Source organism: Megalobrama amblycephala, linkage group LG7 (assembly GCF_018812025.1).
Source record: "Megalobrama amblycephala isolate DHTTF-2021 linkage group LG7, ASM1881202v1, whole genome shotgun sequence".
Classification (NCBI taxonomy): Eukaryota; Metazoa; Chordata; class Actinopteri; order Cypriniformes; family Xenocyprididae; genus Megalobrama; species Megalobrama amblycephala.
Window position 1 is genome coordinate 35,353,677 of NC_063050.1, and position 62,081 is coordinate 35,415,757.

Sequence of the window (62,081 nt, forward strand, 5' to 3'; positions counted from 1 at the left end):
TGAGCTCCCTCTGTTGCTCTGGCTGAAATCAGGATAGATAGACGGAGAGATCGCACAAACGTCCTTGCAATCATCGCATAATTTAGAAGAAAATCAATAGAAATGCCCAGAAAAGTGATGTAACCATAGGGTATGTTATCAATATATTTCTAAATGTTTAAGCCTTTGAATTTAAAAGCCTTGTTGGAGTTGTTTTGTGCATTCTTGTGATCGTAAATAAATGGAAGCAGGCGCAACTGAATAGGTATGCGTTTTCTTTTTATGTCAATATAAATATCAGTTAGATTTAGCATGATTGATGTGCACTCCTGACATAAATTAATAAATTACTATTACTGTAACATTTTTATTGTAAAACATTGTTCAAATATTGATGCTGGAATCTTAAATCTTTAAGTAAAAAACAAACGTTCGCAAGTTTGGATCGTTAAATCTTGAATGACTGTCAACTGTTTACTTCGAACCGGAAGACACTCCCACTTTTGGCGCAAGGCCTCATGGGGCGTAGGAAACTTGTGGATAGGTGCGTTCTAGCTTGTAAAAAGCATTCACGTCCTCGTAGAGCTCGTAATTACAGCTTGTAAGCTGGGAGTTTTCTGAAAGCTCCCACATGTACCACGTGGCCGCTGTACCACCTGACTGCTGTAGATTCATTTAGGCGTTGATAGTGGTGCCATGGAAACGCATAATTCCCAGTCCAAAGACCAAAAGGACATGAACAGCTCCGAATATAACGTTACGTGTTGTCATTTCAAGAATCCGGTAAATACGAGGTAATGTGAACGCAGCATAAATCATCACGGAGCAGATAGCTGCGTTCCATTCGACAGGGTCCCTACGCAGTGTTCACTGCTCCCTACTCCCTGAGCATGGTATATCAGTCGAAGTGGACTTCGCTGACAATAATCGTTCATTTGGAACGCACTGCAAACATCATCAAAGAAAGTGAACAACAGTGTCACGCAGATTGATAACATAAAGAAATAAATAGATATTTTAATTTACTTTCGAATTTAAAATGGACTCTTAACAGATCTGAAGCTGTAACTGTCATTCCATATGAAAATAAATTCATTTGGTAACTGTATAAATGTATTCTTAATCCATGGTCTCGTGCGCTTTCTTTTCCAGGCGCAGCCGCATAGTAACAGGTAATGTTAAAGGTCCTGTTCTTCGTGATCCCATGTTTCAAACTTTAGTTAGTGTGTAATGTTGTTGTTAGAGTATAAATAAAATCTGTAAAATTTTACAGTTTTTCTCAATTGTTTACACACAAATATTGGTACTTGAGACACAATGACCACAGCATGTAACTCATGCACCAACCCCCTGAACCAATTCTGCTAAACTACAAGCACAATTCCTGCTTTACACTCACATTGCAGTTCTAAAACACACTTTTTTCAAAACACTACACACAATTCTCTGCATTTGGCACAATTTTCGGGCAGAAAAATCTCTTGTTTTCACAAGGAACACACTGCCATTCAAATATGCACACTGACTCATCACATGGGCAAACACCTGTCACACATTTTTACAATTAGCAAACAGAACTTTAGCATAAAAGGGCAACAGGTGAGCTCTTCTGTTTTGGAGCAATGGATACCAACAATGGAAACAGAGGCAGAGCAGCATAGTTTTTTTTTACTGTAACTGTATACAGTAAATTCTTCTGTTGTTTTGTACGATATGTGCAACTTTGCATTGGTTGGGATGTGCACTGTACATTGTTTTTGTTGGAAAAATAAAATATATTTGTTACCGTGTATTTGTGTGTTCTGACTATATATATATATATATATATATATATATATATATATATATATATATATATATATATATATATATATATATATATATATGTATATGTATGTATATGTATGTATATATGTATATGTATGTATATATATATGTATATGTATGTATATATGTATATATATATATATATATATATATATATATATATATGTATGTGTATGTATATATGATGGTTTGTGTGTGTCATTTGAAAACAAAATACCATTTTGAGAAGAAAGAACATTGTTTTGAATGTAAAGTTTCATTTTGCAGGAGAATTGAGGGGTTTTGCCCATTGTGTGTGTGTTTTTTGATTTGTGTGTAGAGTTCTGAGAGTATGAGGCATGCTTTCAGAAAATGTGTGTAAACAATCAAGAAAAACTGTAAAGCTCAAAGTTCAATGCCAAGCGATATATTTTATTTAACAGAAGTCGCCTACATCGAACGGCCGGTTTGGACTACATCCCTCTACTTCCTTCTTTAATGACGTCACTAAAACAGTTTTTTGACTAACCTCCGCCCACAGGAATACACAAGAGTTGCGTTTGTAGAGTGTGTTTGTCGCCATGTCGTCGAAACGCTGTTATTTTCATCCCGCAGTCCAATCACCGGGTCTGATTCCGGCTCAAATTGATAGGGTAAAATTAAAGACATGTTTACAATAACACTGAGCGCGTGCATCTCCACGTTATGGTAAGAGGCGTGACCTTTCCGGGCAAGGAGCGCTAAGCTGCTGTCGAATCACAACACATGAACCGCTGGCACAATCAGAACTCGTTACGTATTTCTGAAGGAGGGACTTCATAGAACAAGGAAGTCATCAGCCCGTTTTCATCAACACGCGAAACATGAACACATGTTATATTGCACACTATAAACACAATCAAAGCTTCAAAAAACCACGAAAAACGGGACCTTTAAATAAAATAAAATACAATAAATGATAGAGCCTTAGCTGCTTTTCAACACTTTTACTTTGTCATGCCTATTCATACAATAAAATATACAAATGTAACACTCATGGCCATAACCATTCATACTTTCGTTCGTATAAGAATAACAAAATGTATGAATACTCAAAACCAGAGAGCCGTTAAAAAACTCTTTCAGTGGCTCTGCTTCATCGTAGTTCTGACTGGAGACGCGGTGTGCAATGACAGTTAGGTAATTTTACCTCTCTACTTCCTGTGAAGTGATGTATCGATGTTCCCTTATTCCCTATGCCGTTCGCAGTAATCCTGCTTTTTTGTCATTAAGGGAAGTCATCTTGTCTCAATTACAAATTTGACTGGTAAATTATAAAGAATGATAGTAATTTAGTAAATACTATAGTGTTTTTGAACCATATTATAGTAAAGTACTTGAATTAATTTAAGTTTATATATTTATAAATTTAAGTTAATATTAACAAATTACTTTACCCAATACTGTACTAAGTTTTCTACAACTATAGGGTATATTATACTACAATACACTACAGTTTACTGTAGTAAAAACTAAAGTATTTATTACAGTTTATCAGTTATACATGGTGTAGCATTCATTAACAAAGTGTTGTAAATATACAGTATACTACAATTTACTATAGTATGGTTCAAAAACACTGTAGTATTTACTATATAAATTACTACAGTATTTTTTTATGTACTGGACGTAACTTTTGATTTGTGGTAAAGTGGCTCTCCTATTGACTTTGTCCTATCAGTGTGGCTCTCTTGAAAAATAAAGTGAAGACCACTGGTCTATGGTATTCATAAGGTGCACAAAACCTGGTTTCCCGACTGTGGTGATAGGAACCATATCCTTTGCCAGACATTGTGTTATGCCCTCTGTTATCTCTCTATGACAGCGGGAGCTTGCAGAATATGGTGTTAGGTTTTCAAAGCTTGATGCTGCATGTTGCTTAGGTTTGGGAAATAAGAGTTGTTGTTTCACTTGTGCTTTAAGATTTTTCTGCTGAGCATTGCTGATAGAAATGGTTGAGATTAGCTTGCTTTGAGAGCATTGCGGCTTATTGATTGTCCTGTGTCAGAGCACGCACACGCTATCATGCACACGCACGCATATCACAAAATAACATCCGCTTGCCAGATGCTATACTATCTGCATCAACCTAAAACTTTGACAATACACATAACTTATAAGTATTAAATAATTAATTTATCGCAAACCATTGCGATATGTATATCATGATATGCACATTGCGATATTTCGATAATTCCGATATATCGTGCAGCCCTAGTGTGTGTGTTTTGAAACAAGGCATAAAATAAATAATTAACAATAATAGAATATATAACGCATAATTAGAATAAGCACACAATATTAATAAACTAAATTAATTCACATGGGGAATATAGTATGAACAATTCCATTAACAATAATCAACATTCACAAAACAATCAAATCACTACCATGAGCCCTTAAAGGGATCCCCTAGTGTTAAGACTTGTATGCCTTAAGGTGCCCTCGAATGAAAAATTGAATTTATCTTGGCATAGTTGAATAACAAGAGTTCAGTACATGGAAAATACATACATTGAGTTTCAAACCCCATTGCTTCCTCTTTCTTATGTAAATCTCATTTGTTTAAAAGACTTAATAATAAACAGTGAAACGTGCTGAGAAGATGCAACTTTTTTCTGCAATCACAGATATCTCGTGCATCATAGCACACACGAGCTTTGAGGCAGTCTGTCAATCGAGATGTGTTATGAGCTGCCCTCGCCAGTCTCCACGACAGGGAGACAGTTGCACTTGCCGAGTGCAACCATTTGACGTCATCGACCCTCACTTCTCCTTTGCCGAGATAATCCATCCACCTCACAGGTGTGGCATATCAAGATGCTGATTAGAAAGCATGATTATTGCACAGGTGTGCCTTAAGGCTGTAAAAGGCCACTCTAAAACGTGCAGTTTTATCACACAGCACAATGCCACAGATGTCGCAAATTTTGAGGGAGCATGCAATTGGCATGCTGACTGCAGGAATGTCCACCAGAGCTGTTGCCTGTGAATTGAATGTTTATTTCTCTACCAAAAGCCGTCTCCAAAGGCGTTTCAGAGAATTTGGCAGTGCAACCAACCGGCCTCACAACCGCAGACCACGTGTAACCACACCAGCACAGGACCTCCACATCCAGCATCTTCACCTCCAAGATCATCTGAGACCAGCCACCCGGACAGCTGCTGCGACAATCGGTTTGCATAACCAAAGAATTGCTGCACAAACTGTCAGAAACCATCTCAGGGAAGCTCATCTGCATGCTCGTCGTCCTCATCGAGGTCTTGACCTGACTGCAGTTCATCGTCGTAACCAACTTGAGTGGTCAAATGCTCACATTTGATGGCATCTGGCACTTTGGAGAGGTGTTCTCTTCACGAATGAATCCTGGTTTTCACTGTACAGGGCAGATGGCAGACAGCGTGTATGGTGTCGTGTTGGTGAGTAGTTTGCTGATGTCAATGTTGTGGATCGAATGGCCCATGGTGGCGGTAGGGTTATGGTATGGGCAGGCGTATGTTATGGACAACGAACACAGGTGCATTTTATTGATGGCATTTTGAATGCACAGAGATACCGTGATGAGATCCTGAGGCCAATTGTTGTGACATTCATCCACGACCATCACCTCATGTTGCAGCATGATAATGCACGGCCCCATGTTGCAAGGATCTTACACAATTCCTGGAAGCTGAAAACATTCCAGTTCTTGCATGGCCTGCATACTCACCGGACATGTCACCCATTGAGCATGTTTGGGATGCTCTGGATCATCGTATACGACAGCGTGTTCCAGTTCCTGCCAATATCCAGCAACTTTGCACAGCCATTGAAGAGGAGTGGACCAACATTCCACAGGCCACAGTCAACAACCTGATCAACTCTATGCGAAGGTCACACCAGATACTGACTACTGAAAACGCTAATCAACACCATCTGCTGGAAATAGGCAGAGCATAGTGTTTTTACGCTGCAGCATTGACAGTGCGCTCTATCATTGGCTGATCGCCAGTACATGTCTTAAGGCTGGTGCACGCTGTGTGATTTTGGCCACGATTTGGTCTTCTGACACACATTTTGCAAATCCTAAAAGATTCCTATAATCCTAGCCTAAAATCTGTAGTGTTTGATCGCTAGTTTAACATGTTCACTGACAGCCGATTAATGACCGCTGCGATCAAATTTTACCTCCGACAAAATTCTGCCAGTGTCACCTCCTCTTCACATGCTTGAGTGTGTCTGTTTTTAACGCGTCTTGACTGTCGTACAGTCTGACATATAGGACAGCTGAGATCCCACAGTGTGACATGATCATGTTCGTACAGTCTGACAAGCAACAATTGTAAAGGACTATTATAAATCACACAGTGTGCACCCGGCTTTAAAAACACAAGTACATTTTTAATTGGCCTTTTTGACAGCCACCCTGTCACCATATTGGTATTCCCTAGAATACCCTCACATTCTATTGAATTAATTGGAAATCATCTACGGTCACTGACGTAACCTCGATTCTCTGAGAAGGGAATGAAATGTTGCATTCAACTTGCTGATGCTATGGGGAACCACCTTTCTTCTAGAAATACTAAAGCCTGATTTGCTTAGCGCCATTGTCCTGCAATGGCAAATGATGCTCAAGCATGTGAAGAGGAGGTGGGAATGCAGCCTATATAGGGCTATATACAGGCTCTCAGGAACCAGAGATGTTCCCTTTGGAGATGGTCTCTCAACGTTGCATACAGCTTGAAGACGCTATGGGAAATGTATACATCCATGCCTTGTTATTGCGAAGTACACTCGGCATAAGCTGTTCAATGATCCTTAACACTGCAGCAGTTAGTAAAATGAAATCAATGCAGTGAACATTATTGTAAAGGGGGCAGCGGCCGCTGAAACTACAATGCAAAGTTCTGTGTTTTTAGAGGCGATCATAGACAGAATACCTTGCGCAGCGCTGAAATAATTCTTTCTGGATTGTCTTTATCAATGCTTGGTCGATATTTAATTTAGTCTCGAGCCTCTCCTTCGAGATGATCAAACAAAAAGAAAGCTTCAGCAACCGTCATAGTCCACATGCGCATACACACCTGAGCTTCTTCGTCCCACTCTTCAATGCCTACTCCGGACCTACAGTATCATTGAATTTTGGACAACGCCGTTCTCGAGGAATGAACACAAAACATTCAATGGCACTGGCATTTAATTCAGCGGAACAAGGCATTACCGGCCGTGACACACTACTAGAGGCTGCGCCAGGGTGAAGCAGCTCTGCTCTGTTGCAGTCTCTCATTATCAGCCTTCAACTGGGCCACAAGATCTCTCATTTCCTGTAATTCAGCCTCCATATCTAAATACCATAAGGGGTACTTATCAGACAAATCTCCACTGTATTGTCACAACTAAAAAAAAAAAAAAAAAAAAAAAGAGGGAGGTAAAACAACAACAACATCACCGTGAATCTGTGCAACAGCCACAATATCCTGCCGACTATATGCCAAATATGGCAGTATGCTATCAAAAGCTTAACACAATGTCAGTTATGGCACTAAATAGACTACGCCAACCATATAACTCGACCAGCACTGAAATAATTCTTTCTGGATCGTCTTTATCAATGCTTGGTCGATATTTAATATAGTCTCGAGCCTCTCCTTCGCTTGTTCAGCAACCGTCATAGTCTGCATGCACATACATTCATCCTCCATCACCAGGGGTGAGAACAGCTCAGACCCACCCCCAAGGGACTCTGTCGGGGCCGGATTACCTTCAATATTGGGTTTTAAGGACATACGGTGAACATGACGGACCTTACCGAGGTCATGTACTAGTGCCACCATGTACACTGACCCCCCATCTTGTGGAAACCAAACTACCTGATATACTGTCGAGCTCCATAGGTCCTGGAACTTATGCCATCCCAGGAATCCATGGTCTCACAGATAAACCAATTGGCCCTCAGTCTGAGAGTTGAGAGGCCCTGATCGGAGTTGAGGCCCTGATCGGAATGGATCTGCCCTGGAACCCCAAGCTTAAAGAACCACTCTTCCACCTAAACACCGGCCACAGTCTCTGCCTGTTGATCAAGAGTAGGGATTGCCACTGTAAATTTACTAAAAACGTCTGTCATTACCAGCACGTAGGTGTGCCATATAACTCAGAGCAACTGGTGCAGCCTTATTGCCTGCTAACATCGCTCACATTGCTGTACCCAATGGGCTACATCAGCCGACATCCCTAGCCAGTAGCACCGTTGTCGCACCAACTCCAGGGTGCGTTCGGTGCCTTGGTGCCCATGGCACTGGTGTAATTGGGTCAGTACCTCAGGCTGTAACACAGCTGCAGCATCTCTTCGCCACCATCAGAACGACAGACCCTTCGATATAGCAGGCCTTCCCATTCCTCCAAACGGTCCCACTGGTGAAGTATACAATATAATAGTATAGTATATACTATAGTACTATTATACTATAGTATAAAAGTATATAATAGTCATCACTTGTGGGGCCCTGGGCAAACATTAAAATTAATGCATCAACCATAAATCATGTTAAACACCCACGCAGACACACAATTTTACCACTTTAGAACTGAGGGATTCGTCTTGCCTATCCAATAAACACAGCAACCACTAGTGCTCTCTCACAACACAGCACCAAACCACCTGTTGTGAACACTGCAGACCGACAGCCGAACCACCACCACACACAGAGGACTCTGGCACCCCAATTATGAAGGGAAAAGAAAACAATTACACACAAGCAAACACACATACACATATACATTTCCCACATAATAGTCTGTCAATTAAACACTTATGTGCTGCCAGGAGGAATCAGTTTATCACACGATACTGGCAACCACTCCTAGCTGGTGCTTATTAACTGTTGTCAGCACAGTGTCATCCTGTAAAGTGTCATTCAAGATTACATTACAAAAAGAACATCCAAAGCACAAAAACAATTTCTAAACGAAAGAAATTCAAAGAAACATTCACAATGAAACATAATAGTAGTGACAAACACGTAGCTTCTCGCCACTGTACTCCACCTCAAGTCCTAAGGTCAATAAATACATTAAACTACTAAATTTAAATGCTTCACCACAGGCTGTAAATGCGTTATAGTTCCGGTCGTCTAGGAGATACTCGTTCGCTGAAATTGGATCATTGTCAAACAGTTGGATTAAGGTTACATACAGATCTGCAGCAAATGCGTCGTTCCGGTATGAGGCAGAAGAGTGGTCGAAGAGGACAGCTTGCAGAGGAAAACATAATCCAATCTGTCCAGACGCATTCCAATCACTACCGCATGCAGGTAATAGTAATTTATATCTCAAAAGGGTATTGTCACAGACACGCCAGGCTCTGCACCCAGCCAATCACAGCGCACTCCTTCACCAGAGTATTAATCACATGCACCTGACACTCATCACCAGCCCTATCAGCGACACTACTAAAGACGCTCACATTCACTCAGTCATTGTCTGGTCTTGTTAACGCATACTAACCTGAATGCTTACCTTTCAGATTACTTACCTGTCTCCAGTGTGTCTCCTAGACCCTCCGTGTTCTCCAGTCCTCTGTGAGCGTCTCTGTGTAATGTCTGCTCCAAGTCTCCTCGTCTACTTCGAATCTGGTGTGAAGATCAAGTCAAGTAAATCTGTCTTGATATAAACTCTGTCTGGGAAGTTCCACTGCTACACGTATTCCTGCATTCATCGTATCTGGTGTGAAGATCAAGTCAAGTATAACTGTCTTGATATTATCTGTCCTGTCTGGCAATGTCATCTGCTTACTGCTCTGGTTGTCTCAATAAACACCATTAACAGTATCTGTGTCTCCGACCCCTCTGTACTGTAACAGAAGACCGGACCAATACCGCTGAGCAACCACGATGAGCACTACAGATCCATTTCAGGATTTGGTCACAGCGCTTCAGCGCACTCTTACCAGTTCACCCATGCCAGCACCACCAGCGAACACTTCCGCCTTCCACCCTGCAACTCCTTCTCCGTCTGTTCTTGCCAATCCCATGGCCAGACCAGTGCCCTTCTCTGGCTCGGCGGAGGATTGCAACGGATTCATCCTGCAATGTTCGCTGGTCTTGGAGATGCAACCTCACCTGTACCCTGACGATAAATCAGAAGTCGCTTTTATGATTCAACAGTTGAACGATAAAGCACTCCGCTGGGCAGAACCTCTGTGGACTCAAAATAGTCCTGTCATGCAAATTTCAAATTTCGCCCATGCTTAGAGCAGCACGACCGAACATCTCCTGGAGGACAGGAAATGTCCTGAAGTGAGGTAACCAATGTTTTCCTGGATGTTTCCCTAAAATTCCAGTTCCGAGTCAAGTTCCGAGTCAAGTTCCAAGTCGAATTCCAAGTCGAGTTCCAAGTCAAGTTCCAAGCCGAGTTCCAAGTCAAGTTCCAAGTCAAGTTCCTAGTCGAGGTCCTGGTAAGGTCCCACGTTCGGCTTCAAGAAATCTTGGTCCAAGGAAAATCCAAGTCTGTGTTACATCCATAGAAAGTCCAGTAGAGAAACGATATATCGACATACCCGACTGTTACTCCCACTTCAGTGACGTCTTCTGTCCGAAGAAGGCCTCCAAGCTGCCTCCCCATTGGCCATGGGACTGTGCGATCAACCTCATACCCGGTGAGCCAGTGCCCAGAGGAAAGATATATTCCTTGTCCATCCCGGAGGAGAAGGCTATGGAAGAATACATCACTGAGGCTCTATCACGAGGTTACATCCGCCCGTCTACTTCCCCTGCTGCGTCCAGTTTCTTCTTTGTTGCCAAGAAGGACGGAGGCTTGCGGCCTTACATTGATTACAGAGCATTAAACAAGATCAACGTCAAGTTTTGCTACCCGCTTCCCCTCGTCCCATCCGCGCTGGAACATCTCCGTGGCGCCACTGTGTTGGACCTCCGCAGCGCATATATCCTCATCCGAATACGTGAGGGGGACGAATGGAAGACGGCTTTTGTGACCCCTACTGGACACTATGAATATTGAGTCATGCCGTATGGACTCGTCAACGCCCCCTCCGTATTTCAGGATTTTATGCATGAGGTGCTCCGGGAGTTTCTCCACAAGTTCGTGATTGTCTACATTGATGATATACTCATCTACTCCCGGAGCCAGGCCGAACATTGCCGACACATTGTGGAGGTCCTCCAACGCCTGAGGAGCCACAGTCTGTTCCTAAAGGCAGAAAAATGTACTTTCCACCAGCCCTCTGTGCAGTTCTTGGGATACACCATCGACTGCAGTGGCGTCCGTATGGACGAGGGGAAGGTATCTGCCATCACGGACTGGCCACTTCCGAAACCGTAAAAGAACTGCAAAGATTCCTAGGATTCGCCAATTTCTACCGCAGATTCATCAAAAACTACAGCACCATTACTTCTCCACTTACCAACCTGCTCCGCGGCAAGCCCAAGTCTCTGTCCTGGCACCCGGCAGCAAAGCAATCTTTCGAGGACCTTGTTCACCCTGATCCAGAACTCCCTTTCGTCGTTGAGGTTGAGGCTTCGGCCACAGGAGTGGGAGCGGTCTTGTCCCAGCAGCAGGGGAAACCAAGTAGACTCCATCCATGTGCCCGGCGGAGATGAACTATGACATCGGCAACAGGGAGCTACTTGCCATCAAGCTCGCCTTGGAGGAGTGGAGGTATTGGCTCGAGGGAGCTCGTCATCCTTTTCTGGTTCTGACTGATCATAAAAATTTGGAGTATCTGCGAGAAGCGAAGAGATTGAACCCGCGTCAAGCAAGATGGGCCTTGTTCTTCACTCGATTCAACTTCAAAATTTCCTACCGTCCTGGTCCTAAAAATGTCAAAGCTGATGCTTTATCACATATCCACAGCCCAGAGGAAAGTGTTGAAGCTCCTGAACCCATTCTCCCAGAGAACATTATCGTCAGTCCCATAGTCTGGTCAGAGGAAACTTTGCCCGAGTCCAATGTCTCCACCAACACTCCACCGGGTTGCCCACCAGGTTTGGTCTACATCCCACGGACAACTGTAACAGGTATAGGGCATAAAGCCTAACAGTGCCCACAAAGCCTGCTGTGCCCCGTGTCACTATTAAAATATAACACAACATTTTAGATTGAAAAAGAAAAGAGAAATTACCGTCTCGTTAACCCAGGCATGAAATAAGTATAACATACCTGCGGATGGTGACTCACACCCAGGGCCAGGGTAAGACAATCCGGCACTCTGAGCAAAATAAGAATATGCTGCCCCTACATTCAAATTTTTAAGAGAAAAAAAATGCCAATTTATCATATTGACCCCTACTGTTGACTTAAAGGGATAGTTCACCCAAAAATGAAAATTTGATGTTTATCTGCTTACCCCCAGCGCATCCAAGATGTAGGTGACTTTGTTTCTTCAGTAGAACACAAATGATGATTTTTAACTCCAACCACTGCCGTCTGTCAGTCAAATAATGGGAGTGAATGGGAACTTGGATCAATAAGAGTCGAAAAACCTTGCATAGACAAATCCAAATTAAACCCTGTGGCTCGTGACGACACATTGATGTCCTAAGACATCAAATGATCGGTTTGTGCGAGAAACCGAACAGTATTTATATAATTTTTTACCTCTAAAACACCACTATGTCCAACTGTGTTCAGCACTCGCTTAGTGAGGTCTGATCGCCCTCTGACAACGACAGTGATGTCTCGCTCTCATTGAAGTATATGCGCAAACCGATCGTTTCGTGTCTTAGGACATCAATGTGTCTTCACGAGTCGCAGGGTTTAATTTGGATTTGTCTATGCAAGGTTTTTCGACTCTTATTGATTCAAGTTCCCATTCACTCCCATTATTCGGCCGACAGACGGCAACGGTTGGAGTTAAAAATCATCATTTGTGTTCTACTGAAGAATAAAAGTAACCTACATCTTGGATGCGCTGGGGGGTAAGCAGATAAACATAACATTTTCATTTTTGGGTGAACTATCCCTTTAAGACAAGTATAATGAATTAATACAGTTGACTCACCATTTAAAAGAGGACATTTCTTGCTTTGGCTGCTGAGAACTCTTCAATTATCTTGGAGTAATCCAATTTGCAACAGATTTGGTGCTTAATTTGACTGTTCGCAAAGACCCGCGCCCTTTAGTTACTGTTGCTATGTCAGACAAGACATGCTGCTCTAATGCCACACATGTTCTCACAGAGTAAAAAATATGTTGCGGAGCAAAGAGTACACTGACAACGTGTCGAAAGACAAGACGGTGCAGGTTACTTTTGATATGAAACAAAGTCTCAAATTTTGTAATTTTTAAAGAAATTTAAACAACAAATACTGTTTTGTGGCTCTTTAATTTGTCGTGACAGCTCGCTGTAGCGCCTCAGTTCAAACATCTCTTTAACCGATCATCTCTTCCTACTAGTTAATTTATAGCATCAAATAAACATGAATGAACATCAGAAGGAATGTTATTTAAACCGCAGAAAGATGTCAAGTGCACACCATTTTTTCGAATTCAAGTCCACCGATGTTAATCTACTAACTCCCCTGATATCAGACATAACGGTGGATTCTGCATTATGATTGGTTAGATCGCCTGTCATTGTCGAGACATTGTCGATCGTGCTCGTCATGGTGCGGTGCTCTCTAGTGGTCTGGCGCCCTGGGCAATTTCCCAGTTTGCCCAGTGCTTCCGGCAGCCCTACTCACACCGCCCAGCGCATTCGATGGCATGCGAGTTAAAGGCTCACAAAGATAAACATTTGCTCAATGTGTCTGTAGTACTCCTCAGCCACACTGTACATAAAACAAGTCTCAAATGACCCTTCCTGACACAAAGCGTTCATAATGCGACTGCCACCAGTAGCTCTTACCTCCGGGAAATAAACACTGTGCACCAGAAATTATGTCACTTCAAGGACCCCCGAATTACACGCTTAGTTAAATGTCAGTCTCATCTCCTTTTATGTCCGTGGAACATACCATATCTGCCCCTAACCCCTGCCCCTAACATACCATATCTGCCCCTAACCCTGCAGCTCGTGAAGACACATTGATGTCCTAAGACACGAAATGATCAGTTTGCGCATATACTTCAATGAGAGCGAGACATCACTGTCGTTGTCAGAGGGCAATCAGACCTCACTAAGCGAGTGCTGAACACAGTTGGATATAGTGGTGTTTTACAGGTAAAAAATTATATAAATACTGTTCGGTTTCTCGCACAAACCGATCATTTCGTGTCTTAGGACATCAATGTGTCGTCACGAGCCACAGGGTTTAATTTGGATTTGTCTATGCAAGGTTTTTCGACTCTTATTGATCCAAGTTCCCATTCACTCCCATTATTCGGCCGACAGACGGCAACGGTTGGAGTTAAAAATCATCATTTGTGTTCTACTGAAGAATAAAAGTAACCTACATCTTGGATGCACTGGGGGTAAGCAGATAAACATAAAATTTTCATTTTTGGGTGAACTATCCCTTTAAGACAAGTATAATGAATTAATACAGTTGACTCACCATTTAAAAGAGGACATTTCTTGCTTTGGCTGCTGAAAACTCTTCAATTATCTTGGAGTAATCCAATTTGCAACAGATTTGGTGCTTAATTTGACTGTTCGCAAAGACCCGCGCCCTTTAGTTACTGTTGCTATGTCAGACAAGACATGCTGCTCTAATGCCACAAATGTTCTCACAGAGTAAAAAATATGTTGCGGAGCAAAGAGTACACTGACAACGCGTCGAAAGACAAGACGGTGCAGGTTACTTTTGATATGAAACAAAGTCTCAAATTTTGTAATTTTTAAAGAAATTTAAACAACAAATACTGTTTTGTGGCTCTTTAATTTGTCGCGACAGCTCGCTGTAGTGCTTCAGTTCAAGCGTCTCTTTAACCGATCATCTCTTCCTACTAGTTAATTTATAGCATCAAATAAACATGAATGAACATCAGAAGGAATGTTATTTAAACCGCAGAAAGATGTCAAGTGCACACCATTTTTTCGAATTCAAGTCCACCGATGTTAATCTACTAACTCCCCTGATATCAGACATAACGGTGGATTCTGCATTATGATTGGTTAGATCGCCTGTCATTGTCGAGACATTGTCGATCGTGCTCGTCATGGTGCGGTGCTCTCTAGTGGTCTGGCGCCCTGGGCAATTTCCCAGTTTGCCCAGTGCTTCCGGCAGCCCTACTCACACCGCCCAGCGCATTCGATGGCATGCGAGTTAAAGGCTCACAAAGATAAACATTTGCTCAATGTGTCTGTAGTACTCCTCAGCCACACTGTACATAAAACAAGTCTCAAATGACCCTTCCTGACACAAAGCGTTCATAATGCGACTGCCACCAGTAGCTCTTACCTCCGGGAAATAAACACTGTGCACCAGAAATTATGTCACTTCAAGGACCCCCGAATTACACGCTTAGTTAAATGTCAGTCTCATCTCCTTTTATGTCCGTGGAACATACCATATCTGCCCCTAATAACTAGAATGGTTGATTGCATCACCACATTTGGAAGCAATAGATATTAAGGCAATTCTAAGATGGCATTCTATGCATTTGTTGTGTACTAAAGTCTGTCAATCATCATTAGAGAGCCACCCTCAGGCAGAATAATGCAAGGACTTTAGAAGTCTGCCAAAAGTGTGTGTGTTCAGCGATTAAAATATAAAGTTTACAAAATATTTATCATAAACTAGCGCTAAGACCTAGAATCTGCCCTACCTAATTTTATTACCAGGAGCTCGTACCGGTTTGGTGAAGTGTAATAATAATGAATGAATGAATGAATAAATAAATAAATAAATAAATAAAAGGTATGTGTGTACCTTCTCACCGCTGCTTGCTGATGGTTTAGAGAACAATTACTCCGAGTCACCCCCTGTCATTTCAAAGAATAGTACAATGGCGAGCGCGTCAAGTATAAATGCCTAGACCGTTTGGGGAGGAGAGCATGCAGTCAGCGGAGGCTCTCGCTGCCGAGCTAGTGATCATTTGTTGCGCCTGCTCTAAAGTGACTCTCTAGCTCTTTGAAACAACTTTCAAACTTTTTTAATCCTGCAGCGATGTACCCGGTGTAATAAAGCTGGAACAATTTTGTGAAGAAATAGAAAATAATTATCAGTAGCCTACCACAGAAGACAAACACGTGCAATATAGCACCCAGGGGTAATTAATTTCGTATTTTTATTTATTTCGAGTTTTATAGGCTTCATTATTGTTAAATTTAACTCTTAATTTTATAACACTTTGTTAAAACTGTAATACCTAAATTGGTATGTTCAAAGCATTATTTTCCATGATTTTAATTCCTTTGTAAATATATGCCGCTTCAGAGAAGCATTAATCAGCTATGTGTAAATGCACATTTTCGTGGTTTTATGCCACTTCAGATTTTGTTTCTGTGCCATTTTTTCAGTGTTTTGTGCTTCCGTAAATTTACAGTCAGGAGCCGCTACTGGTAGTAACAAAATGTACTACCAAAATGTCCTGAAATGAGACTGAACTGTGTAGTTATTAATTCATTATCTGAGGTGTTATTATATGCAAAGAAAGAAAACTATGTTGTCTAATATTAAGTGTTTTTTAAGTATTAAGTGGTTATTAAGTGGTTATTAAGTGGTTTTTAAAACATCAAAGAAAGGGAATGATGTGTCGTTTAGTCCTGCAGAGGACAGTATTGAGTTGAGTTAAGGGAAGTGCATGAGCAGTGAGTGAATGAAGCAGTAAATTCCAGCATTGGAAGTGAGCATGCCCTAATCCAGGGGTTCTCAAGTCTGGCCCTCGAGATCCACTTTCATGCAGAGTTCAATCTAACCTAATCAAACACACCTGAACAAGCTAATCAGGTTCTTCAGAATTACTAGAAAGTATGAAACTAGTTTGATCAAAGTAAGAGCTAAACTCTGCAGGAAAGTGGATCTTGAGGATCCCTGCCTAAGGGCACAGCTTTTCAAATGCGAACTCTGAAGGAAGCATTCAGTGTTGCAAATGAATATGCTTTTTAAAAATATAAAAATATTTCCTTTTTTCTTATTTAAAATAGCTTATTCTGTTTATATATTATATTTGAGTGGTGTCCTATTACAGCAGTCCCTTAAGGGTGCAAAAATGTTGTTTGAAATTCATTTAGATTAAGAGACATGGCAATCAAGATAATTTGAGATTCAACATAAATTAAAATGCTTTTTTTATGGACAAACAAACATAAAATTGAGTTTCCTGGGTAGATCAGGCAATAAAGCAATAGCATCTCAACTCCAGCTGAGCGCAACAGTTTAAATTCCCTTGAATTAAGTCAATAAAATAAATTCTTTCAGAAAACTTTGTTTCATCCAACTCATGAGGTCAAACTTTGTGCTTTTATTAATAAATAAATTCAGTGATGCTTTTAATGTGTTTAAAGGGAATGTTAACTGTTAACTGTGCATCTCCCTGAGTTAGCAGCACCATGTTTGTGTGACATTAAACACTCGCATCGCAGAGTTCTGAATTTTACAACTTTACTAGTGTTTACCAATAAGTCTGACTTCAGTCCAGTTAGCACAACAATGTTGTGTTTATCCTACATGCTTAAAACAACAGATGAAAGGTTATAGTTTTTTTTTTTTTTTTTTTTTTTTTTTTTATAACATATACAGATGCATATTGCATTTTAAATAGGTGTTATAGTAAGTGCCTTTGTTTATTCTTGTGGATTATTTAAGTGTTTATGGAAGAGGTGTGGCAGATTTGCATCAGTTTTTTTTTCTTTTAATAATACGTTTAATGACATGTAAAATTGTATAAATATAAAATGACGTTTAAAATAAATTGCTAAATTATTGTAAAAACTCAGTATAATGGGGAAGAAACCAACATATGCAATGACTAAAAAGCTTCATCAACACACACATGTTGGGTTTCCATGTTTTATGGGGACATTCCTAGACACAGAAAACTTTCTGCATTTTTACATTTTCAAAAAAACATAATTTGGTGTGATTTATAAGCTGTTTTCCTCATGAGAACCAAAAATGTCCCCACAAGGACAAGGATTTTGGATATTGCCATCTGGGGACATTTTGCCCCCATTTCTTAAGTTTGGTTGATCATATAATCATAGGGCAAAAATGTATAGGAAAACAGGTTTGGCGTGCAGTCCATGGGTAAAGTTTGTTTTTAAATTGAGAACGAGCTTTTAGACCCCCTCTTTGAGAATACATAGAGCAATGAATGTAGGCCTAATGTGGAGAAGGGGAGGAGCTTGAGTGACACCATCGGAAGAAGGTAAGCTAAGATGCTGCTTATATACCCCTGAGAATGTGATTAGTTGAGAGGGTTTACCAAGACCACACACACACCTGTAGGAAGAGATGGGCATGTGGCTGCCATGTTTGGCCCATTCCATTCCCAAGCTACAAACACTCTCAAGTTCTTGCCTCTGTCTGCTGACAGTTAGGACCATCTCAGCAGATTTCCCAGGAGGATTAAGGGTACGCTCATAAGATAAAATGTGTCTGCGGTAAGGGAGGTTTGGACTGACACAGATGTGTCCATGCATAATGGTCTGAAACTGCAAAGTGGCAGTGAAAGCATTTATCTAAAAGAGCTCACCTCACCAGCACTATAAAAAGAGATAGCTCTTATAATAACAATTGCACACTATTTCTACCTACATCTATTTCTATCCATCTGATCTGACTCTCAGAAATATTTTTGTTGTTGTAACCTAATGTATTTAGGTTGATTCAGTAATAATAAATGAAATTTTGCCTTGAAAAAAAGAGCGTACAACAATTTATGATACTACATGAAATATGTGGGCACCTATTTTGATAGCTGACTTCATGCTGAGGTAGTAAAGCCTAAAGATCTAAAATAATTTAAATTCCAAACCAATACATTCTAATGATGAAAAAAATATAAATAATATGATTTAAGGCATTTTATAATAAACACCATACTGTTTATTGTAACAGTGGGGAGTCATGACGACAAGGGGGAGATCCACATGCAGGCTTTATTAGAATAAGCGTAGTCATACAGGCAAGGGTCAAACACCAGCAAACAGAAACATAAGGGCAAGGCAGAAGAGTAATCCAAGTCACAGGCAATGGTCAAGGCAGGCAGCAAACGATCATCAAACAAGGAATAAACAGTCCAGGGTCAAAAACAAGGCAAGGCTAGGAACTAGGAACAAGGAACATGGAACAAAGACAAGGCTAGGAACTAGGAACAAGGATTAACGCAGAAAACATACGACTAAACAATACTCAGCCCTGTGTGTGTGTCTGGGTGCAGCTTATAAAGGGTCCACTGATGGGAAACAGGTGCGAGTGTGTGATTGGTTCCTAGATGGGGAATTATGGGAAATGTAGTCCAGAGTGATGTATGACTGTGTGTGCAATGAAATAGTGAACCGGCAACCTCTGTTGGGGAACTAGGAACAAGGATTAACGCAGAAAACATATGACTAAACAATACTCAGCCCTGTGTGTGTGTCTGGGTGCAGCTTATAAAGGGTCCACTGATGGGAAACAGGTGCGAGTGTGTGATTGGTTCCTAGATGGGGAATTATGGGAAATGTAGTTCAGAGTGATGTATGACTGTGTGTGCAATGAAATAGTGAACCGGCGACCTCTGTTGGGGAGTAGCAGGAACCAGCAGACGCCGGATACGTAACATATATACTTTAACACTTTAAAGTATTCTTTTAGTATAAAAAAAAAAAAAGTAAAAAAACAATTAATGACCCCAAACATTTGAATGGTAGTAGCTGTGCATGTATTGCAGGGAGGCTGCAAGTTCCTTTGAAAAGGGCATTATAACATAGAAGATTTTTTTTGTGTGTGCGTGTGTGTACTTGTACGGCTATCTTTGTGAGGACCAGTTTGCGTTTTAGACCATCAGAGTGAGGACCAAGAGAGTAAAGTGAGAACATTTTGGCCAGTCCTCACTTTGTGAGACCCCTTTAAAGGACTGTTTGAAGGTCAAGACTTGGTTTTAGGGATATGGTTATAATTAGGTTAAGGGTTCAGGTTAGGCACTTAGTTGTGATTGGTAAGGTTAGGGTAAGTAGCTAGATATTGCATTGTGTCAATGAATGTCCTCACAAAGATAGATGTACAAGAATGTTTGTGTGTGTGTGTGTGTGTGTGTGTGTGTGTGTGTGTGTTTTTGTGACATATCAGGACACAAATTTGTATAATGACATGGGTATGACATAGATATAGACATAGAGGGTGACTTATGAGGAAATTACCCCATGACCTCATTTTTCAAAAGACTTATAAATCATACAGAATGAGTTTTTTTTTTTTTTTTTTTGAGAAAATAAAAATGTGCACAGTTTCCTGTGATGGGTAGGTGTGTAAGGCAATAGAAAATACAGTTTGTACAATATAAAAACCATTACGCCTATGGAATGTCCCCACAATTCACAAAAACAAATGTGTGTGTGTTCTTCTGTTTTATATGTATTTGAATTGTTAATTTCCTATATTTTAAATGCAATGCTTCTTTTGATAAAAAAAAAATGTGGTGTTTAATATAAAATGTGGTCACAAATGTATTCATCAGTTTTTTAATGAATATCTATAAATGGAGAAAATGAATGGGAAGAGAATCGGACACTGATGTCACTGGAGGTGCACAATTCCTGCAATTCAAATATCTATGGTAATAAGAATTCTCTGATTGGTGGATTGTGCTTCAGGATTTTAAGAAGTGTAGTTTGTCACCAGGAATTCACCAAGAGCTTTTAAATGGTTTTCCAATGGTATTAATGTATGCACAAAATACATATCAAACTAGTACAAATATTAAATTAAATTACCATTTGTTTTGGTTAACATTGCAAAATAAATATGTACAAATCCACAGTTTCTTACAAACTTAAGAGGTAAACAGGTCTGTCAACACAATGATTATTGTTGGTTGGGACATTATGAGAACACTACGTACAAAATAGATCCCCACTCCAGTCATTTTGTTTTAAATACACTTTAATCAATGACAATAAAAATAATATTTGACAAATTCCACATTTTTTTTCTCAGTGCACAGTTCAAACATTTTTCCTATTTCAATTAAGCCCTCAATTCTATTTCAATTGTCATTCCTAGATGTCTTCAGATAGAAGTCACTTTAAACACCTCATAAAGTGACTGAATAGAAAAGACATTGCACTGTCTAGTGTAATTACTCAAGCAAGTACTTAGTACAAAAGAACCTAGTCTATAAAGTACAGAAATAGTGATATACTGTGCATTTGTTACCTTAAAGGGATAGTTTGCCCATGTTGTTTCCAAACCTGCATTATTTATTCTGTGGAACATAAAATATATTCGTAAAAATGTCTAATTTTTGGGACCCCACTGTTCTTCAAAATATCTTCTTTTGTAGGCTATTCCACAAGTTTCAAAAGACATGAGTGTGATGGAATTTTCCTTTTCATTGAGTGAAAGTTCCCTTGTACACTGTCAGAAAAAGTGTGCAAAATTTGTACCTTTAGGGGTACAACAGCTTGTCAGTTTGTTCAGGTTTTTGCCATATGATACACACTGGGTTACCAGACAAACATTTTGTTTTAGCCAGTGTACTTAAGCTAATTGGCAACACTTTATTTTAGGGTCTTTTAACTAGTTGCTTATTAGCATGCATATTATTAGAATATTGGCTATTTATTAGTACTTATTAAGCACATTAATGCCTTATTCTGCATGACCTTATTCTACATTCTTAATCCTACCCAATACCTAAACTTAACAACTACCTTACTAACTATTAATAAGCAGTAAATTAAGAGTTTATTAAGGGAATGGTCGTAGTTAATTGTTTATATGTGTTCCCTATACTAAAGTGTTACCAGCTAATTGTTGTGTCTCAACCTAGGGAGCAGACTGCTTTTTTGACAGTGTGCTATGAACCAGGGTGTTTAAAGCCAATATGAAAATATTCTGTGTAACTGCTTTTAAATACGCTTAATATTGTAATTCATTATAGCCTACTTACATGTAATCTCTGAGACTGTAATGTAAAGAGTTTCCAAACAGATAGATAGAGAGAGAAAGCACGCTGTTTCCCGGTGGAGATTGATGAGCACCCCCTCCCCAGAGCTCCTGGTGTTTCTATAGTAATTTCCAGCCAATGATCAGTTGGTGTCCACATCCCCATCCTCCTCACCTCAGCACCAATCAGCCACACACAGCGACAGGAGACACCTCACCTCCAGTCATCGCTCCACGGACAACAGCCTCAACCCGGACGCCATCACAAACATATACCTTTCCATCTACTTTTCTTCGCATGAACAATGGCGTTTTGTGCGTAAAGATGGTGTTTGTGTAGTGATCACTCGGCGCGCGTATTTTGTGTATTCATCGCAGTAATGTGCTGCTCTAGTGTCTGGATTGTCTGGTAGGTGATGCTCTTTCATTTTTTTCTCGCTTAGCGATGTGGCGCATGCTTTCTGAATGTCCACTGTTTTATTATTTATTTCGGGTGGTTTTGTAGTCACCAGAGTGATTAAATCCCATTATGCAATTTGATCTGTACGTCTCGGGCTGTAATCGAAGGCACAGTTGTCTACTCTCAACCTCTTTCTGTCTTCTTTCTGATTCTTTCAGTATCGGATATTTCTTATTCTCTGAACTTTGTTTAGCTACAGCTTGAAAATTGACGTTTTAAAAGCACCTTTTACTGAAAAACATCAGCGATGATAATAACAGTAAATGAATAATTAGCATCATCAATACATTGTACATTGCTTCTCAGAACAGATAAAACTTCGTACGCTTGCAAGTGTAATGTGATATGTGTTAGTCAGTTTTGTTCTGTTTGCCTTTAATTAGGAAGTTATAAAACAGCATGAGCCTCTTTAATAAACTTAATAAAGAAACATTACTGGCTTCATGTGAGGTCTCAGATGATTAATGGCGGGGTCTTAGATATGAATGGGTTTCCAGTGTTGTCTCTCAGGTGGAAATGTTCTATTAAATTTAGAACCAGATGTTCACAGTGCTTTGAATTGCTGTAGTCTTCTTGCAGTGTACCATAGGCAGTCAGTGAGAGAGTCTAGTGAAAGGTAATGCAAGAAGAGGAAGATGTGTCTAATGGGCTTTTATCTGTGGCAACAAAACCCAGCCAGACTGTGAGATCGGAAATGGATCCCCCCCCCCCACACACACACACACACACACACACACTACAGTTGTCAAGGTCTGAGACGTGGTTGGAGAGAGCCTAACAAAGCATGTAGAATTGTATAATTGGGTGAATCTTGACAATGTGATTCATTCTACATATTTTCATAAGAACTTTGTGCTTGATCCATGATCACTTATACGATTTTCTGAAAATAAGAGATTTCTATAGTTTGAGGCTGCTTGTAGCTATTTGAGATATTATTGAAAAACGTATTTATTTATTTTTACATAAAATGTTTCTATTATGATGCCACTTATTTGTAGTGGTCTTATACTAAAATTACTATAGTAAATAATTAGTGTACTTTTTTCAGTCTTGGTGGTCCATTCATATGATTTTCACACATGCAAATGTCTGTTTCCCATTGTTATGCAACATTAAAGTTTCATATCTACAATGGTAAGTCACAAGATTAGAATCCCAATTTTATGACTAAAGCAATCAGTAATTTTGACTTTCACTGGATTTGAGTAACTTGGAAGTGTCAGATGATGAACAAGAAATGTTTGTCACTTGTATCCGTAATTGTTGTTCTCTTGTTTTAGTGGAGAGGACAATCCAGGATGGTAACGTCTTGTGTCTAACAAGCTTCACCTTGACAAAAACCAACTGCCACCCTCCCCCCAAATATTTCTTGTGAGCGCTTGAAACTTAGCAGTCATGTCTAATCTTAACAATGCACTTTGCATTGAAAGCGGCCAAAGCACTGACGTGTCACTCTTGCAAAAGGATAATCTTCAGGACGGTGGATTAAGCCAGCTGTTGGATTACAATGCAGAAATGGAAAGGTACAGGTCGTTTGCAAACTTTTACAAAACCAATGGGGCATTTCCACAGACTGCTAAGATTGCCCGCATAACGACACCAATTTTTCCCAGCGCCAGAATCGGTGTGTCCCCTTGGAACTGTGATAACAGCATGCTCTGGGGAAGGAAATCAGCAGCAATAAACCCTAATAGGACCAGCATGCATAGAAATGACTCCCAAAGGCCGGGGAAACCTGGCGTGCCGCCAGAGACGCTGCAAATGGCAAATAATAATTTCCTCTCTAGCTTATCCCCTGAACACTGCAGACCTTTAGCAGGAGAATGCATGAACAAGCTGAAATGCGGTGCTGCTGAAGCAGAGATAATGAATCTCCCGGAACGTGTTGGAACTTTTTCCGCTATTCCGGCTTTAGGGGGCATCTCATTACCTCCCGGGGTCATCGTCATGACAGCCCTTCACTCCCCCGCAGCCTCAGCAGCCGTTACAGACAGTGCGTTTCAAATTGCCAATCTGGCAGACTGCCCACAGAATAATTCCTCCGCATCCAGCGGAAACCCAGCGAAAAAGAAAAGGAAAAGGTGTGGGGTCTGCGCGCCCTGCAGGAGGCTAATCAACTGTGGAGTGTGCAGCAGTTGTCGGAACCGTAAGACGGGCCACCAGATCTGCAAGTTTCGGAAATGCGAGGAGCTAAAAAAGAAGCCTGGCTCATCACTAGAGGTGAGACGACGGCTCAGACACCACACTCCCCCTCCCTCCCTCCGTGCTCTCAAAAGCATTAACCTTTCCTTCTAGTCACGTTTCTAAGCCCTTGAAAATTGTTTCCATGCCCACCCATGCCTGAACATCCCCCCGGCTTCTCAAATCTGCCTACCCGCCTAGCCTAATTGGCAGTAATTAGGGGTGTTTGTGCGGAGCGCAAGCTGAGCTTGGCTCAGACACCCCTAATTGCTGCCAGTCAGGCTGGGGCTGGAACGTATCCGAACAACCCAGGGCTTGGCTCTGCTCCAAGCTGAGCTGGGAAATGGTTTTCAGCAGAGAGCCATCCTTCTCTGCACTTGGTCATTTTAACCAATTATAGAAACTGTCTCCTGACGAGGCTAGTCGATCTTCCCCACAATGAGAGCAATAGGAAAATTCCTACTGCTGTTCTTCTATCACACTTGGGATGGGGAAAGTCTAGATTCTCTTCCTGATGTCCTTACACACTGAAAAGAAAATAGCAAAAACAATCAAATAGATTATCCACTTATTACTTCTGACATGAGAGTTCTCTGAATTGTTCTATTTTCAAGGGCTTACAGTGATTTATCCATATTTTTGGTCCAAGTAAAAGGCAATAATTTTTCTTTAAAACAAATACCTTAAAAATACAAATTTTGGTTTATTGGTGTGTGTATGTTTGCATGAGAGTGTACAAATAGAGGATATATATTTCTTGAATTTAGTTCAGCAAACAAAGGCTTTGTTTACACATGGTTGAACATCCGTCCTGGGTGAGGTGTGTGGACAGCGCAAAACACAGGTTACATGTAAACAGGTTACAGTACACCGTGATCTGATCTCACACAATTTACACACATAAAGGCACATAGTATTTGCAGTGTAAACACTAATGTGTCCTAATGCAAATCGGACAACATCGAATGACTGCCTACTCACCTAATATGTAAACACTGCACCAAAACAAAGGTTTAAAAATTGCACATTGACTTGTATGTCTGACATCAACATGCCTTCCCTTCCATGAAATACAGTCACAGGTGGTTACCAAGTGTAAACAGCACCTAAAGCATATATTCACATAGAAGTACTTCCTTCCTCTTCCTCTTCCTCTTCCTCTAAGTACTTCCTCTACTTCCTCTTATATATATGTTTCTTAAATGCTAATCACAGACTAGGCATTGTTGATGTGGTTGTTATGTGTGAAAGGTAAAGTGTGTAAATTTACTTAGCTTAATATGCAGGGACAATATGTAAATTCGTAGTTTGATTTTCCATGAAAGTGTGCAACAAGTGTGCCTCTGTGGCACTTTCAGTCCTGTCAGTTTGGCTGACCAGTGGCAGACGGAGAAGTGTTCTGGTCTGGAAACCTGTTTGAAAACAGGTCATTATTTTTGCTTTTCCATTTGGTTCCTCTTATGGAAGAGAAGTAACAGACTTCACCTTTAAGTATTCATATGTCTTAAATTAGGAAATTATGGCAGTTTGGAACACTCCTTTGGTGGAAGTTTTAATGAACATGTTACTTTAGGTCTAAATGGACTGATACAGAGATGAATCAATCTAGATCTAGAAGGGTACGAAGAGTACATTCTCTTGCAGGAGTGCAGATATCATGTTCTGTAATCTACATTTCTAGAAATGTATTGAGGAGCTGGGGAAGACGAAAAACTATAATAACTATATATATGTTCATATTTTATAATTGTTTATATACTAGGGTGACCATATTTTGATTACCAAAAACCAGGACACTCGGCCCGGCAATACTCAAATGATACCTCGAAGTTTACTCAAAGATGCCTTATAATTTCAATACATTTAAAATATCCCTTCTCTGTATGGATATAAAATTGTTATATTACAAAACACTATCTATAACCAAATACACAAATTCATATAGGCTTCTCAGAGGTTATTCAACATGTTTTATTATGACAAGTTAATGTCTCTTCTGTATTAGAAAAATAAATAAATAATAAATAACAAAAAATACCTCTGCTATATTAGCAATCCAAATTTAACAAAAATAGCTCTCTCAAACTTACAAAAACTAACAAAAAGTGTCTATATTGGTTTTCTTCATCCTCGTTTTCCTCTTCATCCTGTATTTCTTCCTCATCCTTCTTGCTTGCCCTTCTATATTTTGCTGTAGAGCTGATCTTTCCCAGCATTTTTTGTTGTTGTTGCTTATCAAATAGGCATGTTAAAAAGTTAAAAAGAAATTTATATAGGCCTATCAGTTGTTACATCGCAACAAAGGAAGAGCACAATGAGCTGAACTCATTGTAGACGATAGCTGAAAGTTGCTCTGCTGTTACACGAAGTATCTGTTATTCAGTTACAATCGACTGCACAAATCGTGCATTCTATGAAAACATTATAAACTGTTACCTAGAAGTAAACAACTGTAGTTTATGCATAATTCAACCGCGATCTTTCGCTGTAGTGTGTCAATAGGAAATATCAGTTCACATTTCCAAACATTCATTTTGCCATTAATTGTAATAATCCAGTGAGATTTTTGAATACACAATAAGACTGATAACAGCCGGTGCTCCACATGGAGATCAGAGCTCACCATCATCAAATCCGTCTGTGATAACATGAAGAAACATATGAAACCGAGGCAAACCAAATCCAGAAGAACTGTGGCCGTGTCTCCAAGAGATTTTAAGAAATTTTAATATATATATATACACAAAGTTTGGGGTCAGCAAGATTTATTTTAAAGAAAGTAATAATTTTATTCAGCAAGGGCATTAAATTGATCAAAAATGATAGTAAAAACTTTTACATTGTTATAAAAAAATCTATTTCAAATACAGGACAACTGTTTTCAAAATTGATAATAAGCACATTTGAATGAGTTCTGAAAAATCATGTGACACTCAAGACTGGAATAATAACTGCTGAAAATTCAACTTTGCAATCACAGGAATGAATTATATAATATATTCAAACAGTTATTTTAAATTGTAATAATACTTAACATTATTATTGTTATTACTGTATTTTTGATAAAATAAATATAGAATAAACCTTATCTAATTTATTTATAATGCTAAGGTTATGTTGTTTTTCATCCATGATAGTTCTTCATAGACTCTTTGTTGTTGTATTCAATGTGTGAGGAAATGTAGAGTGATCAGAGTTTGCTGTTAGACTGATTAGCATCCTCTGCCCACACACAGTTCCTTCATTAATTTATATTGAGCCAACATGTGTAATGACCAGTATAGGAGAACCATGTGCCTTTACACAAGCGTCTGCAGCCACATTCAGACTAAAATACACTCTTTTTAAAAAAAATTATAATTGACTTGCTCCCAATAAGCCTAATACGAACAGATACACAACACACAAACACACTGACTCATTCACACAGACTAACACAGGCATATATGTAGACCCAGCTGATTGCACCTTTTGCTGCTAACAAATGATAAACTCCCAGTAAGCAGCTGGATGTTGCTGTCAGTGTTTTGCACCTGGGAATCACCCTGAACTAATTATATCTTAAGCGGCAGTGGAAAATGCAAATTAGAATTTTACTTACACCCCTGAAATCGGAGAGCCAATTTAATCTAATACCGCCTTTAATTTAGCGCGCTAATGCAAGACCCCGGAGGATTACCCTGTGTCACTGCTCTGCTGCTCTCTCTCTCTCTCTCTCTCTCTCTCTCTCTGGCTTTTTCTCTCCGCCACCAGAATGGATTAGTCTAGCAGAGTCATCTTATCTTTCCTAACATTTCCTGAGCTTGCTTTGGGTCCAGTAATGCTCCAGGTTAGTCAGACAGTTTGAGCGTGGATTGTGTGTTGGATTTTTTTTAAAAAGATGTTGATCAAGAGGCTGTGTGCATATAAGCCAGGATCTATATTGGAAAGTGAATGGTTTTCCTTTTATTTACAGTAATAGGGCACATGTAATGTCTGTTGAGGACTTGAAGCAACTGATCATTTTCTGTTACCATGAAAACATGGAAACTGTTTTTAAATGGTAATGCGTGAGGAGAGATTTAGTTTTACAACAGTGCTTTTCACCTCAGTGATTATGAGGTACCACAGCTTAAATGCCGTGTAAATTATTGATTTTTTGCTTGAGGAAAAAACAAATATTTTGTTTGTTCTGTGAATAGGATTCTGTGTTTGTTTCATTTTTGAGTGGATCTTTTTACATTGATATTTACTGAAAATATGACATGTATATTCAAACTAATGTGATTGATCAAGAGCACCAATGGCATTTAGCATCATCACTGACAATAATTCTGCCATGGCAGGTCTTGGGGATGCACTTTTGAAGATTTGGAATATAGTGCAAAATGTAAAGCTGGAAGTCTTCCCCTTCACCACAATTTTTAAATTTTGTTTATGCCTACAAATTCTAATTTGTGGAGACGTTTTCTGCAGTTGTGGACACAAATCAAATACTTGCGTAAAGTATAGATACCCTAATAAAATATTAATATTAATATTAATAAAAGTAAAAGGATTAAGTACTCCTTTTTAAAGTAAAGGAAACTTTTAAAGTACATAAGTTTTTGATTTTTAACGTACTTACGTATTAAAAGTAAAAATGAAAGTTTATTTATTTTGCAAATTTATATACTCCATCCTACTGGGCAAAAGATGTATGGGGGTATAATATTAGACACACTGATATCTTAAATATATTACAGCTCAGTCTGACATCATTTTCAAGTAGCCAATACTGGTCATTAAGGAATATTATTCAGACACTTAAAAAAACATTTAATCTTATTACCAAAACTTGTCATACACTGATAACTACCCTATTGATAATTAATTAAAAGTGTGCAAACAAGTGAAAATAATAAAATATGCCATACAGTATATAGAAATTATAAAGAACAAAATGTAGGTAAATGTGTGTTGACAAATATAAACTTACAGTATAAAAACAGACATCACATAGGGCAAAATGTGTTAATATTTTAAGAAGAACGCTATGCAAACATACTAGTTTTACGTCATTTGAAACTGCTACAGGAGCATTAATTTGCATTATTTTAGAATTATGCTTAGTTTTACCTAAAACCTTCCCCATTTAGGTGGTAATATACAAATGTGGACATCCATATTCAAGCATTTCATACAATGCTTAAACAGCTCGCTCTTTTACAGCAGATTTAGTTCACAAACAACTGACGGCCATGACCTAAATCTGATTTTTATTTACAATAATTTTTAGTCAGATTTGTGAATTCAAATTTTTTTTTGTACTAGCTTTTGTTGCCCAAAATCCCAGTGCTCTACACAATGTGCTACATCATTGTTGCTGAATATATTGTTTATGCTTGTGCAACCAATTAAGACCGAAATGTAATTGGGCATGTCTGTGCCCTTACCGTGACGCCTGCCATCTCCTTTGACCTGGCTTGATTTAACATCTCCAGTTCAGTGGCAAAAGCAACTCATTATCATTGGCCATTTCTAGGATGGGGAGGGGTGGTGGATCATTGGATGGTCAGGGTGAAAGTGTAGGTGCTGGGAACGTTAATGTGTGGCACTTTAAATTTTAAACAGGTGACTGTAAATAATTGATAGCTAGCTCTGGCTGAGAAGTTAAATGGTTCTCCCATCATTGCAGTGACCTGTTTGAAAATATGTGAGGAAAGTCAACGCAGATGTGGTCTTAGTATTTACATTAAGGGCATAGATAATATGACAACATTCCATATATTTTGTACCACATTTCAGTAACATTTACTTATTCAGTTATTGGTACACTTACAAAACACTAAAGAAAGAAAAAGTACTTTTGACAAATGTTAAAAGTGGTGTCACCTGAGCTCAAGGCTAATATACCCTTGTGAAAAAGAAGTACTTGTTAAAAAAAAGTACTTGGGGCAGAAATAATATACTTTAAAAGGATATACTTAAATACAAACTGAATGAAATGTTTTTGGATATTTTAACTGCAATTAAATGAAAATGTATTATAGTTTAAATGTATCTTAAATGCATTTTGTAGTTGAGAATTTTAGAAATTTAGAGTGTTTTTTAACAACTTAAGTAGGACTTAATTAAACTAAAAAACTTTCTAACAGTCTCATTCTGAACTGAAAACTTTTGCTTTACTTGATGCTGAATCTAAGACTACTGTTGTATCGGTCAGCTCAATAATCATTCACTCATTTTATTATTTTTATCACACTATATTCCAGCACACTACAGCATGGAAGACTGTAATATTGTCAAATGACTTGTCTCCCCTCTGATTTTCCATATTACATATTTGGGTATGAACAATGCACAAAAAAAATAGGATGTGTAGGATTTACTTTAAAACAGTTTTTAAATATAAAACGGATAGTTGATTCTGATTGGTTTAGCTGCATTCGAAGCCGTTGTAACTAATTTTTCCAGCGGAAGGAAGGCTTTTAATGATTTTACTTTATGAAAGTTGCATTGATACATATTTTTTGGCTTTAATATTTGTATTGTGTGGTACCTGTTTTATAAAAGCAATAAGCCCAGTGAAGCCATGGTTTACAGTGAATTTATAACAGCTAAGGGGTTTTAAGCCTTGTTTACACTGCACGCGTCTGCTGCGCGTTACGGCTGTGATGCGGCTACCGGAGCTGATACGCGGTCAATGCTTGTGTTACATCAGCCGCACTGCAGCTCTCCGCGCCGCTTCGCTAAAGATAGGTGCCTTGCCTATTTTTGACAGACACCGCTTCAAAGCTGCGCAGTAAATACAAAATAAAAGTCCAAAATCCTGTCAATTTTAAAACAAACAACCCATGCAGACTCATGTGGGATAGCAAAAACACAACAATAAACAGAATTAAGCTGGACAAAACAAAAATTTAACTTACCCATGTTAGAACACAAAAAATCCGAGAAAAACAACGTAGGACAGGCTAATCATGTGAATCCTGTCGTTTTGCTCCTAAAATGCTCCTGGTGTGAGTTGGCACCGCATAGAGGACGGAACAAAACCGCTGCAGACGTGTGCAGTGTGAACAAGGCTTAAGTCATTCCGCTCCACGTCGTGCCTAACAACACCCCTTAGCTGTTATAAATTCACTGTAAACCACGTCTTCTTGGGGCTTATTGCTTTAGTAAATTTCACAAATAATTACAAAGAAATGGCAGGTAAGCAAGTAAGTTTTTTTTTTTTTTTTTTTTACAGTTTGGGGACAAATTAAAAGAATATTGCTTTGGCGTATTTCCAATTGAAACAAGAAGTCTGGGAGAGGCATATTGAAGAGCTCATCCCTAATAGCCTGCGAGAGGCATTACACTGACGGAAGCTAGTTATTTTACTTTATAACGTGTTAAATATGGACATTTTTCTTACACAAATGCATCGCTTCACTTCAGAAGGCCTTTATTAATCCCTCGGACCCGTGTGGAGTACGTTTATGATGGATGGATGCACTTTCTTGGGGTTGTGGTTTCAAACAGGTGCTTTCCGTGCACTGCCATTATAATGCTAGGAGCATCAGGGTGATTATTAATATAACTCCGATTGTATTCATCTGAAAGAAGAAAGTTATATACACCTAGGATGGGGTAATTTTCATTTTAAAGTAAACTAATCCTTTAAAAAAGAGCGTAATTCTGCACGTGTCATGTCTTATCTTTATTTGTGAGTGTCTGTTAAATATAGTATAAGGTTCTAGTTGATTGCATGTGCTGATTGAGTAAAACTTCATTGAATGGGACAGTGAATGGACTACACAAAGGATGTTAGTTTGTATAATGTTTCTGTAATGTGTTTTTGTTATTATTTTTGTTGCTTAGACTACATATGTAAGGGATCCCCTATTTTTAATCATAGGCTTCTTGATTCTGTAAGAGGTTCTTTATTTTTTCTTCTGAGTCCATTAAATAAATCCTTTTCAATTTTTGTAATGGGTTATGGCTTCTTAGCACATCATTGTCTATGTTTTTTCCTGGTCTCTGAAAACATATATCAATTAAAATTACATTCTTGGATTCAGTCTCAACAAACTTTTGAATGTTGTTAGTGGTTCATGCTGGAATGTAACTTGGCTGCTTTAAGAACTTTCCCTTCTTCCGTGCTTGGGTTCTATTTCTTTAACAGCGACATATCATGGTGCGATGTCTGTGGCTGTCGTGTGTTCATGCTCAGCACGTTAGGTCCTGGCATTTTTCCTTGTGGAAAAAGTAGTGCAACATATTCTTATAATAAGTATTGAGTAATATTTTTAGGGCTGGAAAAGTTAACACATTGATGTATTGCAAATTAACAATGGACCTATTTAGTATGTAATATTGTGTTTCTTTAGAATTGTTATGAATTTTGAAAAATGTAGAATCTTCATTTGTTGTTGATGTTGATTGAACTTGAAGTTGAACTTTGATGTTTATTTCTGTAATTTGAGGCATATGATGGAAGGACAATATGAGTGATATGGTTACTAATATTGTTACTCAATGGCTGCATCTGAAATCGCATATTCTCTTGAGTAGGTACTTATTTTGAATAAGTAATTTATTCACAGCCGCTAAAAATTATGTTCTATATAATATGAGTGTGTATAGTATGAATGTAATCCGGACAACATTCACCATGTTGTCATTATCACATGATCTACCCACGTCAGTTACGTCACTTCACTTTCAATCACAAATCCTCTCCGGTGGCCTCATGGGATAGTAAATTGTCCATCGCATGCACACTTCAGAATCTCGCCGGAAGTAGTAGGTAATTAGGATGCTTTTTGCCTACTTTTTGTGAGAACTGTGAATTTAGACATACTTCTTTTGTCACATACTGTTTTTCTCCTACTATATAGTAGGGAAGTATGCTAATTCAGATTCAGCCATATCTTTCACTATATCTCACAATATTTTTTTATTCCCCTGTGGTAACAGGGAATGAATTGCATCCATTTTGGCATTTCCTGCAGTAAGCTATCGTAAACAGGATGTGATGTGGCAATGGGAGGTTTTTTTTTTTTTTTTTTACCTGCATTGCAATTACCTTTTAAATGCATTTTTTTCATTAAGTATTCACTTTTTTTTGTTGTTACAATAAATGCAAGTCTTGCTGAAACAGGTTTGTAGTGTCAAATATACTTTCCCACACGTATTGGCTACATTCTCAAATGTAAACACTAATATTGCAAAGTTGCAACAGTAATAAAGTAGACACAATTATTGACAACTGATCCAAATATCTTTGGTATGATGGGAAGAGGGATGTCCAAAAATGACCAACATGTACAGTAGTTTGTCTGAGATTGTATAACACTGTAAGGAGAAATTATTCCTCCCTATAGATGAGTATATTTGGCGGAGATGTATTCAAGGCTGCAAGGCTGTAACAAATACAGTACAAAAGGTTTAGATCACTCAAATATGGCAATTCTTGAGAAATTCATTTTCATACCCTCATGTCGTTCCCAACATGTACTATATAACTTTTTTTTTATATAAACTTTTTGATTTTCTCCAAAAAAGATTTTCACATGTGCATGCTCAAACTTGGCTTTTACTCACGATCTTGCAGAAGTCTGACAAACACCAATCGTTGGCGTTACAGACAGTGTGCATTTCAAAATACATAGATATTTCTGCTAAATTGGATTATCTTTACCAATCAAATTCAGTTTTTCAGAATATATCTTATAATCTGAATTATGATTAATGAGCAAGTTAGAGAAGAGCTTAAATACAGAATTGACTTTTTAATTTTATACTATAGATTTTTTTTTTTACTTACAAAATAGTACAGACCTTTTCTTCTGTCCTGAAGATGGTTAAAATAACTGACATTACAAAAAGACAGACCGAGGGCTTCACAAGCAGTTGGAGGTTCAGCTTAATTACCTTAAATATTAGTGATCCACAAGAATCTGTCCACACATATGCTGGTGAATCTGTTTAGAGAGGAAGACCGGTCACCTCCTGTTTTGCATTTTGATTTAACATTTCAGAGAACAGGCAATCTGTTCAGATCGCTTAGCCCTCGCACCGATACACCCACATGGCTCATCGGCTCATCGCTATGCTGCACTCACTCACTCTCCTGTGCCGACGCCAGTGACTGACGTCCCGCTGCCATTCTTTAAAGGCCTGCGGGCTGCCACAGGGAGGGAAGCTTTCCACAAAATGTCCCCTGAGAGCCCTTAGAAAGCACCCTGCTGCCACTGTCTTCCTCACGCTCTTTCACCATCCTCTCTTGTACCTTCTCTACTTGTGTCACTCCTCCTCCTTCTAAAAATGAATTTTTCCTTTTTCTACCCTTCTTCATTTTCTTGATGGGATCAACAGCTAACAGTGATGTCACCCCCATTTCCCATTTCTTGCTTGCCTATCCCTGTATTATCCCTGTTTATGGAGTTGTGGTCTGTGAGCAATGATAATATCTTAGAAGTGCTCTTACAGAAAGCTTACTTACGTGGAGGATGGCTTTCTTAAGGGAAGACTATGTTTACAGACACCGAATTCTGAGCAACTTAAAATTATAATAGAGACTTACTCATCATTCAAAACCTCTGAAATTTTGGTTGGAATATATTAAAAATATTTATGTGTGTTTTTATAAAATGTGGTGCCACTTTGGAATGCACAGTGTTTATTTTAATTTTTTATATGTATTTAATTTAATTTTATTGCCACTTTTAATGTGAGGAGCATGGAGAGGATGAGAAGGAGGGGAGATGGGAGAGGGGAGATCTTCAGAGATGACACAAACCAGGTTTGAAATTGTGTCACTAGCATGAGAGCATGCACTAAACACTTGGCCAACACTTTTTCTTCTGGAAGTGTTCATAGTAAGAAACAGTTAGAATGCGTTCCTTTAAACACTTGTGCAGTGTACATTCAGTAGAGATCAACAAATAAATACATTAAAACTAAAACTAAATAGTTTTTGTTATTATTACAGATTTTCTCAATTGCTTTGGCTCAATTCTTGAATGAGACTTTTTTTCTCAAAACAATAAGTTCAGGTCTCTGAACTTGTTCATATCAGATTTGGATTTCTTTTTTGATTTGAGCAAATTGCATGTGTTTTTACATGTGTGCAAAAGAGTAAGTACAACGATCTACAGTTTACACAACATCTAAATGCACCTGGTTTGTTGTTAAAACCGATGAGCTGATTCTCAGTGGAATTGTCAAACTCTTCACAACTTCTAAACTTCACAACTTCTAACTCTACATGCAAAATGGTCCATTCAGTTATCAAAATCTGTCAGACATGCCATTGAAATGACATATGAATCACAATCTTACCAATCAACCAATTTTGGAAGCATACAGTATATAGGCTATATGGAGTTTGTATAAATACGTATAAATCCCTAAACAGCAACAGCAGTTTATTTTTGTAGAAATGTGTTGCATATAAACTGAAAATACACAGTTTCTTGTCATGGAAGAACAATAGGAAGATATGTAAGAATGTGTGGTGTTAGGGGAAGACATACTATAATAGAATATGTAAAAATGAACAAGCAACTGTGAATTTTCAGTTTTCATGTATCACGTTTCCACAAAAATAAACGTGTTGTATAAATAAAAATGTTTCCCTGTTGAAAAACCAGCATATGCTGGTTAGGCATGTTTTGAAGCATGGCAACTGGTTTGAGCTGGTTTAAGCTGGTCAAGTGCTGGTCCTAAGCAACTAGCTCCAGCTCAGGACCAGCATAAACCAGCTCAAACCAGCTGCCATGCATCAAATACCTAGCCAGCATATGCTGTTTTTTTTGTTTTGTTTGTTTTTTAGTTTTTTTCAACAGGGTTGGTCCCACTTTATATTAGGTGTCTTTAAATGCTTTGTATGTACTGTGACATTTACTGTAAATGAATCATTTGATACAATGCACTGAGTACAACAAGTATACTGTACTTATTTTTTGATGTAACCTAATATAAAATGTGACCAAATGTCCATTTTCTTTTTGTGTACTTCAGTATTGACTTTTCCTAATACATTTTTAGCCACTTCTGAAATCTGTATCTAAAAAGCTTAGTGTGATACACAAGAGCATTCAGTTAGACAAAACTGACATTCTTGTATAGTACAGAAAACAGTGTCAACTAAAAAATAGAAAACACATGCAGTTTGTATATAACAAATATTTTCATAGTGAAAAACATATAAACATTTTGACCAATGTGGCTCACACAATGACAAAACTTTTTATTTTGGTGGCATTGGCCAATTTACTGATACAAGCATGAATTAAATGTTTTGGGTGAGTTACTACATTTTGCAGACATGCAATAGAGTTCTGATGTTCCAGCAAACAGTTGTGACAGTTACACTTTACAGTTTAGAGAATGTTAAGACTTTTTCGAAAAATGTGCCAAAGAGATTGAGGAAAAACTGTAATTTGTTTTGTGCTAATTAATTACATTGGTCATCTGTGTACCCAGCATAGGCGGAGCTTGTGTAAGGCTGGGCAAGGCTTAGCCTTCCCCTGGACATGGATTTGAGACTAGCGTGGAATTTTCTCAGTCAATTTTCCACTGACTGCTGCTGGTTCTGATTACTTTTAGAGGAAAGAACTGCCCATAACTGCTGGTCTAGAATCAGTTTTCTCTGTAATAATAGCATATCGTTGGCCAGAGGAGAACTGGCTCCCTGACTGAGCCTAGTTTCTCCCAAGGATTTTTCTTCATTTATGTCATCTGATGGAGTTTGGATTCCTTGCCACTGTCACCTCCAATAGTATCCAGCTGCAGATCCGCAGCACCAGCAGTTTCAGAACCGCTGCCACAGAACGGAAGTGAGGGGCGGGGCTTAAACAGTCATATTTGCGCTACCCATACATTTAATTTTCTTTTGTTAAATATAAGTTGTTTTTACACAGATTTTGATCGGATATTTAACAACAATACTTTTAAATAAAGTCACTTTTCTGTTCATATAATATGCATAAGATATCATGATGTACAAAGAGCAAAATTTTAAAACAGCCTATTGGTCATGCTTAATGTCAATGAATGGATACAAATACAGTAGTTTATATTTTGAGGATATAGGCTACAACTATACGCCATTTTTATTTAAAAAAAATATATTAATTAATGTGTGTTGTAAAGTGTTTCCCATTTGACTATATGTTCCAAATAATACTTAACAACAAAGAGTTTGAGAAGATTTTATGTTAATGGATACAAACACTTTAGTTAATTGTTTACTTAAACGATGCTACAACTATACAAGTTTTTTTTTGTATTAATTCAAATATATATTAATAAATGTGTAATATGTAAAGTGTTTCCCATTTGACTGTATATTTGATTGCATTATTTCCTTCATGTTCAAATTGTTACAAATAATACTTAGATTATGTATAATGTAGGCTATTTAATGTCAAATAAAAATAACCATTTAAAAAAAGCCTTGAACAAGTGAAATGTGTTTCTCTCTGTATGAAATCAAATAGGATATTTAAAAAACATTTCTAAAATAATAGGTTTAAAACATGTTTAAACAGCTCATAATAAAAAAACCAAGCAAACAACAAATAATCATCTTAAACACTTAAAAATTATAAGCCCATATCATGGCATTTCTGCAGAAAAACCTGTATTTTCATCCTTGAAATTTAAATGAATAAGTTTTATTAATTAATATTTATTTAATATTAACACAATAAATATCTTTGACAAATGTAAAAGAAATCTTTAATGATAAAATGTGAAAGACGTGAACAGATTCAATAGCCTATAGCAGATAAACACTTAATTCAAATATATAAATATAAATTCGTTCACCACATCATGACAGAAATATCATACACTCACCATATACACCTTCTGTTGTTAAATGTCTCATTGGCTTAAATGCATGTTTCACTTGTTCAAGGATTTGCAATGATTAAAGACATGTAGGCCTATATTTTGACTTATATTTTGATTAAAGACATGTAGGCCTATATTTCCCCATACCTCAGTGTCTTTATACTATTTGTCACAAGTTCACAACATGAACATACATACGGAAATAATAGCACATACAGTCAATGGAGACAATTCACTATATGGTTACACATTTATTAATATATTTTCAAAATTATATGGTTAAAAGTATTTGTTCACAGTTTATACATATTAGTTCATGCCTTATGGACTAACAAAACATAGTTTGTATTATCCATTAACATGGTAATTAAAAATCCTCATTGTACATCATGATATCTTATGCATATATGAACAGAAAAGTGACTTTATTTAAGTAATGTTGTTAAATATTGTAGACATCGATCCGATCAAAATCCATGTAAAAACAACTTATATTTAACAAAAGAAAATGACATGTATGGGTAGCGCAAATATGACTGTTTAAGCCCCGCCCCTCACTTCCATTCTGTGGCTGCGGTTCTGAAACTGCTGGTGCTGCGGGTCTGCAGCTGGATATGTCTCATCACCTCTGGCTTGCTTAGCTGGGGACACTTAATATTCAAAAATATTATTGATTTGACTGCACTGATACTGTTGAATAAGAGCTGAACTGAGCTGGACGATGATGTCACTGTTTTCTGCAGAACTGCTTTATAGATGGAATTAACTAATTTAATAATTGATGATCTATCTTTACAACAGAACTGAATCAACATCGAACTGACTTCAGTGGAACAATGACACTATTTTCTTTTAGAGCTGCTGTATAGCCGAAATTAACTCTGTTTGCATCATTGAATAATTTTCCTGTTATCACTGTAAGACCGCTTTGAAATGATCTGTATTGTATAAAGCGCTATATAATTAAAGGTGACTTGACTTGACTATTGGTGAAACAGATTGTGTGTGTTTGCACTCTTGAGAGTGTCAAAGGTTTTTTATTTACAACGTGTTTTGCAACGCTGAGCAGTGAAGCCAATTACAAGCATATCTTGCAAGCATAGTTCATTTCTTGAACGCAGTGGCCAATCAGACGTGTTCAAATTAGTATCTACTCACCGCTCAAAACGGCATTTTATTGACTAGTGCTGAGTTCTACACGTGCATAAATCTTCTTGTTATAAGTGGTTTTCTGATCAAATTATAATGGTTTTGCGAAAATAGCCGCTTTACAGTTTTTTTCAGTCACTTTGGTACATTTCTTGAATGATCCTTAAGATTTGCCAACCAGTAAGTGCATTTCTCAAAACAAATCATACAAACAGCACCACACAATGGATTACCTGCAAAAGCCTGAAACCTGCTCAAAATCTATCTCTCAATCTCTCAAAGATAAGTACACTCAAAAAAATATTTAACCCCCAAAATTAAAACTTATGTAATTCAATTGCATATAAAATTTCCATCCATTTTAATCACATAAATCCAATGTAAAAAAGTTAACTTTTACTTAAGCTTCCCCATCATGTTCAGTTGACTTGAATGAATTAAATAAAGGTTATGTTAACTGATAAACTGCAATTTAAACTTGTGTAATACATAAAACTTACTCTTTTAATATAACTTATTCTTACTTGCTTTATATAACTACCTTAAATTAATTTATTTATATTAAATAAATGGTCAAACACATGTTACATTCATAAAAATTTATTGTCTCAATTGCTGCAGGAATAATAAGAAACATCCAATCTGACAAAAAATAGAACATAATGCAGTATTTCACAAGTTAAGACAACCGTTTACAGCAGTTTTGTGCTTTCTCCGAAACTAACACAATGGTTATGGCTCCTTGTTTGACTTTTTAGTTTTAAGTCTGTGTGCCAAAAAGTTCATAGCTCAACAAGGAACCAAATTTCAACATCAAGCATTATTTTCATATATTCAAGGTAACATTGCGATCTCTCTGCATAGTATGGTAGTCAGTTTGTGCTTTTGCTTGTCTGAAACTTGAAACATAACAGTAAATGGTTACATTCCTTGTAAACGTGTAAAAAAAAAAAAAAAAAAAAAACAATCAGGACACTTGGGGAAAAAAGAAAAGCAATTCGAGGGATTATATTTGACTTTACATATAACAGTTTTCTGTTATCTGTCACATTTCAGCATTTAGACATTCAGCAGCCCAAGTGTCCTACTCACAAGTTAACTTCCTGGACAAGGAATAGCACAAGGGCTAACATCTCTGTTAAAGGGTTAGTTCACCCAAAAGTTAAATTTCTTTCATTAATTACTCACCCTAATTTTGCTCCAAACCCCTAAGACCTTCATTAATCTTCAGAACACAAATTAAGATATTATGCGTGTACAACCTCAGCTGCGTAGGAGACTGACATAAAAGGGAAGAAAGTCGTTTTTTGTTTTGTTTTTTGCGCTCAAATAGTATTCTTGTCACTTCATAACATTAAGGTTGAACCACTGCAGTCACATTGACTATTTTAACAATGTCTTTACCAGAGGTGGGTAGTAACGAAGTACATTTACTTCGTTACATGTACTTGAGTAGTTTTTTGGAAAATTTGTACTTTTTAGAGTAGATTAAAATGTGGATACTTTTACTTTAACTTGAGTACATTTGTAATGAAAAATGTGTACTTTTACTTCGCTACAATGGGCAACGTTCCTCTCGTTACTTTATTTTAATTCAATACTGTAAATGTTAAGAAATGCGTAGTTTATTCCATGCGCGCTGTCTCTTTTTTCATGAACGATGCCCCATTCACAAATGAATCACTCTTTTGAGTCGATTCTGTTCAAAGACTTGATCAAACAAGTTGGTAAAGCTGTCTAAATTGATTCGCGAATCAGTTTGAATGATTTGTTCAGTTCCTGCACGCGCTGAATCGTTTGAAGCGGTTTCTCACTCGGAGCGGATGAAGTGGCAGTGGACCTACAGTCAATTAAAAGCAAATCTGCAAATGCATCCAATTGTTTGCCAGCGATGAAGACCTTTATTAGTTGAGCTGCGTATGCTGTCTGTGAACAATTCCACCGGTAGGCCTATCGATTTTATTTGATTTTACTTCATGATACAGCCAATAGCCGACATTTTACAACCAAACAGATTATTACGTCACTATAACAAAAGTATGTAGTATTTCTTTACCGTTTTTATGGGCATATATCTTAATTTATACATTAATGTATACATATACTATTGCGCAATGGCGGCGCCAGCGACCTGTTCGTCTTGAAAATGAACGCCTTTGCGTTGACACAGTTAAGCAGTTTACACGCGCCTGCTGAAATATACATTTGATTACATTTTGGAGAGCAGACCGAAGAAGATCCGTCAATGTGTATTTGATCATTGTTTGTGTCAAGTTCAGATATGAGCGCGAGCACATGTAAAGAGTTTCCTCTCTTCTTTAAAATGTAACATTAGCTGTATACGTTATTAATATAGTAACGATACATTCGGGTTACAGATGCTAGAAATAATGCTTGTATCTTCTATGTTTGTTTGTTGCAAATATATCTAATTATGATAATAAATTAAATATCTATTTAAATAATAAACATTAAATAATAACATGCTATTGTGTGTGTATATATATATATATATATATATATATATATATATATAATAATAAAAGTAACTAGTAACGAGCTACTTGAGTAAGATTTTTATTGGATACTTTTTTACTCTTACTCAAGTAACTATTAGGATTATTACTTTCACTTTTACTTTGAGTAAATATTTCTATAAGTACTTGTACTTTTACTTGAGTACAGTTTTTGGATACTCTACCCACCTCTGGTCTTTACTACCTTTCTGGGCCTTGAAAGTGGTAGTTGTGTTCCAGTCTATCTGAGGTCAGATAGCTCACGGATTTCATCAAAAATAACCTAATTTGTGTTCCTAAGATGAACAAAGGTCTTACGGGTGTGGAACAACATGAGGGTGAGTAATTAATGACAGAAATTTCATTTTTAGGTGAACTAACCCTTTAAAAATATCAGAGTTAGAGGAAGCCAGAAGGTGCATTAGATGTAGTCTCTTGATTTGAGTTAGTGTCATTGGTTCATAGTGTCATCGATCATAGTCTTCAATTCAATGTTTCTTAGGTTTCAAAGTTTCTAAGTCCTTCCAGTGGATCGAAACATCTATGTGAGGTCCTAAAATCTAAATTCATCAGTACCTTCTGGAAGAATTCAAAAGTGAATTTGAGACTCGGAGCATAGCTTGATTGCGTAGATCAATCCAAACAGCAAACAGCATCCAAAGGAAAAACTCCTAAGTGTTGTAGTAGTTTTAAACCCTCTTATGCTACGCCAACATCCACTGGCTCATCCTTAGAGCTTTCTTTAAGGGTCACAAAAGGGCCCAGAGTGGTCTCAGAAATTCCTCCCTCAGTTCCTTCAGGATTGCAGTCCTAAGCAAGTAAATGAATAAATATATAACACCTTGTTTAGTTTCACTGAAATATTGGCAGCACACAGCATTATACTATATGTGTAGGTCATTACAAAAAAATATATACAGTACAAACCTGGAATTCTGGAAGAATTCTGGAGAACTGGAAGTGTTGTAATGTCCCCATTGAGATACACACACAGACTCTTTATGACACAGTCTCATTTGAAGTGTATATCTTCGCACTGAAAAATATGACACAATATTAAAAACAGTGAATGATTATAGTTCAATTTTTGTAATTAGTTCCAAAGAACAGTAACGCAATTTACCACACCTTGTCTGCAACTGCAATGTGTGTGATATCTTTTGTCCAGAAGCTCCTTTGCTGCTGAAAACTTTAATTTGATCAACAGTGTATCTGTCCAGCTGCTATGAACGTTGACAGAAGTGGCACAGTCGTTATCCGCATTAATTCTGCTTTTATCTGAGAGGAAAAAAGGAAGAAAGAAGAGGTGGAGGCCTACTGTAGAGGAAACTATAGTAATTTACAAAAAAAATCTAATGTAAATAACAAAAACAATTGCTTACTTAATTTACTGTGAACAGGTTGACTGAATCTCTCCTCAAAATGTCCAAGTTTAATCTTAGAATGTTTCAGTTACTTAAACATACTGGATACTTCTGTGATGCTTCTTCCACACACTTTACGTTTCCACAAAACTCACATATCTGAAAGTCAAAAAACAGAAAATCGACATCAAAAATTTTACAAAGAAATTAAATGAGTAAATTTTAGTTTTAATACAAGAAATATGAAAAAATATTACACATACCATAATTGAGTTATTGTCCCACTGATGAGGTTTCTGAAATAGTAAAGATGACATACACTTTATTATTATTATTTATATATTTTTAATGAAATTACGACTTGAAAAGAATTCATGTTCCCTTTCATGGACACGACTTTTAACAGGATTTTTTTTTTTTTTAGTTTATATACAGTTGAATGACAAACACACTCTGTCAATGTTTTGGTATATTTCAAAACTATATTTCAAGCAAAGTAAAATGCACATCGAGATGACAAAGCAGGTATTTATATATATAACTTACTTTCACAGTCAGTTGAATACATATCTCGAAATGAGCAAATTTACAAATACTTGTAAGACAATATAATATATAGATAACGTATTCATTAACGTAGATAACGTATAAGTTAATAATGAAGTGTGTTTGAGCAACGTTTTGGCTTATTTGCAAAGCAAAACGTTAGCAAAGAACGCTGAAATGACGAATCTGTTATTAAAAAAAATAATAATAATAATAACTTGTAATCTATCTAAATGCGAATATGATGCACGGTGCACCGTCAAGTCGACAGCATAACGTTATCTTAAAATGAGCACAGTTACATATATTAACTTACTCCTTTTACAGATGAGAAGACCTAAAATAAAAGTTAATAACGGTCAATTCGCTTTAGCAAAAATGCGCCTTCACGCTAAAACTAAGAAAACAAGATAGAATAAACATAAAAATGGTTATTGTTTAAGTTTAAATCATTAATAAACATATCTTACCTTGTAAAACATCCACATCTGTTCATCCAAATCCTCTTTTTCGCCGAGTCAGACAGTAGATAGCCATTGCGCCTTCAGTTGTTGTATTTTGAACTCAGACTTCAGTGAGCATTCGCAACACTTGCATTTGCGCCTTATGGCAACAAATTAAGTATAGTTTATGTAATTTGATCAGGTTGGTCTTGTATCCATTTCATTCATGTTGTATAAAAGTAATTTGGAGTAATAATAGGTATTTTTATTAGTTTTTAAATATGTATTAGATTTTTTTGCTTAATTTCAAATAGTGGCAAGAATCATTTTTTTGAGTTATTTATGTCAATGAACATATCAGTTCATTCATCAATTCACAAGTCCTTGTGTCATTGTTCACAAACAAGATAGTCAAAATGTTTAGCGACGTTGTCAATATAACAGTACACTCTGTCAGTATTTTCAGATGTAAACTATGGCTACGATTTTGATGACAGTGATTGAAAATGCACAAGACTGCACTTTATCTGAATGGCGTATTTAAATTTCAACAGTACAAATTTACACATAACTCTATGTGGGATATTGACTGCAAGAGGATTCACAATTACACTTTTAATACTGGTCTGTCAACAAATTTCAGTACAATTTCATTGCAATATAAATAAAAAGACAAGACTATATATACTGTGTACATATATTGTCGCTGTATAAAATTGTTTCCCTGTGACGTGAGCTTTACTTAATTTTGCACCAGAGATACAGTCAAACCAAAATTTAACAAAACCTTGAACATTTCATTCATTATTACATTTTATTCACTATTGTTAAAAAAAATGGTAATAAAATATGACAGGATCTCAGAGTTAAAACTGTGTCAGAAAAAATTAATCTTAATTATGTCAGATAACACTTAAGCAAAACATGGTCAGGTCAAAGTGTCTGAATAATTTTTTGTCCCAAATTTTTTATCAATTTTACTGGTAGTCCACTGTATGAAGAATTTTTGGGTATAATATGTCACAGTTTACTTTATTTTGCTATCCTCACTTACATAAATGAACTATAGTGTCCTGCACCCACTAGTAAAAAAATTATATCTAGTGTCTGAATCATTTTTGGTTTGACTGTGTGTGTATATATATATATATATATATATATATACTCACACACTCGCACACACATACTGCATATATGTGTGTTAAATTATGTCTCTATAACGTATATTTACTGTATAGTGTAAAAGGCAAGTGGACTACTATAAAGTATATTTACTGTATATTTTACAGTAAGTATGCAGTTTTACAGTACAGTGGACATTGCCTGATTACATACCTGTTCTGTCTACAAATGTTTGAATGGTTTGTCTTCCAACATTCGGCTGTACCTTTCAATCTGCCTCAGCCATAAGATCATGATTGAGAACATGGTCCATAATAGTGGCCCTTATTTCATCAGAATCCTGTCTCTACTCTTTTGCCTCCGTACCCTTCCACCACACATCCTTACTCCTCTTCTTCTTCCCTGCTGTTGACCCTGTTTGTTTCCTTGTTGTTCTTCCATTGTCAGATTTTGTGCCACTGTGTTGTGCTCTGTCTATATATAATTGTCATATGAAGCTTCATGAGATTTTTAGAGAACTGGTTCAGCATTAGTTGATTTATGCCTTTACATTTCCTTTCATTAGTGAAATTCAAATTCACCTCCGCAATTCATCAATTCAGGGCACATTTACAAAAGAAGTCTAATAGAAATGTGTAGAAAATATGCTTGACAGTTTATGACAACTAGTTCAACCATTTTGCATTTAATATATATTTTATATTTTAATATATATTATAGTAATATATATTTTCATCAACATGGCATAAGCAATTGATAGGAAACAGCAGACAATTGTCCCAGACAGCAACATAGTGTTGGCCCAGATCCGGCCCACATCTGGTAAGTGTCACATGTATCAGTGTTCCACGTGGGCCAGATGTGGGCCGTATTTGGGCTGACACTATGTTGCTATCTGGGGTACCTAATCAATTCATGTACCAAAACATTTGCAGTTTGTTCAAAAGAATGAGAAATTGCTTTTATGTTGTGCACAAGTCAAGTGACTAGATGATGTGGAGGTTGAACAAGTAGTTTAGAGAATTTCAGTTGTAATCTGGGAAATGCGACTGAGAAAAACTGTAAAAACAAATAATTTATCAGGAGGGTTTATGATGGGTTGTGTAGGTTGTTACTAGATGACACGTAACTTAAAACTATTTCATGACATTCTATTTAAATGTGTTTTTAAGGAGGAAGCTCATCTAGCCTTACCCTGGAGTTGGTTCACCTTCTGTCTATGGTACCCAGTATGTGTAAAAATAAACTGGTGAAATTAACATTTGATAAAGTCTCCAGCTTGATTGTAACAGCTCTCCTGGCTGTCTATCTTTGTAGTGTATTATGTGAGGGAAACATAGTCCATGACCTCCAGATGTACTTTATTTTTCTTACAAGGGCAAATGTGTACTCAGAAAACGGCATGGATATTGAATCTCCTAACTGCTCCCTTTACACATTTTTTCTCAATAATTTTTTATCTGTCCTTGTCTGAATTGATTCTTACAGTAAATAAGTAATTCCACTTTTCTTTCATTGCTCTGTGGTCTGATAACTGTGGTAAACTATTATAAGTAAATAAGACATTACTTCAAGTTCAAGTTCCTTAAGGTTATCACTGACATAGGTGTGCTGTCTAGATAGATAGATAGATAGATAGATAGATAGATAGATAGATAGATAGATAGAACATTGCATACACTTTCGTTATGCATTGCATGTCTTAAACACTGTAATATAAATGGCTAATTCACATGGCCAGCTTCTTAGTCAAACTATATATATATATTAGGGCAATCAATGTTTTCAAATATCCTTTATTTGTAATCATTCCTTCTGTTTGTATGAAGACATTGCGATGTAAGGCTAAAGCAATCAACTGCAGAATGTGGAAGGTGTAGATGAGCGGTGTGTTTGCAACAGCCTTGAACTGGGTCCCTATTATATGCCGCTCAAGCAGCTGGGATATTGGCTACCAAGACTGAGATGAGATCTCCTCGAATGTTGGTGATGGATTGCTGTACCTTCCAGGTTTGAGCTTGGCAACGCCCCAATATTCCTGTAGAATAGAGTGACAGGCAATATATAACACATCAGTTTGGGCTGACTGCACCAGAGAAACTTTATTTTTCTATGTCTGGAGAGCAGCCCTGAATTTTTGGCTTGCCCTTACAATCCTAAACTTCTTGAATCTGTTGTATTTTTCCTCTATTTCTGTGATTCTGTCATCCTCTGTTCTTTTTGCCTGCAATAAAGAATACAGGGTTACTTGCTGCAATTGTTTAATTTGAGCACAGATAGCTTTTTGTCATTACAAAGTTATTGATGAATAATTTCTGCTGTTTTTATGAAGACCAACAGTAAGACAACAATGTGACTGTAGAGTGTGATTGAATAGCGATATTTAGAGAGCAGGGTGGCTTAATACTGATAAAAATACAGTTTAAAAAATAAAATACATTATAAATACATACTGATATAATACAGTTTAATGATAGGCTGGGCAGTATGATATATATGACGTACTGTATATACGATCATACTGGAGATTTTGCTACTTTTTATCCCACTATAGATATAGTGATAGATATAATATGCAGATCTGCATATCAGTGAGCGAACTGCTTTATGTTACGTATACATGGAGTAGTATGAAAATACAGAGCGGGACATGTTCCAAACAATTCGACACAAGTAACCTGTTGTTAAAAAGTGTAATGCAACATTGCAACTTGCTGCACTAATATAATATTCAAATTATGTGGTCACGTGTGTGTATGTTGTATATTGACTATTTGACAATGGATTCAAATACAACTCATCCAATTGGAATTACAGTAAAAAAAAAAAAAACATTTATAATATTAATTTTATTAGTCTTTTGTTTTGAAGTAACATAATGTGAAGGCCTATTGTGCATTGGTTATTATCAGTCATCTGTTCTTTTGGATTGCATCCATCAAATTTTAATTTCAAAGTATTTTTTGATATTTAAAGGTTTTAGTAACAAATATTTAAAAAATATTTTTAATGGGCGCAAAGAAATGCGAAATGCTTTTAAAGAGTTGATAGTCTTTTAGAATATCTTTTAAAAGTTCTAATAATCCTTTTTTATTGTGTTAAGCACAAATCATGATTATAAGGTTAGTTGCATCTTATTATTTGCATTTTACATTGTTTGTAATCCTGCTGTCTGTGGCTCTATCAGTACACACCTACAATACATTTTTAGGTCACAACCCACCAGTTGAGAATCACAAATTATTTAAACTATATCATAAATTATTTAAACTATATTCTACAATTTACAAGCACAAATAACTGTAGCATTGTAAATACAATCATAATAAAAAATTACTTGCCATCCCTTGTTTAATAATTGCATGTGAGATGTACACAAATTTACTGAAATAAACTTAACATTATTATGCATGATATTTAATCAAAATATGAGCTGGATTAATCAGCCTGGACAATATAACAGTCTGTCACAATTCTAGGGTTTATATGTTGAGCAGTGAATGCATGTGAAATATGTTTACAGGTTCAGCGGCAGAAACAGTCTGAGCATATGAGCTATTCTTGTGTTGGGCGCATAAGCCATGAAGGAAGAGAGAAGTGAAGGATTATTTATTTATTTCTGAAAGAACCTGTCAGAATTGCCTCCAAAGGATTGCAGTCATGAATGGTGGCCTGGTTCCCTAGTCCATACGTTAATAAATAATGGATATGTCAGGGCAACGTATGGGCTGTGCGTTATAATGAGCGTTCTGGAGCACATCAGCACACTGCCTGGACTGGTATTCATCTCGTGAAGAGACAAGGGTCTCAGCCACTGTCACTGAACCCAACCCCCCTTGTTCTTTTTCTCTGCCAACCTTCTGTTTCTTAAACTTTACCCTCCTTTTTTTAACCAACAGAAAACTTTCTAGCAGCATAGAGGATATCTCAACATATTTTTAGAAAATATACAAAAAATAAAGAGAATATATATGTATCAGATGCAAGTAATATATACTTATATATACAACAGTTCTGTCTGGTTCTCGAATCTGATTGGCTGAGAGCCGTGCGATATTCTCCCTATATCAGCACTAGTACAGTCATGCGGAGACTGTCATGGCGGTCGAGCAAATCCACCATATTTCTTTTTAAATACTACTGTTGTTACATCACAAAATGTAGTTTAAAGAGCTACATTTATGCTACAGAGCTACATTTACTCAAATATGTGACTCATATATAAACATAGCACCTATTATACTATTTGTTTTGATTGTGTTTATTGTTTGCTTGTGTTTATGTCTTTTATAATGGTTGTTGTTGATTGTTGTTAATTTAAATATTGTTGTTCAATAAATATTATTTCATATAAATAAAATGCCGTATTTAGTTTTGAGAAAGGGTCCGTCAATAGTATCAGTGAAAGTTACATTATTACGTCTTTAGATGGTGGCAAAAAGTCAGAACAAGGAAGTTGTTTTAGTGCTGTGATCCTCTTAACTTTTAAAAGGGCAAAAATATCGCTTTCCTCAGCGGACATTCAAACTGATTTTTTATAATATATATAATATTATGGACATTAACCTGAAGAATGAATGCTATATCAGATGCAGGTAATACACTTCTTTAGTCGATCTCTCTCTCATAATACCCTAATTTACTATATAATACAATAAGCTTCAATGAAGCAACTCAACATTCCTTCGTTACTAGTTCTGAAGTGTTTTCGAATTAGCAACGGAGGCTTGGGCTCAACTGTTAAACTGTCAACTTGATATTTGAATCCATGATGGATGGAAGTAGTTCTGCACAAAAAAAGGGGTTTTAAAGACACTCAGTTGTTGATCTTATTTATTTACACACTTGTGCCATTGAACTGTTGTATAAAAGCAATATCACACGAGTAGCCATGCGATATGGCTGTATATCAGCACACTGTGATTACCTACGGCCTGCGGCCTCATGTCTACGGCCGAATCACAGCCATGCTGATATACAGCCATATTGCATGGCTACTCGTGTGATGTTGCTCATATGTTGTCCATACATGTCCCAGTCGTACAGGTTTGAAACATACATAAATAATGAGTAAATGTGAGTAAATGATGACAGAATTTTCACTTTTGGGCAAACCATCCCTTTAATCAAGGACTGTTTTTGTCTTACTTCAGCTGATGTGTCATTAACGTATGTCAGCGAGTGTGTTTCACTCTTAAACTCATCCACGTTGACAGCCCAGTGCTGATTGAATTTGAGTCTCCGCAGCATCTGCCATTATCATCCTCATGGTCTTGAGTGGTTTATCTGTGGCCTCCACGAATCACCATATCAGGGTTGCTGGGGGTGGGGGAGAAGGGTTGGGATTGGATAGGATGCCTGTGTGTGTGTCTATGTGTGTGCGTGAGACTGAGAATGAATCTGTGAGCGTATTTTTGCATGAAACAGTATGTGCATGTGTTTGAGTGCATATATTTGTCTGTGTGTTTTTTGCCATTTGATTATGGTTTGATTATGAGTCAGCACTCGTCTCTCCTCTCTTTCCTTCTACTCTCTCTCACCTCAATCAGAGCAGGACATGCACAGCCCCTGTCATTAACTGCACCTGCCATCCCCAATCAGTGTCAATGGCTGTTAGGACCCCCATCGCATCCAGAACTCTCTTTCATTCAGCGTGGCTGATTTTGGCTTTGACGTGTCTTCCTTTGTGAGCAGGATATGAGACTGTATTCTTTATTCAGTAAATCTCAATCACATAAATGCATCCATGCTGATTATTTGAAGGCATTTGGTAGGTGTGCACTGATTTGGGCACTTTGTCAGATACAAATAATTGATCATTATTTTATATTATGTTATGTTATTTTATATTATGTGTCTGTCTGTGTCCTTGGTAAACAGTTTTCTGTGCTGGGTAGGTTTCGAGTTAGAGTTAGGGAATAGAATATACAATTTGTACAGTATAAAAATCATTATGTCTATGGAAAGTCCATAAAACATGGAAACCCAACACACGCACACACACACATAAGAAAACATAACAGACATTGTCATGATTATGATAATAATGATTAAATGATTAATTATCACAAAAATTGTAAAAGGCAGTATCAAAGAAGTCCAAACACTGATGTGCTGCATTCAAAGTGCTAACTTGTGGTATAGAATAGTTTTGTGTGAGGTTTAGATTCTAATTTTAGGTATATTTTAGCTATATGAAGGCCCACATATCTCAAAACACAGCATGTCACATTTATATCACTGACGTAAAATCTGTCATTATGCTTCTTGAGGCAGCACATATTGAATTTTTAACAAGTGAGAGATTTTGCGGTTGCGGTCTCTTCTGAGGTTGTAAATGAAGACCACGAAATAAAAATTCAAACTTCAAAAGTTCCAATGGAGAATCAGACTTTTGAGGGAAAAAAGATAAGCTCTGATATGATCTAATTCTGGATCAATCATACAAATTTTACAAAATACTAATATTAGCTGACAACATATATTGGGCACCTTTAGAACAAATAGAAAATTATTTTCCCTGTATTCCTGACAAATGCTAAGCTTTGAATGCAGGATGATATACATGTATACCCATGTATTTGTCCTGACATCATTTGATTGGAAATATAACCTCAAAGTTACTTGCATGTTCCCGTTGTATCACTACCCCCACTATCTCCTGTTCCCTCCCCCCTCTCTCTGGGTGGTTTGATGGAGTGATTTTGATGGAGTGCGCAGGCGGGAGAGAGCCGTTGTCGAGCTGTGCTAATTGAGCTCTCTTTGTGCCTGGTCACAGCAGTGAGGCGAGGAGAGACGGCTGGAAGTGAATTTGAGCAGCACTCAGGAAGTCTCAACCAGATCAATAGTGTGAGACTTAACAAAACGCAGACATGCCGGCCACGCACATCAGGGTCATTACTGTCTATGGCGAGCCACATTTCCACCAGGGACTGATCAATGGGGGAATATATAGATTTGGAGAAAGATTTTTTTTCTCTGAGCCTCAACTTATTTTAGTATTTTTCTTAAGATGGTTTCTCATTCAAAAGAATAGCCTTTTTTTTCTTTCTTTTTTTTTTTTGCTTTTTGTTTCTCGAAAAATCTCAACACTGGGATTAATTTTCTGTGGTTGGCGGTTATACAAAATACACTATATGTGAGAAGAGAGTTATTCTATACAAATTGATTCCTTTGTCCCTGTCTCTTTCTGTTCCTCTCCTGCTCCTTACATTCAATCATTCATGTTGGACTAGGATTTTGGATGAATTTTTGCTTTACCCCCTACGATTCTGAACATTCATGAAAATACTTTTTTGCTGGAAAATAGTGTGGAAAATAGTTATTTTTCTGACTGGACCTTTCAGTTTAAGGGAGAATAAGAATAAGAATAAGATCTGTGTTGGTCTAGCCGTATCTTTATTGCACTTAGAATAAGAGGTCACAAGTTCAAATGTCATTTGTCATTAAGCACAACAAAAACTTTTTTTTTTTTTGCATTGAGTGCGAACAGGAATGTCAGGTGTGAACGTGAATGTCGAGTCCAAATGTAAGCAGTTTTGAGGAAAGTGTGGAGGCATGAATAAAATGTGTAGATTACTTTATTATTTTTCTAATTTTATTTATATTATTGCTGTTCTTGTGTTTCTTGTCATTTTAATTTATTTGTCATGTGGTAATTATTATTGCTTAAGATATTATTTATTATTATTTTATTTTTCACCCTTTATAGTGATTAGTAAGTCCATGCACACCTGAATGGGAAGAATGACATGCTCACACATTCTGAAAGCAAGCAATGCTTCGTGATGAGGTCAATCCAGGTTTAAAGCATTTGTTGAATGAAACAACTCTCACCTTTTGTCATTACATTTGGTTCATGTCTCGCCACTTGTTGCTGGATAAATGTCCTTGCACTGAATGATCTTATGATCTGTTTGTTTATTGTGAACCACCAAGAATAAAAACAACCACTAATAAAGCCTATATCATTTGGCCTTGAACACCTTTTAAATAACCTAAATAGATCAATAGATATGCTGTTTGAAAAGAAAAAAAAAAAGGGTTATTTTGACACTTACCTCGTTCTTTTGCCTATAAAAATCTGTTGAAAGTGCGTCCATTTCCCACACCACTGGCTCAACTTTTTCCATTTTTTCCCCCTTTTTCCCCCCAATTTTTTCACACATAATAAAAAAGTGCTTCAGACAACACATATGGCTTTCTTATTTATTTAGGTAGTTAGACATCATAGATTATAAGAGCACCAAACTGTACTGCCTGGACATTAAATTGAATAGATAAAGGGCATAAATTGCATAATTGCTACACTGAACATGTGCTTTCCTTTGACACAGATACAATGAAATGATTGTTTGTTCCTGAAAATGCTGTCACATGCTTTATTTTCTGTTTGGCATACCTAAAACAACAAAAGAAAAGGCCCATCTTTATCCTTTGCTCTTTCTACCCCATGGTCTCCCCTACCCAGTACAATTTGGAAGTGTGGTTAATTGTGCAGATGTACAAGATGTAGGATTCATTGTCTTCTTTTATGTCAATTGCAGATTAAATTAAATGAGCTAAGCTAAGATAATTATTTGACTTTTGACTTTCTGTTAAATGTAGCAATAGGGTGAAATGTACCAACTTTTAATGCATTAACTAACGTGGGACCATATTGTAAAATGTTACTAAATTTCTCTGTTCTAATAATGCTGCTTCTCTGTACTTTCCTTTTGTGTTTTTTTTCCAGAGAACACCGGTAAACAATGGGGAAGCATTTCGATGGTTCTTTTAGGACTCTGAACCAAGTGATGTCATATGCAGTGATGTCACAGACTTACCACAAAAGGAACTTGCAGGGCAACAGGGACCCAAAATGAAACCCAGACTGTGGATGACAGAGCATGAAAGAGGGTGGACAAGCTAAATGAAAATAGAACAAAAAAATCCCTTTGTAATTTTATTTCCTCTGTAATTATTATTGTACTTTTGGCAGCATCATAATGTATATTTTTCAGTGTCTATCAATGTGTTTCAGTGTCTTGGCTGTGCAAGTTGCAGCCATTCTTGTAAAGAACTGAGTAGACAATCATTACAAACAGAAGAAAATAATGTCAGCCAATGGGATCACAAACCTCTTTGAAACATAACACACATTTTTAGATCTGGAGCAATAATCATAAAGGTAATTGTTCTCTGCCATCATATTCCAGCTTTCTATGGAATGATATTAAGAATACCTCTATTCACCTAAACCAAGAAGTTTGAGAGGACACATTGTGACCTCTGTTATTAATGTGATGTTTTGTAATTGACACACTATGTACGAACAGTAAACACAAGCCAGTTTCTTTATTTTCAGCTGTGTTGATTTTGTGTGTGCAGTGCAGGGCACATTATCTTATTGACATGGCATACTTTTAAAAGTCTGGTAAGACTGAGAGAAGGTGTTTTAAGGTTGTTTGTATAGTCTCTCAAAGTTTGATTGCATTCCACTTTTGGTCGAAGCTGCCTAAAGGTAGGTAGAGAACCAGTAAAGAACTTTTGTGAACATCACAGTAAGATCTGTGACTTGCATTTTTAATTCTCAGAACACAGTTAACTACACATTCCGAAATTAATTATCCAATAAGTTGCTCATTGTCTTTACCCTAATGTTGCATGTGTAACTGTGTTTTTGTTTTAAAGAAATTAAAATTTTGAATATTGTTGTCGTGATGCTTTTACGTGTTAAAACAATAAAGGAAACAAACAAAAGAAAAAGTGAGAAACATAATTTGATTGCCAGGAAATAGTAACATTTACAGTTAAATGTCATAATTTGTATATATTTCTTGTCTTTTTCTTATCCTATTACAAGCATACATTTCCTGTGTCTCTGTGTAATTGTAATGCAAACCTTCACAAGTTATAAAAAGTGGGAAGAAAATACAAGGGAAAAAAACAGGCAGGGGACATTGAAGGAAAACAATTTGTGGCAAATATAACATTATCAATAAATATACACTAACACCTGGTTTCAAACTAGCTACCCTCTACTGGGTGCAACCCAGTTACTTACAACTAGGGTACAAAATTCACAATACTCGTGAAGGTTGATGGGTAGACAGGTGTTTGGGTTAGGGATGGGCAATATATCGCATGCGATTCTCACGCGCATTTCGTCAGTAAAGCCGGTTCCCTGATTACCGCTAAATCGCCATCACCTGCTTTCAAATGGTGCGGCATTTAATAGACAGAGCCGTAGTTCACTGATAAGCCACGCAAATATCGCGTTCATTATCGAAGGCGATTCATCTGCGATATGAACGTGATATTGCGTGGCTTATCAGTGAACTACGGCTCTGTCTGTTAAATGGCGCACCATTTGAAAGCAGGTGATGGCGATTTAGCGGTAATCAGGGAACCGGCTTTACTGACGAAATGTGCGTGAGAATCGCATGCGATATATTGCCCATCCCTAGTTTGGGTAAATCAAGCTTTAGATATTGTGAGGATGGAATCATTTTTCAAGGGTTGGAAAGAAAGAAAAAAAAAAGTACCTGGGGAGATTGAAGGAAAACAATTTATGGCAAATATAACATTATCAATAACTATACACTAACTCCTGGTTTCAAACTAGCTAGCCTCTACTGGGTGCTTCTTTCAACTTTCACGACACTTTCAAAGTGAAATGTCCAGTGTGTCACTAAAAGCGCATTCAGTTTCATCCGAAACAGATGAATGAATTTGGCTACGTTTTATTTTGTTGGTTGTTGTACATATTGTGGAAGTTTGGAAATGAATTGTCCGGCCAGTGGCACTGAAAGGTTAAAAGTTCTATTGCTTTTGAAAATAATCACTAAACTCTACCCTAAACCCAACTAATAGCGTTAACATAAGCAAACATGAGACCAATTCCTGAAGTAACCATGCCATATAGCTTGCTCCTCAGGTCTTGAGAGCTCTTTTATTGTAATTTATGTTTAACAGGATTTATACCCACATGCTCAGAATCACAAATGCAATGCTGTAACAGGTGAACTACCGAACAAGTTTACTACATCAGAAAAATTAACACATATTGTGCTAGTTATGTAATGCAGATATCAAAATGTATAAGTTTTCAAATCATGCGCAGTGTTTTGAGATCATTGTAAAAGGAACCACATGAAAATAAGTCTTTATTAATGATAATCTGCCCCTGCAATCATAATCTTTTGAAAAGAAATAAAAGTTTTTGGTGTTTACTGCCACTAGTGGTCATTTTAGCTGGAAACTGCTGTGAATTGCATTTACAGTATATGTACATTTTTGGACTTTTGGATTTTGGACAAAAATGTATGGATAAGCATGTTTTTCCAGTGAGCCTAGGTTGACAGAACCTGGAAAGAAAATGGTTGTCTTTGCACTCACACGATTCCTGGCATGGGAAGTGGCTATATATATATATATATATATATATATATATATATATATATATATATATATATATATATATATTTTTTTTTTTTACATAGTTTACACAGAGCCTGATATTAACAGATGACCACAGGTTGCTGTCAGTTTTAGTTTATTTATAGCTTAGAAAAAAACACAAATGAGAGTTTTGAACTATTTAAAATAATTTTGTCTCAAACTTTAGTAACTTTCTTACATATAATTGAACAGCAAAACAGCGTATGCTCTTGTAATATTTTGTTTTACATCCTGAGGTTGACAATCAACATTCTCTGTAAGTTTAGCACCTCTTTCAAAAATGCCTTCAATAAGTGTGCTGAAAGTGTTAAATGTATGTGTTAATAATTGTTATTGACTTTTCACAGGCTTCTCTGCTTTTCAGGAAAGTACGTTGGTCAGGAAATATGAAGCTTTTAAACAGCTGGCAGTACATGGCTTAAACAATTACTATAGTTGGCAGCAGCCTCATCTATGCCAAATCCCCTCGGCTAGTGATCACAAGGTGACAAGGGCCATCAAGAACAAGAATATCAGAAAGAGCTCTAATCCTCTGTTCCTGAACCTATTACCACACCTTGATTCAGAGTAGTAGGTTCTAGAATCCTCTATTGGATAAATAAATTAATATAAAATTATAGACTGTGTTCATGCATAGGGTTCTTTGTGTAAAAAGCTACTGTTCATAGAAATTCTTCTATGTTATTTGCAGTAGATGTTATTAAAATCAAAACAGACAACATCTTAGAATGTTCCACAGATGTTTATATTTTGTTACATAGCTATTTTATGTTCTAAAATCAAGCAATAGATTAAATTTATGCAAACACCTATTCCAGTGAGCAAGAAAAAAGTAGAAAGATATTCCTTACCTTTGGGTCTGAACCTTGTGTCTCCTGCAGGCATGCCCACCCCAGGGATGGTGCAGTCGTCTAAGTAATCCCTCAGGGATTCTGCAGGGAATTTTCATGCTGTTCCTTACTCTGCTGTGCTAGGAATACTGGCAATTCCTTAGCATACACAACTTCCAGGGAAGTTTTGAGAAAAAAAAAAGACAAGCGGATCTAACATGGGAGTGGAATGTTGTGTTCATAAGTAGAATTGTGTTGGGACTTCTATATTTTGAAAGAGTGTTTTAAGGAAGTGTTCTGATGTAATGTGTGTGAGAACAGAAGTGATGAGTAAACAAGATGGATGAAGTTTGCTACTCCTGTCTCATGTGCTTTATTGCTGCTTCCTAACTCCTGACATACCACAAATTGGTGACGAGGATTAGGCATTTTTTTCTGCTATCGCTGGTCATGAAGATGGCTGTTGCTAACATACCTTGCCCGAGTTTTTTCCTTGTGAGCCTGCTATACCATTCAGCACATGGCTGCGGATATTGGAAAATAACGTCTCGGTTACAAAGGTAACCCTCGTTCCCTGAAGGAGGGAACGGAGACGTACGTCGGACAGACCGACGAATAGGAATCTCGCTAGAGAGGCCAATCTACTTCGAGTGTAACTAAAACGAGCCAATGCACATTGGCATGCAATCATATACATCAGCTGCTCGCCTCGCAGAGCGGGTATATAATGAGCAGCAGGTGCGTTGCATCTTCAGGTTTTCGCTGAGGAGCCGAACCGGATAGGCGGCAGCATCAGCGGGGTACAGTGACTGTGGCGACGGGACGTACGTCTCCATTCCCTCCTTCAGGGAACGAGGGTTACCTTTGTAACCGAGACATTCTCATTCAGCCGGTCACGTTCGACATACGCCGGACAGACCGACGAATAGGAATCCCTACCAAAGCGCCACAGGAGCTGCCCCCTTCCAGCGCTCTGTTGTAAGCCACCTGAACCCCCTTGCCTGAGGATGGTGGGACAGGGCTAACACAGAGAGAGTCGATCACTGCTGTTCCCCAAAACCCATTCAGTGAGACTATTGGATAACGCTGGGAAAGCGTACCCTTTCGCTGGGAAAGGAACGCTGCGGAAGCCACATCCTTCCCCGAAGGAGTTATGTGGAGAAGTACATATGGACTAACCCTGTAGGGCTGGGCTACATATGGAAGAGCTGGGGTGACTCCAACCCGATGAAGGGTAGGTTCTCCCAGAGGGAAAGACATAGGCTTCGTTTAGGAGCAACCGTGGAACCAACCATATGGGATCCCCGTAGGGTCACACATATGGAACCCAGCCTAAACCCGGTTCTCAAGGATACAACGGAGTATAGGCCTGGCGCCAGACGCTCCGCCACGTCGGCTGCCGAAGGGATATCGGAGGACTCGACAGGGTCTGCCTTGTAGGGACTCTCTGGAGAAAAGAAGCGCATGTAGCGCAGCAAGCCAACACTAAGCCAGGGCCTCTCCGTGCCTCTGACCTGTAGCGAGAACACGGGAGGAGACCGGCTCGACACGAAGGCTATAGCATCTAGCGAACGTGTTAGGTGTCGCCCAGCCCGCAGCTCTACAAATGTCTGTCAGCGAGGCACCACGAGCCAGCGCCCAGGAGGATGCGACACCTCTTGTGGAGTGAGCATGCAACCTGAGCGGGCAGGGCACGCCCTGAGCTTGGTAAGCCAGGGCGATGGCATCCACTATCCAGTGGGCCATCCTCTGCTTGGAGACAGCCTTTCCCTTCTGCTGGCCTCCATAACAGACAAAGAGCTGGTCTGAGGTCCTGAGGCTTTGGGTTCTGTCTATGTACTGTCGCAAAGCACGAACTGGACAGAGCAAAGCCAGGGCTGGGTCTGCCTCCTCCGAGGGCAGCGCTTGCAGGCTCACCACCTGGTCCCTGAAGGGAGTGGTAGGAACCTTGGGCACATAGCCAGGCCGGGGTCTTAGTACCACGTGGCTATCACCCGGCCCGAACTCCAGGCACGATTCGTCGACCGAAAATGACTGCAGGTCCCCTACCCTCTTGATGGAGGCCAATGCAACCAGCAGCAAAGTCTTCATAGACAGAATCTTTAAGTCTGCCGAATGCAAAGGCTCAAAGGGAGCAATCTAAAGTGCTCTTAGCACCAGAGCGAGCTCCCAAGAGGGTATGGAGGGGGGACGAGGAGGATTTAACCGTCTCGCCCCCCCTAAGGAACCTGACGACCAGGTCGTGCTGACCAACAGATTTGCCATTTATGTAGTCGTGGTAAGCGGAGATAGCAGCAGTATGGACTTTGAGGGTGGAGGGGGACAGCCTACGCTCCAACCCTTGCTGCAAGAAGGAAAGCACGACTCCGATCGAGCATCTTCGGGGGTCTTCTCTGCGAGAAGAGCACCACTCGACGAACAGGTTCCACTTCGAGGCGTTATGCTGCGTTCACACCAAACGCGAATAGAGCGTCAAATTCGCGTCTTCCGCGCTAAACGCCTCATTCGCGCCGCGAGACCTCCAGACGCGCGTAAACGCGTCTTTACATTGACTTAACATTGAAATCATTCACGCCAGACGCTCTATTCGTGTTTGGTGTGAACACAGCATTAGCACGTCTCGTAGACAGTGCACGTGCCGAAGTGATGGTGTTAAGTACCTCAGGGGGTAAGTCACCTAGAACCTCCGCGTCCCGTCCAGGGACCAGACATGGAGTTTCCAGAGGTCTGGACGCGGGTGCCAAAGAGTGCCCCGTCTCTGAGAAGAAGGTCCTTCCTCAGAGGAATGGGCCAGGGAGGGCTGTCGCAAGGAGTGAAAGTTCTGGGAACCAGGTCTGGTTGGGCCAGCATATTTGCGAAGGCCCCGGGGCCAGCTGAGTGCCAGTGCGTCTGTCCCGAGTGTTCCCTCGGACAGGTGGTAAAACAACTGGCAGTGGGAGGTTTCCGGTGAGGCAAACAGGTCTACTTGAGCCTCTCCGAACTCTCTCCAGATCAGCTGGACCACCTGGGGGTGGAGTCGCCACTCTCCTGGCAGCTCAGCTCGTGATAGCTCGTCAGCCACATGGCTGAGCACACCAGGGACAAGAATGGCACGAAGCGACCTCAGACGCTTCTGACTCCAGAGGAGGAGATGGGGGGCGAGTTGCGACATGCGACGGGAGCGTAGACCACCTTGACGGTTGATGTACGCAACGGTCACAGTGTTGTCCGTACGGACCAGTACATGCTTGCCCCGTAGCGGCCCTTTGAGGCGGCTCAGAGCAAGACGTACTGCTAGCAACTCGAGGCAATTGATGTGCCAATGCAGATGGGGTCCCGTCCAAACCCCTGACACTGCATGCCCGTTGTACGTGGCACCCCAGCCAGTGGCAGAAGCATCTGTGAATACCACAGCATGCCGGGACACTTGTTCTAGGGGCACTCCTGCCCGGAGAAACAAAGGGTCCGACCACGGACTGAAGGCTTGGCAGCACTCCTGAGTGATTGGCACCCGGAACGTGCCGCGTTGCCACGCCCATCTCGGGACTCGGCCGTGAAGCCAGTGTTGAAGCAGTCTCATATGAAGCAGACCGAGCGGGGTTACTGCCGCCGCGGCTGCCATATGCCCCAGGAGCCTCTGAAAGAATTTCAGTGGGACCGCTGTCCTTCCATTGAACGTATTCAGGCAGTTCAACACCGACTGAGCACGTTCCTCTGTGAGGCGTGCTATCTGTTCGACCGAATCCAGCTTTCTACCGAGAAAAGAGATCCTCTGCACAGGGGAGAGTTTGCTCTTTTCCCAGTTGACCTGAAGACCCAACTGGCTGAGGTGTCTGAGCACCAAATCCTTGTGTTCGCACAACTGACCCCGGGACTGTGCTAGAATGAGCCAGTCGTCGAGGTAGTTGAGAATGCGAACACCCTGTTCTCTCATGGGAACAAGGGCTCCCTCTACGACTTTCGTGGAAGACGCGGGGAGACAGGGCCAGCCCGAAGGGTAGGACTCTGTACTGATATGCTCGACCTTCGAACGCAAAGCGCAGGAATGGCCTGTGTCGCGGAAGAAACGAGACATGGAAGTACGCGTCCTTCAGGTCGATTGCTGCAAACCAATCTCGGGGACGGATGCACTCAAAAATGCGCTTCTGCGTAAGCATTTTGAACGGTAGCCTGTACAGGCTCCGATTCAAAACTCGCAGGTCCAAGATCGGTTGTAACCCACCACTCTTTTTGGGTACAATGAAGTAGGGACTGTAGAACCCTGACCTCATATCGGCTGGAGGGGCCGGCTCTATCGCGTCCTCCGCCAGTAGGACTGCGATCTCCGCACGCAAGACATGGGCAACAACATCTTTTACTGTAGTGAAGAGGACATCCCTGAACTTGGGGGGATGCCGGGCGAACTGAATCGCATAGCCGAGCCTGATGGTCCGAATGAGCCAGCG

At 38.4% G+C, this 62,081-nt stretch overlaps 1 protein-coding gene and 1 long non-coding RNA gene across 2 annotated transcripts; one reads left to right on the forward strand and one right to left on the reverse strand.

The window, feature by feature from the left end:
* The first annotated feature begins 21,658 nt into the window (after nucleotides 1-21,658).
* cxxc4 (CXXC finger 4) lies at nucleotides 21,659-55,602 on the forward strand. Its single transcript, XM_048197214.1, has 3 exons — nucleotides 21,659-22,204; nucleotides 23,539-24,478; nucleotides 54,120-55,602. Exons 2-3 carry the CDS (start codon nucleotides 23,654-23,656, stop codon nucleotides 54,162-54,164), a joined length of 870 nt encoding a protein of 289 aa, XP_048053171.1. The 5' UTR covers nucleotides 21,659-22,204; nucleotides 23,539-23,653; the 3' UTR covers nucleotides 54,165-55,602.
* LOC125272405 lies at nucleotides 42,621-43,781 on the reverse strand. The gene is made up of 5 exons (XR_007185829.1): nucleotides 43,538-43,781; nucleotides 43,293-43,433; nucleotides 43,039-43,188; nucleotides 42,838-42,946; nucleotides 42,621-42,720 (listed from the first exon to the last, which is right to left on the reverse strand). It is a non-coding gene; the product is annotated as an uncharacterized LOC125272405 (long non-coding RNA).
* Nucleotides 55,603-62,081: the final 6,479 nt, after the last annotated feature.

Excerpts from the sequence above, each read along its gene's own strand:
- cxxc4 (XM_048197214.1), top strand. The coding sequence starts at position 23,654 with ATGTCTAATCTTAACAATGCACTTTGCATTGAAAGCGGCCAAAGCACT. Across the intron at positions 24,479-54,119 it reads AGCCTGGCTCATCACTAGAG|AGAACACCGGTAAACAATGG; the intron begins GTGAGACGACGG and ends TTTTTTTTCCAG.